Below are 72,089 nucleotides of genomic sequence, written 5' to 3'. Positions count from 1 at the left end.
CAATCTTCCACTTCTTGAAAGCTTCTTTTTTGCGTTTAAGGTCAGCAAGGATTTCACTGTTAAGCCAAGCTGGTCGCCTGCCATATTTACCGTTCACACATTGGGATGTTTTTTTTCCTGCAACCGCAATAAGGATTCTTTAAAATACAGCCAGCTCTCCTGGACTCCTTGCCCCCTCATTTTATTGTCCCAGGGGATCCTGCCCATCAGTTCCCTGAGGGAGTCAAAGTCTGCTTTTCTGAAGTCCAGGGTCCGTATTCTGCTGCTCTCCTTTCTTCCTTGTATCAGGATCCTGAACTCAACCATCTCATGGTCACTGCCTCCCAGATTCCCATTCACTTTTGCTTCCCGTACTAATTCTTTCCGGTTTGTGAGCAGCAGGTCTAGAAGAGCTCTGCCCCTAGTTGGTTCCTCCAGAACTTGCACCAGGAAATTGCCCCCTACACTTTCCAAAAACTTCCTGGATTGTCTGTGCACCGCTGTATTGCTCTCCCAGCAGATATCAGGGTGATTAAAGTCTTCCATGAGAACCAGGGCCTGCGATCTAGTAACTTCTGCTAGTTGCTGGAAGAAAGCTTCGTCCACCTCATCCCCCTGGTCTGGCAGTCTATAGCAGACTCCCACCACAACATCACCCTTGTTGCTCACACTTCTAAACTTAATCCAGAGACTCTCAGGTTTTTCTGCAGTTTCATACTGGAGCTCTGAGCAGTCATATTCCTCTCTTACATACAATGCAACTCCCCTACCTTTTCTGCCCTGACTGTCCTTCCTGAGCAGTTTATATCCATCCATGACAGTACTCCAGTCACGTGAGTTATCCCACCAAGTCTCTGTTATTCCAATCACATCATAGTTCCTTGACTGTGCCAGGACTTCCAGTTTTCCCTGCTTGTTTCCCAGGCTTTTTGCATTTGTTTATAGGCACTTAAGATAACTTGCTGATTGTCCCGGTTTCTCAGTCTGAGACAGGAGTCCTACCCTCTTGCACTCTCCTGCTCGTGCTTCCTCCCGGTATCCCATTTCCCCCCTTACCTCAGGGCTTTGGTCTCCTTCCCCCGGTGAGCCTAGTTTAAAGCCCTCCTCAATAGGTTAGCCAGCCTGCTTGTGAAGATGTTCTTCCCGCTCTTCGTTAGGTGGAGCCCATCTCTGCCTAGCACTTCTCCTTCTTGGAACACCATCCCATGGTTGAAGAATCCAAAGCCTTCTCTCCGACACCACCTGCGTAGCCATTCGTTGACTTCCACAATTCGACGGTCTCTACCCAGGCCTTTTCCCTGCACAGGGAGCTTGGACGAGAATACCACTTGCGCCTCAAACTCCTTTATCCTTCTTCCCAGAGCCACGTAGTCTGCAGTGATCCGCTCAAGGTCATTCTTGGCAGTATCATTGTTGCCCACGTGGAGAAGCAGGAAGGGATAGCGATCCGAGGGCTTGATGAGTCTCGGCAGTCACATTGTGAATCCTAGCTCCTGTCAAGCAGCAGGCCCCTTGGTTTTCTCGGTCGGGGCGGCAGATAGATGACTCAGTCCCCCTGAGGAGGGAGTCCCCGACCACCACCACCCTCCTCCTTCTCTTGGGAGCGGTGGTCATGGAACCCCCATCCCTAGGACAGTGCATCTCATGCCTTCCAATTGGTGGAGTCTCCTTCTGCTTCCTTCCCTCAGATGTATCATCTACTCCATTCTCCGCATTAGTACCTGTGGAGAGAACATGAAAACGGTTGCTCACCTGTATCTCCATTGCTGGTACATGGATGCTCCTCTTTCTTCTTCTGGAGGTCACGTGCTGGAATTTTCTTCACTGTCCCTCAGTCCCCTCTGCATAACCTGCTCCGATTCTTCAGAAAGTTGTGCCTGTAGAAGCATATCCTGACTTCTGTCTAGGAAATCTTCATTTTCTCGTATGCAACGCAGGGTCGATACTTTTTTCTCCAGACCTCAAACCTTCTCTTCCAATATGGAGACCAGCTTGCACTTTGTACAGACAAAGTCGCTTCTGTCCTGTGGAAGAAAGACAAACATGGCACAAATCATGCAGGTTACAACAGCTGATCGCTCACCTTCCATCTAAGAGCTTCCTCAACTGTTGTAGCAACTCACAGAAGCCCACGAGATGTAAGGCTCAGTGGGCTCTCTGCAGGCGAACTCCCTCTGTTAGCTGCTCAGCTAGTTCGCTGCTGACTGCCTTTTTATACCAGTCAGGCCCACTGAAAGCCCACCTGGAACAAAGCACTCCCAATTCACACTGTTCAAACAACCAACCAATCAAGCACACAGTCCCCTGCAACAGACACTCACCAGCACAGCCCCTCAGATCATAGAATATCAGGGTTGGAAGGGACCTTAGAAGGTCATGTAGTCCAAGCCCCTGCTCAAAGCAGGATCAATCCCCAGACAGATTTTTACCCCAGTTCCCTAAATGGTCCCCTCAAAGATTGAACTCACAACCCTGGGTTTAGCAGACCAATACTCAAACCACTGAGCTATCCCTCCTCCCCAATACAGCTATTCACCAACACAGCCCCCCTAATGATTTGTAGAACTGTGCTGAAATTTACTTTTAAGGGGTATATCATATTCTTATATTATTTATTTATTAGTTTTTCAGATCTCCCAAATACCATGTAAACAGCAGGAAAACCCGAACCAGTTTCAGGAAATTATCCCAGGTAAGAATGGAAACCTGCCAAAGGTTTTGAACAGGAAAGATTGCCTTCAAAAGGGCAACATTTTTTCTTGTATGTGCTGTAACTTTAGACTAAAATCATTTCAAATTAAATCCCCAACGTTGTTGCTACACTGATGAACAGCAGATTATGATCTTTTGGGTTAACTAGATTTCAATTCTTTTTATTCTTATTTATCAAAAATTTGCACTCCCTGCAAAAGTCAGAAGTGAGTCTTGAAGAAATGTAAAGGAGGCTAAGTTGTTTTAACTCACATGCTGAAAGGCAACCAGAAAGGAGAATAGCAAGAAAAATAGTTAACATGAGGGGACAATAATAAGAATAGAATCATAGAAATGTAGCGCTGGAAGGGACTTTGAGAGGTCATTTAGTCCAGACACCTGCGCGGAGGCAGGGTCAGATAAATGTAGACCAGGGGTAAGCAACCTATGCCACATGTGCCAAAGGCGGCACGCAAGCTGATTTTCAGTGGCACTCACTGCCCGGGTCCTGGCCACCGGTCTGGGGGACTGTGCATTTTAATTTAATTTTAAATGAAGCTTCTTAAACATTTTAAAAATGTTATTTACTTTACATACGACAATAGTTTAGTTATATATTATAGACTTATAGAAAAAGATCTTCTAAAAACATTAAAATGTATTACTGGAACGCGAAACCTTAAATTAGAGTCAATAAATGAAGACTCGGCTCACCACTTCTGAAAGGTTGCTGACCCCTGACGTAGACCATTCCCCCTGACAGGTGTTTGTCCAACCTGCTCTTAAGAACCTCCAAAGACAGGGATTCCACAACCTCCCTTGGAAGCGTATTCCAAAGCTATGCTTAGAGTTGGCAAGTTTTTCCTAATATTCAACCTAAATCTCCCTCAGTGCAGACTAAATTGATGAGTTCTTGCCCTATCTTCAGTGAACATGGAAATCAGTTGATCACCACTCTTTTTATAACAGCCCTTAGCATATCTGAAGACTGTTATCAGGTCCCCACTCAGTCTTCCTTTCTCTAGGTTAAACATGCCCAGTCTTTTCAATCTTTTCTAAACCTTTGATCATTTTTCTTGCTCTCCTCTGGACTCTCTTCAATATGTCCACATCCTTTTTTAAAGTGTGGCAGCCAGAAATGGACTCAGGACTCCAGCTGAGGGCTGACCAGTGCTAAGCAAAGCAGCACAGTTACTTCCTATGTCTTACATACAACACTCCTGTTAATACACCCAAGAATGATATTACCCTTTTTCGCAACTGCATCACACTGTTGACTCATATTCAATTTGTGATCTACTATAATCCCCCAGATCCTTTTCAGCAGTACTACTTCCTGGTCAGTTACTCTCCATTTTTCAGTTGTACATTTGATTTTTTTATTTCCTAAGTGTAGTACTTTGCACTTGTCATTATTGAATTTCATCTTCTTGATTTCAGTCAAAGTCTCCAATTTGTTAAGGTCAATTTGAATTCTAATCCTGTCCTCCAGCGTGCTTGCAACCCTTCCCAGCTTGGAGTCATCTACAAATTTAGAAGCATACTCTCCACTCCATTATATAATTCACTAATGAAAATATTGAATAATGATAGACCCAGGACAGTGAACCATTGATAATTACTGTCTGAGTACTGTCTTGCAACCAGTTTTGCACCCACCTATATACATTTCATATAGACCACATTACCATAGTTTGCTTATGAGAATGTCTAGTGGGACTGTGTCAAAAGCCTTACTAAAATCAAGATATAGCAAACCTATAGCATGCTTCCTATCCGCTGGACCAGTAACATTTGAAAACAGTTCCTCCATGTTAGTCAGAATCAAATCTAAAATGGCTGCCACCCATTGCTGCTTCCTCCTTCTGAAATAAAAAGTTGTCCCTAATACATTCCGAGCTTAGTCTGTGTTTTGCCATATTACTTTTCCAGTGGATGTCTGGGTAGTTAAAGTTTCCCATTACCACCAGGTTATTTGTTTTGTAGATTTCTGTTATTTGTTCTAGAAATGCCTTATCCACTCCTCTTCCTTAGTTGGTGGTCTATAGTAGACACCTACTGTGAGATTCTTGTGTTTTTCCCCTTTTATCTTCACCCAGAAACTTTCAACTTATCTACCTCTCACCTTCTTCTGGACCTCAGAACAAGTGTATATACTCTTGATGTATAATGAGACACCTCCTTCTTTTTTTTCCCTGCCAGTCTTTCCTGAACAAGCTGTTACCCTCTATATCAATATTCCAGTCATGAGATTTATCCCACCAAGTCTCTGCGATTCCAATTTAGGTATAATACTAATACATACTAATAATTCCCGTTCTCATTAGTTATTCCCCATACTCCTTACATTTATAGACTCACCGACTTTAAGGTAAGAAGGGACCATCATGATCATCTAGGCTGACCTAATGTACGTTGCATGCAACAGAACCTCGCCCATCCATTCCTGTACATTTGTGCACAGATATCTAAAAGTTGATCCAATTCCCCCATTGTTATCCCTTTTATTGCTCCTATGATGATACTATTGTAACTTTCCATCCCTCCCCTTCCGAATATTTAGCCTTATGTTAAGGTCACCCTTTTTATACCTACCTGTGGGCTTCTGTCAACTGCCACCTTTGAACCTAGTTTGAAGCCCTCCTCACTTTGTTGGCTAGTCCCTGTACAAAGATACTCATCCCCTTCTTGGTCAGGTGGACCCCATCTCTTTCCTGGAGACATTCTCTGTGGAAAAACTCCCATGGTTAAGGAAGCCAAAGCCTTCCCATTGACATTCACAGCCATTCATTTATCTCCAGGATGAATACATCCCTGCCTGTCCCCTTACCCTCAACAGGGAGGATGGACAAGAACATAACCTGCACCCCTCACTCCTTCACCCTTTCTCCCAGAGCCCTGTAGTCACTGCAGTTCTGCTCAGGGCCATACCTGCCAGTATCATTAGTGTCCATGTGGATGAAGCAGCATGGGGAAGTGGTCAGAAAGATGGATGAGCCTTGGCAACCTTTCTGTAACATCTTGGACATGAGCTCCAGGAAGGCAGAACATTTCCCAGGACATCATGTCAGATCAGCAGATACATGCCTCTGTTCCCATGACACGAGAGTCCTTGGTCACCACCATCCAATGCCTCCTCCTCTTGAATGTGTTGGCCATGAGTTTCTCAGCCTTGAGAGCAGGTGTTTTTTCTTCCTAAGCCATTGGGGTCTGCTGTTCACCTCCTCTTGCCAGTACCTCATACCAGTTCTTGACCATGATGGATGGGGGACCTGGATGGGGGGCTGAGCACTATCTACTGCCTGAGGTGGCCAGCAGCAAGTCTTCTCTCCGCAGACCAGCTGGTTTTTCTTCCTCCTCTGTTGCCACTGTAGTCATCTGCTAAGAAGCTGTAAGATAAACTAGTCAACCTCCCACTTTAACATTTTCCATCTCTGGTGCTTTCTCAGCATGTAGGTTAAACCATCTTAGATTTCCTGACACTTGCACATCAGTAACTGAGTGATAAATGGAGTCTAACTCTGTGTGGAGAAGCCTCACTTGTACATCATCACAGAATGTTATCCATTGTGCAAGAATTCTGCTCAATCATTACTGACAAAGAAACAGCCAATTAAGTACAATAGCAGACGCATTTGATGTATAGAATCCAAAACATTCCCATAGGGGGAAAATACAAACAAACATGATTTGTGTATAAAAGGAAAGTGATACAGGTACAATAACCATTAGTCTATTTGCTATGGCACAAGAATCCTCATGCCAGCTTCAGAATGCAAGCAACCGTGTCAGTGCTTGTGAGTCTCCAGATGGTTTGTGAAGCACTTGACTCGAAATCAAACTACAACAGAAAATCGATTACTACAATTTTAACTTAATACTTCTAATAAAGGGACATCTAGAGGCCTCAATCAGATATGGGCCTTCATTATATTAGATCTTGTACAAGCACACCATAAGAGACAGTTCCTACATGAGAGAGATGACAAACTTAATACAGGCAAAACACAATATGTGGATGAAACAGTGAAGCAGAGGGAATTGGGGAGGGAAGAAAAGGGTAACAGTGATAGAGGAAACATAAATTGTATTTTCTTTTTAAGGATGGAAGTCTCTTTGCCCAGAACATTGGTTTCAACATGGAAAGAAATGCTACCTCTTTTCTACTGAATACAAACCATGGCTGGAGAGTCTAAAGGCCTGCTCTTCTCATGGCTCCAGACTCCTTCAGATAGAAAGCAAACAAGAGCTGGTAGAGTATCTTCCTGTTTTGGAGAGTGGCATAGTCAGAACTGCCAATAAAGATTTGTCTGTGAAAAGAAGATTGTAGAAAATTAGATTAGGCTTCATTTGGCATTATAAGATTTTTTTTTCTTGAAGGCTAATTACCTTGCTCCTCCTCTTCTCTCCCCAGCATTAGAGCCATATCTGAATCCTAAATTAAATTAAAATGCCCCTGTTGAAAGGCAAAACCCCAATGTCCCCTGTACTTCTCATATTCAAGGTACAGCTATTCCTGTGGTAAAACCCCCCATGAATTGCTCCAGGCAATCTAGGGGAGGAATTGTCCTCCACACGAGAAAGTCAATAGAGATTAATCCACAGAGAATTCTTTCACCATTTCTAGAAAATCTATAGCAAACATTCTTGGAGATCTGGCCAGTAGAGTTGCTCAACCATGAGGCTTCCTCAGCATATAGGGACCTGTTAACCACATCACTGTAATTGATATCCATACACGAATGAAATGAGCAGATATCTGATATGCATAAAACCATGAAATGAGCAGGGAAAGAAATGTAATTGCATGAATTGGCTTGGTCCTTCTACAGGATTTCATAAATCCCCTGGCAACTTCTCACTGGATAGGATTATTACGTGACAAGACCGACAGACTCTGGATGTGGGGGAATGGCACAGCTTTCTCCACTGACCAGTAAGTTCCAGACACAACTAGAAACTTCTAATTTCCAAGAAGTGCATTTACAGTGCTATAGGGAAGAGAAACCGAGAATGAAATAGTAAGGAGCAACATGTCATCACTGGAATATATTTTTAGAATACTTTGAAAGCCCAAGTCAGCAGAAGATGTTGCCAGTGAAGTTGAGATGTATTGACCAAATTCGATAGGTGATGAAACACCAAAAGTTGAAGGGAAGCGGGAACTGCAGGTAAAGAATAAAGTGCATTGGAACACCTGAGTGGAGTAGGATTAAATAAATAAATAAATAAATAAATAAAAGATGTAGAAAAGAGGTTGTGCGTCATGACTGAAGTGCACTGGCAGTTAAGTGAGAAGTTTGCGCAACATGTGATGCACTACTCCTGACTCTATTCAATGCAGTTATTCATTGCATTCATAAATGCCAAATTTAATAATCTGCTTCTCCACAATTGTTTCATTATTATTAAAATTATTTGTTGATGCTATCTACCACGGTGTTCAGATTAGACATTTTTGCCCTTGAAAAAATAAAGTAGTGACATAGATATAACTACAACGGCTGGAAATAACATTTTTTCTGTCATAGGTTTGCAGTAAATAAAGGATATGTTGATGGTGACTGTGCAGTTGTCAGAGGCAGAGAACTCTTCTCTGATGACTGCAAAGATACAAAGCGCTACATTTGTCAGCTGCCAGTTCTTGTGCCACAGTCTGATGTATCCGGAGAAGATAGATCATGGAAATCATAAAATCTGGGCATCCCAAACCCAGCAACAAATATCCCCCAATAAATACTAACTCTGTCATCTTTTCCTCTTCAAAGGCTTTGTTTAAATTATAAAGTTATAATATGCTTTGCTGAGATCATACGTTGTTCATGAGTCTGTGTCAAAAGGAGCTGGGAGTGGCCTCTCATAACAAAAAGAAATCTGATAAACCACACGTTTTTTGGATACCCACAGCCTGTCAGAGCCCTCCCAACAGGCCAAGCTGCTCTCTTTTTCCTTTTTCCAGTTCAGTGATAATTTATTGTAAAATGGTAATTAAACCATTATCTGATTAAAATAGTTGTTTTTCAATAAATGGTTGAAAATTGAAAAAAATCTGATTTATTTGTCACTTTTTATGGTTTCTTTTTACTTTATTGCATTTCATTCAATCTCAGAAAAAAAGCCACGATGAATACATTCAGATATGAGGATAACGTTGATCAGACTAAAAATTCCTTTTGGGGAAAATAGTTTGAAGGTGTTATTTTAAAAGTATGTGGAATGGTCTGAAATGGATATCCTGTGGATTCAATATCCATGTCTTTGGGGCCAAAACAGCAAAGGCAAAACCACCTGTCCCACCCATTCGCCCTCTCAGCTTCTCAAATGAGTAAGCAAACCTACAAGTGCATCATGAACAAGATGAGAGCAACAGAGAAACCCTGTTGTGAGCTGTTGTAGTCACAGGGTAGAATTTCTCATTGACATCATTGGATAATTAAAGATGATGTTACACAGAGTACGCAATTGGAAGATGTGATCCCGCCTTTGTATCATATTCCATGGACTGGGCATGATCAAAAGTGATTCTCCATCACTTCACCACCTCAACTCCAGAACACTGTACTTGGGGACAAGCTATCCTTGTGCCTCATGACACAGTCAGTTCCCCTTTGTCCCCGTTAGAGAAATATACCATGCCAAGAACACTATGGTCTTCCTAGCTTACTAGATACACACCTCATGTCCACTTACTAAAGTCATTCCATTTTCATTTATGTCAAACACTGTTGGTAATAGGCTTCCTTCCAACAGAGGTAAATACTGTGTGGTCCCAACCATTTCAGTCTGGATCATTTTAGGATGACTGTGGACAGGACTGCCTGAAATGGATCAAGGAGCCCTACCAATAATTACAACTGTACAACAGTAGCCTTTCAAAATCTCCCAGAACCCACCATTTCTCAGGCTTGTGCTGGGAATGATGGGAAGTGTACCCACAGGCCACTGCAACTTACAGAATTTAGAAGAGTGATTGTGAAGTTGCAGAACAAACCTGCAAACAAGCATCAGCAGCCTGGCTGGAGTGGAGACACTGAACCATTTGTGTATAAACCATTTCTACACTACCTATTTGCTAACTAGTGGCTTAGTTTTAAAGTGTATTTAAACTGTTTATGAAATGTTTTGTATGCATAATGGAGCTGATTCTCTCAGTTATTGCTGCTGGGCTGTTGCCAGTTTCCTGTAAAGTGACCAGATTAGCAGCATCAGTTACACTGTAAAGCTCTGTACAGTGGAAATAGCTACAACTACTCCGTTGGAAGCCTTGGTTGGTTGGTTATTTTTTTGTTTGTTTGTTTTTTCTTGTATAAGAAAACTCAGAATCTGAGGAATGCAGAAAACACTGGAGAAGGGCTCTCCAAACTGTTTTTTTGTACCTGCAGGTTTCTAATATTTGCTCACACTCGTACACAAACACACACACACATTAAAAGATTGAATTGATTTAGTAAATGAGTTAATGTGGTGAAGACAAAGTTTCTGTGACATAAGTGTCTGGGAAGGCCCCCAAGCCTAATGTTGAGCTTTCAGGATCCACTCTGAGGAATTTGTCCGATACTCTAATTCCAGCACCCTTTGCTTGGGACAAAGATTTCCTTGCTCTACAAGATGGTCCTGCTGCTCAGGACCCACTCACCTTACCTTACCTTGTCTGGGGGGAAAGCATTATGGTGGGAACCCTGTGCTCCCCCAGTATGTTTACTACCTTGTGTCCAATCACAGAAGCACTGCAAAGGCATGACAAATACCTTTTGGAGTAGACTTGCTTTCAGCTGTGTTAAATGTAAGTAGTTCTCTTAACCCAATTTAGTTTGAACTGTGTTAATGTCAGTGTGACCTGAAATGATTTAACCAGTCCTCAGTGGTGGCATTTCAAAAATCTGCAAAAATCCACTTCTTCTGTGTGTTTTGTTGGATGAGGTGCCAAGAAACCATTGTAATTGAAAAGGTTTATAATAGAACTATTGTGGATGCAGGGCAAATCTCAAATGGTTCTTAACATGAATTAGAATGTCTAGAGAGGATGCACTTCAATCAGTCCTAGCCTATTCATTCAGTAGGGAACAATTCAGTTCTGTAGTGTGGAAACAGCCTGGTGCAAGTTAAAACAGCCAGAAGTTTGTGAGATGTTGTATGTGCATAACTGAGCTCCTACTCTCAGTTGTTGAAGTTTGCAGCCAGTTTCCTGCAAGGTGAGATAAACAGGTTAGCAGCATAATTTGTTCTGTGAAAGCACTGCACCATGGAAAAAGATATAAACTATGCTAGTGGGGCTTCCTTGTGAATTTGTTTGCTGTGTGTTTCTCTATGAAGGGTGAGAATCTAAGGAAGCAGAGAAAAAACTGCACAAAGCCAAAGAAATGGAGGGAGTTTAATCTTTTCTTTTACTTTTCTAGCATCTGTATACGTTCACACAAATTAACTTTGCAAACAGGTTAATCTGGAAGAAAAACATTAGAATTTTGCTCTTCTAATCTGACTTGTCTTTAACTCTAAAAGTTTCCATGCTCTGAGTTCTCTGGTCAGGTGCAGGATTTCTCATTAGCAATATGAGCCTGATGCTTCCTGTGTGGTATAAGCCAGTGCCTTCAGTAGACATTCATATTTCCTCTGCTTACTGCTACTGACCCTTTAATATGAGGATAGCCAGAGAGACTCACATAACAGGAAAGAGTACCAAGGTGTAACCAAGTTGTTTGCAACCTAAAACAGAGCCATAATCTACTGCCTGTTGTTGCTAGTGCTGTGGAATGTTGATAGGACTGACAGTGTTGCTGTTTTCGGAGCTCTGATGTCAGCTGCACTAGCAGACACTGCAGCATGTTAATTCATCAGACTGATATTATTCATAAGAAAGATCACAGGCTCAGTTTGGTGGAAAAGGCACTTGGCCAGGTTTATTGTTGACAAAAAAAAACAATGATTGACTGTGTTTGATGATTGCCTGTTCTGTTCATTCCCTCTGGGGCACCTGGCGTTGGCCACTGTCGGAAGACAGGATACTGGGCTAGATGGACCTTTGATCTGACCCAGTATGGCTGTTCTTATGTTCTTAACCTGCTACTAGCAACCCATAGGAGCTACAGGTACACTAACACGTGTATGCCCATGACAAGGTACCTGCTCAGTCAGCGCACCAGGAGGATGTCCCCTCGGCCAGACAAAGATGCCCTTCCTATGTACTACACTCCAGACATGGCTAGTCACCACCCCCTACACCTGATAGTTTGAACAAAACATCCTTATTCATTATCCCGTCATTCCCTCTATATCTTATGAGGAATTTGTGTGTCAGACCATCTCCTAGGAATGTGTTTAGGCAATTACTTGAGAACTCTGGGTGTTCTTGTACCATCCTCTCCATTCAGGATCGTGCTTGGTTGGTGTTAGCTACTACCTGGTGCACTGCTATTTTGCCAAGGCCAGGCCTAGTATTTCTAGCTCTCAAACCCACAGCAGTACCTATGCAGTGCCACATCCCTCCTGCATAGTAAAAGCCAGTGGGGAGACCCAAGCTCTAATTCTGAGGAAAGTACTCAGTGTGAGAGGACAGAATGCTGTCCACACTTAAGTGTGTGGAGGTTTTCCCATTGTTTAAAACAGCTTGGTATGGAAGAGGTACACACACTGTTGTGGTGGGGGCATCCCAGGTTCACTAAGTGGATCCCAAGCCACATGCCTAAGAGAACCCTACTTGCCTCACACAAGGCCCAACTCCAGTTTCCTTCTTCAGCTTTTGAGGAGGCAGGAATTAATCCCAGCCCTGGTCTACATTACGAGTTTAGGTTGAATTTAGCAGCATTAGAGGGATTTAATCCTGCACCCGTCCACACGACGAAGCCATTTTTGTTGACTTAAAGGGCTCTTAAAATCGATTTCTGTACTCCTCCCCGATGAGGGGATTAGTGCTGAAATCGACCTTGCTGGGTCGAATTTGGGGTAGTGTGGACGCAATTCAACAGTATTGGCCTCCAGGAGCTATCCCAGAGTGCTCCATTGTGACGCTCTGGACAGCACTCTCAACTCAGATGCACTGGCCAGGTAGACAGGAAAAGCCCCAAGAACTTTTGAATTTCATTTCCTGTTTGGCCAGCGCGGTGAGCTCAGAGGTGACCATGCAGATCTCATCAACAGAGGTGACCATGGAGTCCAAGAATCGCAAAAGAGCTCCAGCATGGACCGAACAGGAGGTATCGGATCTGATCGCTGAATGGGGAGAGGAATCCGTGCTATCCTCACTCAGACGCCCATGAATGCGGTGGGGGGGCCTCCGGGCACCCAACTACTCCAACCCAGAGGACTGCCCAAGCAACCAAAGGCTGGCATTCAATAAGTTTTGAAGTGAAGTGTGGCCTTGTCCTTCCCTCCTCCCCTCCTCCACCACCCCACCCGGTGCTTTCCTCCTCCCACACCAGTCCCGGGTTACCTTGGCAGTTATACCCCCATTTGTGTGACGAATTAATAAAGAATGCATGAATTTGAAACAACAATGACTTTATTGCCTCTGCAAGCGGTGATCAAAGGGGGGAGGGGAGGACGGTTGGCTTACAGGGAAGTAGAGTGAACCAAGGGGGTGGGTTTTCATCAAGGAGAAATACACACAACTGTCACACTGAAGCCTGGCCAGTCATGAAATTGGTTTCCAAAGCCTCTGTGATGCGCAGCGCGCCTTGCTGTGCTCTTCTAATCGCAAACAGCCTAGTCAACAAACAGTGGCAGCGAGATTTTAAACGTCCAAATGCACATTCTACCACCATTCTGCACTTGCTTAGCCTATAGTCGAACTGCTCCTTACTACTGTCCAGGCTTCATGAGCCATGGGAGCAAGGAGTAGGCTGGGGTAGGTGCGACCGCGTGGTGCTGCTGGTTGGGAGAGCAGCCTGAGGCAGAAGCCTCCAGCTCGCATCATATTCTAGGCAGGACTAAATCTCCATGAGACAAAACTTAAAGAAGAGAATAACCTGGAGTCACTCCCATTTATGTCCAGGAACCCTGGCCGATCTCAGTGAGGTCGGCCAGGAGCACTCAGGAGACGAGTACGACGGCTAGCAGTCATACTGCACCATCTGCTGCCACGAAGGCAAGGAGCTGCTGCTGTGTAGCAATGCAGTACCGCGTCTGCCAGCAGCACCCAGGAGATGTACAGTGACGTTGAGCTGAGCGGGCTCCATGCTTGCTGTGGTATGTCGTCTGCACGGGTAACCCAGGAAAAAAGGCGAGAAACAATTGTTTGCCATTGATTTCACGGAGGGAGGGAGGGAGTGAGGCCTGATGACATGTACCCAAAACCACCCACGACAATGTTTTTGCCCCATCAGGCATTGGGAGCTCAACCCAGTATTCCAATGGGCGGCGGAGACTGCGGAAACTGTGGGATAGCTACCCACAGTGCAATGCTCCAAAAGTTGATGCTAGCCTCGGTACTGTGGATGCACTCTGCTGACTTAATGCGCTTAGTGGGGATACACACAATTGACTTATAAAATCGATTTCTAAAAAAATCGACTTCTATAAAATCGACCTAATTTCGTAGTGTAGACATACCCCCAGAAACAAATGCTGCATTCAGATAAAAACAAAACACTTGTATCTGGGCAGAAACAAAACCTGGATTACAAAGAAGAGGCCATTCAGGAGCCCCCATAGTGGGGTGTGGGTCACACATAGCTCCATTCACAGCAATGGTCCGGCACACTGAATCCCCAGTGCCCAAATGTAGAGAGGGATGCTCTGTAGCCCAATTAAGAGTGAAGCTGGGCAGGAAACCTTTTCCCGTCTTGTTAGAATTTTCAATATTTCCCACCCCAATCAGGATGAAAAGTCAAAATTTCTAATATGCAAACCAAAAACACAAAAGAAAAAATAAAGATCAGGTAAATGGAAATCTTTCATTAAGATATTTTAAGATGATTATTTTTTATTTTTACTAATTAACTTAAACTTCAAAACAAAAAGTCATTTTTTAGAAAAGAGAAAGTATTACTGAGAGGGACCTTGATGGGTCATCTAGTCCAGTCCTCTGCACCGAGTCAGGACTAAGTATTATCTAGACCATTCCTGGCAGGTGTTTGTCTGACCTGTTCTTAAAAATTGCCAAAGACAAAGATTCCACAACCTCCCTAGGTAACTTGTTCCAGTGCTTAACTACCCTTACAGTTAAGAAGATTTTCCTAATGTCTAACCGAAATCTTTGTTACAACTTAAGCCTATTGTTTCTAGCGCTATCTTCGGTGGTTAAGGAGAACAATTTATCACCCTTCTCTTTATAAAACCTTTTATGTACTTGAAGACTTATGATACCTTCTCTTCTGCAGATGAAACAAAACCAATTTTTTTCAATCTTTCCTCATAGGTCATGTTTTCTAGATCTTTAATAGTTTTTGTTGCCTTGTGTAAAGAAGGGCGCATGTCTCTCCCCTTCTGACAGGGCAGGAGGCCACGCCGCCTCATCGTTTCTCGGGTAGGGCGCCGCTTACAGCTAGTGAACCCACCTGGTTCTTAATCCAAGTAGCAGTTAGTCCCTCTGCCCAGTCCCTCAATCAGGGCAGTGAGCAGTTAGCAAGCCTAGCTGACAATCAGCCCAGGCCTTAATTAGTCTTTCTACCCCAGTCCCTCAATCAGGGCAATTCATAGATTATAGCTCAGGCTGAGTCCATGAGATACAGCCTAGCAGGTCAGGGTGGGGAATTAGTTCCCAACTGGGAGCGACAGCAAATGCACCTGGCGCCGTAGCTCCGGCGGGCGCCAGACCAATTCAGGCCTCCTGGCCTATTAGTGGGGAGGTGACCACCCTTCACAGGTGGGGTGCCCGGTGTAGGGGGCCGCAGGCCCTCTCACTCCACTGCATCCCAGCCCAGGGCCCTATTAGCGGTGGGGTAGTTCGCCACTAGGTCAGGGGTGATCTGCCCGCAACATGCTGGCCACTTCACAATAACTCCACAGCTGAACCCTATTTGGCGTACTTGGACTCCCTCCTATCCTCCCCAGCGAGGGGCACCTGGGTTCTGGGATTGTCCTCGGAAACAGCCAATGGCAGCCCCAGCAGTTCATCAGCATTACTGGTTTCTGGCAATTCAGTTAACTCTTCTGGTCCTCTGGTCGGGCAGCCGTCTCCTGCAGCTCCGGGCTCCGGCAGCAAAGCAGAGATGTCCTGCTCCTCTGGCAGGTCTCCTGCTACTGAGCTAGGAGACTGGCTTTTTATAGTCCAGCTTCCTGCCCTGTCCCTCTGCCTCCGGTGGGGTGGCCACAGATGCCCTGGTTCTGCCCACCAGGGTGTAATTTCGGGTCTTTCCCCTTCTAACAGGGCAGGAGGCAACGTCTCCTCGCTACATCCTCCTCTGGACTTTCTCCAAACTGTTCACATCTTTCCAGACGTGTGGTAGCCAGAACTAGACACAGTATTCCAGTTGAGGCCTTATCAGTGCTGAGTAGAGTGAAGAATTATTTCCTCTGTCTTGCTTTCAACACTCCAGCTAATATATCCCAGATTGACGTTGGCTTTTTTTTTGCAACAGTATTACATTGACTCATATTCAGTTTGTGATCCACTATAACCCCTACATCCTTTTCTTCAATACTTCTTCCTAGGCAGTCATTTTCCATTTTTGCATTTGTGCAACTGATTATTTCTTCCTAAGTGGAGTACTTTCCAATTGTCCTTTTTGAATTTCATCCTATTTATTTCAGACCATTTCTCCAGTCAACATCATTTTGAATTCTAATCCGGTCCTCCAAAGCACTTGCAACCTCTCCCAACTTGGTATTGTCCACAAACTTTATAACTGTACTCTCTATGTCATTATCCAAATAAATTATGAAGATATTGAATAGAACTGGAACTGGGACAGCTCCCTGTGGGACCCCACTTGATATGCCCTTCCATTATGACTGTGAACCATTGATCACTACTGTCTGAGTATAGTTTTGCATCCAGTTGTGCACCAACCTTATAGTATGTTTGTATAGTCTATATTTCCCCATGTTGCTTATGAGAAGGTCATGTGAAACAGTATCAATCACCTTACTAAAGTCAAGATATCTCACATCTACTGCTTCCCCCTTCCACAAGATTTGCTACCCTGTCAAAGCAGGATATCAGGTTGGTTTGACATGATTTGTTCAAGACAAACCCATGTTGAATGTTGCTTACCACCTTATTATCTTCTAGGTGCTTACAAATTGATTGTTTGATTATTTGCTTCATTATCTTTCTGGGTACGGAAGTTAAGCTGACTGGTCTATAATTCCCTGGGTTGTCCTTATTCCCCTTTATATAGATAGGGACTCTATTTGCACCTTTTCAGTCTTCTGGGATCTCTCCCATCCTCCACTTGTTCTCAAAGATCACTAATGGCTCTGAGGATTCTCAGGATTAGGATGAAAAGGGCAGGGCTGTCTCTAACTTTTTTGCTGTCCCAAGCAGCAAAAAAAAGCGCCACCCCACCGAGCCCCCCGCGCCGAGCACCGCGCCGCCGGAACCTCCCCCCGAGCTCCGTGCCCCGTGCCCCCCCCACCGAGCGCTGTGCCGCCGGACCCCCCCCCAAGCGCCGCGCCCCGCGCCGCCCCCCTGCTGAGCGCCGCGCCGCCGGAGCGCCCCCCCCACCACCCTGCTGCCGCCCGCGACCCCAAGATTGGCCACCCCTTACCAGGTGCCGCCCCAAGCATGTGCTTGGTTGCCTGTTGCAGGCCCTGGAAAAGGGGCACAGAAGAGACTGCTAGTGGCAGCCATGAGGTGTAGCTTGCTCCAGTAGCCTCTGTCTGTTCTTCCTCATTTTCCCCTAATATTTGACACACCAGTTTTGGTTCATTAATTTCCAGACCCACATTTTCTTATTTACCAGCCATGATCTTAACACAGTCTTTGAATTATATCAGGAGGCATGTTTGTTTAGACTCATTCAGTCATTCTGTCACCTTTTCATACCTTTTCCCATTCACATTTGTTATTATAGATTATTGTGTCATTTTATGAACTTTCACACACTTTCTACAGTTGAGCTCATAGTCAGAGTAAATTGGTTGGGCCAGTTCTCACAAGAGTTCTCTATGTGCGAGTGTGAATCATGATTCATTCATTAGGTCACTAGAGACTAGAGTAGCAACAAAACTTAGAAGTGATGATACTGAGCACACTGTGCCTAATTCTTAGGTGCCTGGAGAATCACTTGGTTAGGTGCCCAGGTTCCCTACACAATGAATGGGGAGATATAGGATTCACAAACCAAGCGTACTAAGCAGCTCCTCACAAAAGCTAGCCAATGAAAGATAGGAAGTTAAGAGGTATGTGCTAAGCTCCACCCCTCTCTGAGATAGGTGCCTAAATTGGGTCTGGAGGGAGGCAACTTCCTGTGCTTGGGATTCTCAGCTGCAAACTCTCTCTCAGGGTTAGGCAATTGCACTTCCCTCATAACTATTAGCCTAGTGGTTAGGGTACTCACTGGGGGTGTGGGAGACCCACAGTTCAAGTCCCCCTATCTGCCTGAATGGGAGAAGTGATCTGAACAGTGGTCTGGCACCTCTCAGAGTAATCTAACCTCTGGGCTACTGTGATGATATGCTTCCTCAGTGTCTCCAGTTGAAACTGTTTCTCTCCAGATACATAATTTTAAAAAGTATTGGAGCAGGGAAATTGGATCCTGGATGTTCCTCCCCCTAGGTGAGGACTCTAACCATCAGGCTACAGAATCATTCCCAGGCTTGCTTCCTCTCTCTGCCTCAATGACTTTCTCATTATTTATTCACAGCAAAACAACTTCATGAGGAGAGATTGAGGAAGCCCCACATCAGACTAGCTCATATTCCAATGGTTTGAGCAAATTCCTGAGAGGTTACACAGTCCTGTTCAAATCCCTTCTCCCCATCAAGTAGAGGGGGCACTTCAACATGGGCTCTCCCACATCCAAGGTCAGGACCCTAATCACTGGACTAAAAGTTGTGAGTGAGAGCCTTCTCCTTGCCATTTTGTGTAAGTGTAACCCACATGCCTAATAGGGAGACACCGTTTAAGAGATCTAGAAAGAAGCGGGATTGTCAGAGATTAGTACATCACTATACAGAACACAGAAAGAATAGATATATTACTCCCTTTATGGGATTATATGATAAAAAGCTGGCTCTATGTCTCTTCTTGATTGTAACTGGAGGGATGCATCAGATTCATTCCCGGATTGAATTCCCACGCCAGTGTCACTATATAGAGTTTTCAAACAAAGAAAACCCTTTTGCCAAAAGAATCATATGTTCTTACGTTATTTTTGTACATTCTCAGTTCACCTGATTTGTGTAAAAGCATCATTATTTACAACTGAGAGGACCAACGGTTCTTCAGTATAATATATTACACTGAGTCCTTCTTCCCCCATAATCATTCCTCCCGATCTGCTGTGACAATTATCCCTGATCAGTTACCCAGGTTTATATATGCTTATATAAGCATTATATATTTAAGGGAAAAGTTTTCCTGACTATCAGGAGTTCTATGGACATAGAGGTAACCAGGATTATTAAATATACTATAACACATAGAATTCCTGAACAGGGTTACTTATAGGTCAAGGTTTAGTGTTCCAAAACCCATAACATTGCCCATGCAGAAGTCAGGTCTGTCCTGAACAAAGGAAGAAATATTCCTTTCCTAAAATTGTATTTAAGGAGTAAACAGTGTCATCAAGCAGGAAGGGAAGTCAAAGGACATTCAGACAGGTGAAAAAAACAGCAGGGAATATCCTTCCACATAGAATCTTTACCTCCTTGTTCTCAGCTGGAAACATTTTTCAAGAGGGGGACTGAAATTATAAAAAGGAGGGACAAACATATTAAGGACCCCTTGCATTCTCTGAACATGAGAAGACAAAGGGAATCAGTTGTTGGCTCTGGTAGAGGTGTCCTGACTTGAGAGTTTGGTCAGTAATCTGCTGGAGCACATGATGATAAAGTTTGCTTTCTGTCTCATAGAATCATAGAATGTCAGGATTGGAAGGGACCTCAGGAGGTCATCTAGTCCAACCCCCCGCTCAAAGCAGGACCAATTCCCAAATAAATCATCCCAGCCAGGGCTTTGTCAATCTGGGACTTAAAAACCTCCAAGGAAGGAGATTCCCCCACCTCCCTAGGTAACGCATTCCAGTGCTTCACCACCCTCCTAGTGAAATAGTGTTTTCTAATATCCAACCTAGACCTCCCCCACTGCAATTTGAGACCATTGCTCCTTCTTCTGTCATCTGCCACCACTGAGAACAGCCGAGCTCCATCCTCTTTGGAACCCCCCTTCAGATAGTTGAAAGCAGATATCAAATCCCCCCTCATTCTTCTCTTTTGGAGACTAAACAATCCCAGCTCCCTCAGCCTCTCCTCACAAGTCATGTGCTCCAGAACCCTAACCATTTTTGTTGCCCTCACGTCCCTCGATCTGCTGGCAATGCCCCTACTTATACAGTCCAAAATGCCATTAGCCTTCTTGGCAACAAGAGCACACTGTTGACTCATATCCAGCTTCTCGTCCACTGTGACCCCTCGGAACTTTTCTGCAGAACTGCTACCTAGCCATTCGGTCCCTAGTCTTTAGCAGTGCATAGAATTCTTCCATCCTAAGTGCACGACTCTGCACTTGTCCTTGTTTAACCTCATCAGGGTTTTTTTAGCCCAATCCTCTAATTTGTCTAGGTCCCTCTGTATCCGATCCCTACCCTCCAGTGTATCTACCTCCCAGTTGAGTGTCATCTGCAAACTTGCTGAGAGTGCAATCCACACCATCCTCCAGATCATTATTAAAGATATTAAACAAAACTGGCCCCAGGACCGACCCTTGGGGCACTCCATTTGAAACCAGCTGCCAACTAGACATGGAGCCATTGATCACTACCCGTTGAGCCCGATGATCTAGCCAGCTTTCTATCCACCTTACAGTCCATTCATCCAGCCCATATTTCTTTAACTTGGCGGCAAGAATACTGTGGGAGACCGTATCAAAAGCTTTGCTAAAGTCAAGGAATAACACATCCACTGCTTTCCCCTCATCCACAGAGCCAGTTATGTCATCATAGAAGGCAATTAGGTTAGTCAGGCACGACTTCCCCTTGGTGAATCCATGCTGACTGTTCCTGATCACTTTCCTCTCCTCAAAGTGTTTCATAATTGATTCCTTGAGGACCTGCTCCATGATTTTTCCAGGGACTGAGGTGAGGCTGTCTGGCCTATAGTTCCCCGAATCCTCCTTCTTCCCTTTTTTAAAGATGGGCACTACATTAGCCTTTTACAGTCATCCAGGACCTCCCCTGATCGCCATGAGTTTTGATGAAAGATAATGGCCAATGACTCTGCAATCACATCCGCCAACTCCTTTAGCACCCTCGGATGCAGCGCATACGGCCCCATGGATTTGTGCTCATCCAGTTTTTCTAAATAGTCCTGAACCACTTCTTTCTCCACAGAGGGCTGGTCACCTCCTCCCCATACTGTGCTGCCCAGTCCAGCAGTCTGGGAGCTGACCTTGTTTGTGAAGACAGAGGCAAAAAAAGCATTGAGTACATCTAAGACAGTTTCTTAAGTGGATAGCAATATACTTTTTATCTTTATTTTTCTGTTAATCATTTCTGACTTTTATGCCTCATTACTTATCCATACTTAAAATCTACCTCTTTGGAACAATCTCCCCACTTAAATAACTACAGTCTCCCTCTTTATTCCTAGTGCAAAGTCACAAGGCCCAGTACTTATGGCACTATACAGTTTTGGGTAACAGTGATACTGGATCTGGCTCCAGTTTATTCTTTGTAGGTCTCTACTCTTTGTTAGCCAGAAGCTGGGAATGGGCGATAGGGGATGGATCACTTGATGATTAACTGTTCTATTCATTTCCTCTGGGGCAAGTGGCATTGGCCACTATCGTAAGACAGGATATTGAGCTAGATGGACCATTAGTCTGACCCAGTATGGCCATTCTCATGTTACTGACATGGTGCTCCTGTCCTGAAACATCACCGGCTGATTTCTGTAGTTCCTCTTGTGTGGAACTACAACACCCCCTGCCCCATAACTCTCCCTCTCTCCACTCCTTTCCCCTGGAACAACCAGCTCTTCCTCTACCTCAGAATGAGATTTGAAAGGGCCACGGTCTCTGAACCGCAAGAGGGTTATATCACTGCATTCCAGGACAATTTGGTCTTTAATAAGAAAGTCTTTTAATTTTAACTCTGTGACAAACTCCTGCATTGTTTCCCCTTCATTTTGTGTTCTCATCATGAGCATATATATTTCACAAGTAACTTTTTTTTCTGGGGACACACTGCTCCCCAGACATTTTCACTATTTCTGCAAAGCTTAACTCTCTTTCCTCACTACCATCTGTGTCACACTCACTGTGTACATCTAGGGCTTCTGTGCCTGCCACTGTTAAAGGCAGAGCAATCTTTTGCTCATCCTCCAGTTTATTTACCATTGTGGCTTCCGTATACAGTTCAAATTGCTCTTCGAACTTTTTTCAGGCATATTCAGTGTTTCTCCTGATTCTCAGGACTGTTGAGGAAGTTACTTGCAGTTGCATAGGCTCTGTAGTAGTCATTTCAGTGTTACCTCTCACAGAGCCTGCCAGCAATCCTTGCCGTCCGCTACTGGTACCATGTAATATCCTACTAATGAGTTGATTGGTATTAAGATACAGAAACTATATACAGCAATAACATTAAACAGCCTGCTGTGAATCTGGCTGCAGTCTACAACTGCTCTATCCTGGTCACCTTGGTTTTTGCTCCCAGCTGGAAGTGTGTCACAGGAAACCAAAGGCAACATGAAGATTCCCCAGGAAGTGTGACCTCTCTACACTGCAAGGAGGAGTTACTCTATAGCACAAACCATGTGTCACTGCTGAGAGCAAGGCCAAGTGCTTCATCCAAAATGAGATCATGGATGGTGCTGGTTTTGTGGACAGCTGACCTTGCATTCAGCAGCAGGATCTTGAAGCTGATCACAGAAGATGTAGATCTTGAAAAGGGTTTGAAGGAGGAGAGGGTTCTGTGCCTTTATGGATCAGTTCAGATAACGCAAGAGGGACGACATAGTAGAAAGTATGAAGAAGACAGTGGACAAATGGGAGGCTGCGGCTAGCATTACTGGTGAAGAACAGAGACGAGGATTGCAAGAGAATATAAGTATGGAAGACAAGAGATGTGAATGACCTTGAAGTTTTAATTTTATGGAATGAGAAAGGTGGAACCAGTGAAGGGATTGAAAGAAGAGTTGATGAGGTCAGAAGGACTGGCTACGATGACGCTGTTAGTATTACTGTTATTTCCAACACTTACTGCAGCATAAATTTTTCTCTAAATCCATGCTAAATGCAATTTTGAAATATTTCTATCACTCATACTCTCCTGCTGCTCTCCAGGAGCTGAGATTGGCCTGTCTACAGGAGGAATTTTGAAAGCCTAAAATTTTCCTCTTGGCTTCTCCTCTTTCCAGATGAGGTTGGATATTAGGAAACATTATTTCACTAGGAGGGTGGTGAAGCACTGGAATGGGTTGCCTAGGGAGGTGGTGGAATCTCCATCCTTAGAGGTTTTTAAGGCCCGGCTTGACAAAGCCATAGCTGGGATGATTTAGGTGGGGATTGGTCCTGCTTTGAGCAGGGGGTTGGACTAGATGATCTCCTGAGGTCCCTTCCAACCCTGATATTCTATGATTCTGTATTGACAAAACCAGCCCCAGGACTGACCTCTGGGACACTCCGCTTGATACTGGCTGCCAACTAGACATCAAGTCGTTGATCACTACCCGTTGAGCCCAACAATCTAGCCAGGTTTCTATCCACCTTATAGTCCATTCATCCAATCCATACTTTTTTAACTTGCTGGCAAGATACTGTGGGAGACTGTATCAAAAGCTTTGGTAGAGTCAAGATATATCACGTCCACTGTTTCCCCCATATTCATAGAGCCAATTATCTCATCATAGAAGGCAATCAGGTTGGTCAGGCATGACTTGCCCTTGGTGAATCCATGTTGACTCTTCCTGATCACCTTCCTCTCCTCCAAGTGCTTCAAAATGGTTTCCTTGAGGACCTGCTCCATGATTTCTCCAGGGACTGAGGTGAGTCTGACAGGTCTGTAGTTCCCCGGTTCTCCTTCTTCCCTTTTTTAAAGATGGGCATTATATTTGCCTTTTTCCAATTTCAAAGAAAATGGCCAATGGCTCTGCAATCACATCAGCCAATTTCCTCAGCACTCTCGGATGCATTAGTTCTGGACCCATGGACATGTGCATGTCCAGCTTTTATAAATAGTCGTTAACCTGTTCTTTCACCACTGAGGTCTGCTCACCTCCTCCCCATACTCTGTTGTCCAGGACAGCAGTCTGGGATCTGCCTTTGTCTGTGAAGACCGAGGCAAAGAAAGCATTGAGTACTTCAGCTTTTTCCATATCATCTGTCACCAGGTTGCCTTCCCCCATTCATTAAGGGTCCCACACTTTCCCTGACCTTTTTTCTTGTTGCTAACAAACCCTTCTTGTTACCCTTCACATCCCTTGCTAGCTGCAACTCCAGTTGTGTTTTGGTCTTCCTGATTACACATCTGCATGCTCGAGCAATATTTTTATACTCCTCCCTAATCATCTGTCCAAGTTTCCACTTCTTGTAAGCTTCCTTTTTGTTTTTAAGCTCACCAAAGATTTCACTGTTAAGCCAAACTGGTCGCCTGCCATATTTGCTATTATTTCTGCACATCAGGATGTTCCAGGATGGTCGTGCTACTCTCCCTTCTTCCTTTTGTGAGAATCTTGAACTCAACCATTGTGACAGATTTATGTTACCAGTTTGCTTGGGGCTTTAGGTGATTAGGCTGAGGCCGCAGGATTTTTATGGGAGGAGATGGAGGAGCTCACCAAGTGACTAAGTTTAAAGCTTTATTAACCAAATAACAGCGGTGAATGCTGGGTGCACCCCACATCACTGAGAGGGAGGAAGAAAGCATTAGTGCCCGAGCCCTAACCCAATTTTATACTTACATACATACAACCCAAGGCTGGTTAAGCCTGGGTGTAACGTAAGAAGAAGAGGGGGAAGGGTAGGTGAGAGTTTTGCCCTGTGCTCAGGTTGTTTAGGATCCGCTGTAATTTTCTGACTTTCTTTAGCTTTTGGGAGGGTTTTAAGACCTAGGTTCTTTCAGGGACGTTTTCATCCAGGGACCCTCGTCCCCCATGCTCTTGGTACCAGTCCAAACCGACCTTCTGCTGCTCCCTTAGTTGCCCCAAAACGCACTGGTCTCAGGGTCACGAGACTGTTGTTTTTCAACTCACTGACCTACGCGATCTTACAAATTTTGCAATCCCTTCAGTTCTGTCTGGCTCAGTTCTCCTTTCTCATGGCTGGCTGAGGTTGAAGCACAAGCTTCTGGCTCTTTGGCAGCAGAGGGCTTGTTTGTGTGTGCTGGCCTTGGGCGGCAGTTTCCTTCCTTATCTTCGGGCCTAGCTAAATCACTGAGTTAACCCGTTCCTTTCTCCCTTCCTCCCCCTTCAGCCTCTGGTAACCTGCAAAGGAATCTTCCACTCCACACTCACACCTTCAACCCTTCCCAAAATACTTTCCAATGCATATAAAGGCATTAGCAACATACAATGCTGGTGCTTACCCAGGGGACCCCATGGCCGGGGGAGGCATTTTATTGTGACAGTCCCCCCTTTGACTCCAAATCAACATCCCGTTGTGAGGGGTCACCACTTAGGTTTCCACCCTCCCTCTGACTCTGTGGCTAGTGTCACTGTTGGCCTTTTACACAAGCAGCAATATCGGAAAAACAAAATTATTAGGGCAGCAACAATTGCATACAGCAGCCAGTAGTGGCTTCTGGCTTTATTAGTAACATAGCATAACACATTCCCTTGTTGACATAGATGCCCCATTTGAATGGCTGTGGCAAAGGCAGCTTTTTTCAAATTGAACGTGTGCTGCAACACTGTAAAGGAGGAGGCATCTGTCTGGAACACGGTAAATTGCTCCCGGGTGTGCGCCAATGGGAGAAAAACACTGGGTATAATTTATGAAAAATTAAACACAATATAATTAGAGACATTAATAATACTTTGAATAACAGCGGGCCAATGCACTGAAAAATTTAGCAATTGAGATTGTAACAGCAAGTCGAGGGGCACCCTGGTGTAGGTGGTCCTTCAAACACACGCAGAGGAAATGGTAAATAAATGTGCCTTAGTGGGAATGTATCCCAATGCCTCCCCTTCCCAGCAGATTTGTTGACCCACCTCATAAAAGCGGCCTGGCATTGCCCTTTTTTTACACATTATTTGAGGGGGCTCCATAGGCCATAGCTTCCAGGTGTTGCCCTCTACAATCCATATGTGCTGATAGTCAGGGGATGCAGTCAGCACATACCACTTAGCCATGTCATTGGGAGAAGCCACCCTCTACACATCGCGATGGACCACCCAGTCCCAGAGGCAGCCTTTCCAAAGGCCTGGTTGGATTTTTATAGCAGGGGACCACACTCCTGTTATGGGACCAAAGGCTGTGAAGGAGCAGGCTATGTTGGTGCACTTCCAGTTAGTGAGCATCCAGGAATAGCGAAAAGGCCATTGCTCCCGGGGAATCCCTGAGTGGGAATGGATTTCCCCGGGCCAGGCTTTATGGAGCACATCTTTCTGGATGCTACGGACTTGTTGGGTTAAATATTGTTGGGTGTGGGAGCACACAGAATCCCAAGCTAGTTGGTCCCCGGCTTTAATTATGGCCTCATTCAGTTCCCGTAAGGTGTTCCGCGTATGGAGGGCCAATTCAGCAGTATGTTTCAGGGCGGAGGTGGCTACTGTAAGGTTGGTGAGATCTGCACTCGTGACCAGCCCCATGGCCTTTTTTAATATTCCAAATGCTAACTGCTGAATTGGCCCCATTCCACAAGGAGCTTACCAAGGTGTGCTTTTTTGGGGGGGAACAATGCCTGCGTAAGGAGGGCAAGTTGGAGGGTGCCCCCCCCGGTACAATTGGGAAGGAAGGCTGGGACCTGATAACGTGTCAGAGGCAAGTAGATGTCTAAAGCTCCCAAGGTGGCATTGAGGAGGATCCAGCGTTGAGTGGCTGCCTCACATTTGGTGGCTGGTAAAATTTGCCACCATTGCTGGTAGGGGGAGATGTGGAGGTGCTTCCATAGGACCATTCCCTGAAGACTGGGGGCTAAGCGAAGGAGGTTACAATTTGAAAGGGATGTTGGAAATTGTTCAGGGCATGTGATATTTACCTTCCCACACTGGCGGCATGTGTGTGTGGATGAGTGGATGATATGAGTAATATACCAACATTTGGAACTACAGGACTTGGGTTGAACCCTACACCATCCGGGTGCCAATGCCGCAACCACACCCCAATGCCAGCTGTCAATGTGGAGCACTGACTCTGATGGCATGTTGAACTTTTCTGTGATGTTGAAAACCTCCCCATGTACCTTCCCATCCGTGGTCCTCTTGAGCCATTGCTCCCAGGTTTCTTCCTTGCAGTGGAACCATAAGAGTTGGCAGTACGAATAGAGATCTTCCTCCTTCAAAGGTAGGGGCCATTGTTCCCAGGTGGAAATAAACTCTTTGGGAGGGGGGGTTAGATGGAGATGGGATGCGGCGTTGTCCCGGGTGGTGCTGCCTCACGGGGTATGGAGTTCTTTGGGGTTAACCCCGTTCGTGACCCAATTGGGGAGGGATACGCAGGGCCAGGGGACCTGGAAAAACACCTAGGTAATATGCAGTGCCACATTCCCAGGATGACGTGCTGCAACTGTCCCCCTGCCAATGGATAATAAACCTTTTTTTTTACCATGGCTAATTTTGGATAATGGTAAAATTAACAAAGGAGAACAGAAGCATTGGAAACCGAAGGAGTCCCATAAAATATGCCACCATACATACATCATATTACAATGAAGGATTCTGCAGACCTGAAGCAGAAAGAGAGGTCCCACCACTCCTGTTCGGGATGTCCCTGGGCTTTCACTATTACTGCCTGTCCTGTTAACAAAGCAAAAGGGAAAGATAGAGAACAACGTGAACGCACCTATTGGGGAAAATGAGGCACATACACCAACTCTTTAAGTCATTAGTTGTTATGTTACAGCCCTTCCTGGCTTTTGTCATGGATGTTGTTTGCCTGGTTTAGGAGGTCACAACAACGATATTGCATTCAGGGATCAGTAATTGCTATTGCTCGCCAAAAGACCTTTTATTCTGCTCCAGGCCACCACATGAGGAACAGGGTTTGTCCTGCTGGGGTCCAGGGGAGGTCCGAGGCAACCCACCAGGTATTTTGCTGTGGCCCTACTGTGTCTATCCTGACTATCTGCTGCCCCCACGGCCCCTCCACTCCAGCCTTACACCACACTGTGGCTTGGGCCCCATTAGCAGTTCGAACCAGGGAGAGCCTTTGGAGGTATTTTTTTTTATAATTATAATTATTTAGATAATTTTATGAGCATATGGAAAACCAGATAGTCCAGGCAGATGGCAGGTCCACAACTGAGGCCCACGACACCATGACCAGAAACCTAGGGAGAAGCATATGTTTTGAGCTGATTGGAATGTGCTCATTTTAGTTTGCCTGGTAGCTGAAGCTGGTACACTACCGGGGAGATGCGATTCACAATGGGGAAAGAACCCACCCACTTGGTGTCTGGAGTGTGGGCCGCCTTTCCCAGCTTTTGCAACATTACCTTGTTTTTAATTTGCCATTTTTGGAAGTTTTTAATGACGATTTTGTTACGCTTGGCATTTTTTAAATTTAAAGCGGCCTTTACGGCCTTGCAGGTTTTACATAGCCTTTTTTTAAATTGTGCAATATACTGACTGTCTGGCGAATTGGCGAGTAAATTCCCCTCCCATTCCCAAAGATTATCCCACATCATTGGACAACCAAAAAGGATGTGATGGGGGTATACCCGGTGCCTAAGTGGTTGGAATTGTGTAAAGCAGCCAAAATAGTAGGCAGATTTCGGGGCCAATCCATCCCCGAGGCTGAGCACATTTTATGGAGGGCATTTTTAAGATCCTGGTTCTGCCTTTCCACAGTGCCGCTGCCTCTGTGGCCGATAACTGATCAAACATCAGTTTGATATTTAGGGCAGCAAGTAAGGATTTAAGAGCCTTTCCCATGAAGGCTCCTCCCGGTCAGAGCCAATTATCCGGGGTTTGCCGTACCTGCAGAAGAGTTTCTTATAGAGCCTCTTAGCTGCTACGACTGCTGTGTTGACTTGGGTGGGGAAAGTTTCAGTACAGGCCGAGAACACATCAGTTACCACCAGGAGATATTTATACCCTTCCTTTGTTATTGGAAGCAAATTAATAAAATTCATTTGCAGATGGTGCCACACCCCTTGGGTTCTTTGCCTCTGTAAAATGGGGAGCTGAGTGCCTCGTTTTACCTGGGCGCACTGAAGACATTCCTTGACAATTCTTTGCACCATCTGTCTTTGTTTTGGCCATTGTGCCACCTGCCTGACTTTGAACAGAGTTTCTTCCACTCCCTTATGTGCCCACTCGTGTAATTCCCGGACAACTTTCTCCTGCTCATCCGGTGGCTAGTCCTGTGATCAGTGCCGCTACCTCACTTGAACGAATTTGAATTAGCTTATTCACTTCCCCATTCCATTTATGGAACAGTTTGTTGTCCTTATGGGCATGCAATTTTACCCAAGTAATGTAGATTTCCCCCTTTCATGCTCTATATAATAATAATTATTATTATTTGCTACTTTTTTTGGTATTTGATGGGCTTACAGTTTTCCGTATTTTAATTTTTTTTTACTAGAACATGTATGTTGATACCCCCTGTAGCACATACTTATTGTTAGCCACTAGATATACCATGAAGTTTTCCCCCAACTGACTTTCATATTCCAGAACCTGGAGCACTGCCTCTATCTCGGCATTTTGTGCTGAAACATGCGCCAGGTTCCTGGTGAGGCTCACTTCCCCCACATTCAGGGCTTCCCACTGAACATACTGATTCCCTTGATGGAAAAAGAAGGAGCTATTTGTAAACGATAAATGATTAGCCTGGGCTGGGTCTTGGAGGATTGAGATGGGATTCCCATTCTCGGGCAGCTGTTCGCTCCCGTTTTACTACCTTGCAGGAATGCTTGGTGCCCCGCTCCACCAGAGTCGAATTGAGAAGGTCTAGAGACTGCAGAGTCTCTGTGCCACCTCCCTTTGGATGAGAAACAGGGTCCACTGTACAAAATGGGTGTTCGAGACCAAATTCATTTTGGACCCTGTTAAAATATATTTTAGGGGTGTGTGTGGAATTTGCAATATTATTGGTGCCTCTTCGGTGTATGCTTGAAAAGCCTGCACGGCCCATACTGCCACCAAGCATTCCTTTTCACAGGGGCTATATTTTACTTCCAGCTGTTGCAGTGCTCGAGAATCATAGGCAACTGGGATCAGCTGGCTCTCCGCATTTTTCTGGAGGAGGATGGCACCCAGTGCCTCCAGAACATGACAGCCGAAGGTAGAAAGGCTTGGAGGTGTCTGGGAAATTGAGGGCTGGGGCTCACAAGGCAGCTCGCTTCAATGACTCAAAGGCAGTTTTTTGTGGTTCCCCACCAGTGTCACTGCACCCTCTTTTTGAGCAACGCCCATAAGGGGCGGGTGAGGGTGGCAAAGTCAGGAATATGGTTCCAAATAAAATTAAAGCCTCCCCAAAATGTACGCAATTGCTTTAAATTGGTGTGTTTATTTATTTCACACAATGCGCAGACCTTGGCCACGTGCACCAGTCTACCCTTTTCCCCCAGGGTTATACCCAAGTAGATGACTGAACGCTGGACCAACTGCACTTTTTTTAATGACACCGTGAACCCGGTCTCTTCAATCTTTTTTAGAACTGTTTGGGTGGTATCTTGCACCTGGGACTCCATTTCCCCATGCACCAACAAGTCATCCATGTACAAAATGATTTGGCAACGGACCTCAGGAGGCAATTCATCCAGCATGGCCACCACATGTTGGTGGGCAATGGAGAGGACTTGGTGGAACCCCACAGGGACTCATGTGAAGGTGAACTGTTCTCCCCTAAACTGGAACTCGGAGGCAGGGGTGAAGCGAAAAAGCAATTGGCCATATCACTAACCGAAAACCAGAGGCAAACACCAGTGCCACCATGGGAGTGCCTTGATTTATTTTTTGGTAATCTATGGTGAGGCGCCAAGCCTGACCCCCCGCTTTCAGCACCGGAAAGACCAGGCTGTTAAATGGGATGTGGGTAGTCCGGAGCACTTCTTGTTTCTTTAAGTTGGCAATCACCCCCACGATGTCCTCCTCCACTGCTTTGGAATAAGGATATTGTTGTTGCAGGGGAACAGGGGAATGCACCACCACCAGAGCCGTCTTATGCCTATTACACCCCTGGCACTGTCTGTCTCCAAAATACTTCCTCCACCATGGTTCGCGCCGTCACTGCTGCGGTGGCAAACCTACCCCTTGTCCCCAGGCAGAGTCATACGCAGCTCCTGCCAAAACGTGCCTCCTTGGTTGTAAGGGTTAAAACAAATCCCCTGTTCCAGCATTCAGGGCATTCCCAAAATTACCGTCTCCATAGAGGAAGGGTCAATAGTAAATGAGGCATATACGACAGTCCCTACAATAGTAACTAGGACCCCGAATTGAAGGCTGAGAGCTGAGTGGGGAGCCCCAGGTTGCTCTCAATGGCAGTAAAATTTAACATGTTTATGCTGGTCCCAGTGTCTAACAGGGCCATGCATGGGTGCTTAGCGACTACAACAGCGATTTTGGGGTGTTGGTGAGAATCCCAGGTCACCTTACTCTGGATACTGCCAGCGGGACCCCGGCCGACAATGGGGCCGCCCTAATCAGAGCCCTCCCTGGGGTCTCCAATCTGCGGGAGCTGATTGCAGAGTTGGCAGTAGTCTTCCCCTGGAGGGGTGGAAGAGGTGGCAGCTGCCATGGATCGGGGTGAAGGTGGCTAATCTCCCACCGTGTGGGCCTGGGTTTCACGGATGCATGCAGCCCGTTCCTCCCACCTGGAAGAGAGGGCCAATAGCCTTTCCACAAAAAGGATGTTGGGTTTCCCATCCCACCAGCTCATATCCTCCCCCAGATCCCAGAGGAAGCGCCAAACTTGCCTACGAACCTCGGACCCTTTCGGGTACGAATGGTCAAACCTTTGATGAGTCCCTGAAGGACTGATACTTGCTTAGCCACTGCTTCCAGGTGGGTTCATTCCACTTTTTCCGCCTGGAAGTCCTGGCTCAAGGCCTGCAACTTGTCCTGGGCGTAGGCTTGGGTTGCCTCCTGGTTAGTAATTTGTGCTTTCAGTTGCTCAGTTTCCACTAGCTGTCGTGTACACACCTCCTCCCTTTTCCCCAACTCCTCTTTCTGCCCTGACAACATTTGATACCACATAGCCGCTGCAGTCCTTATCAATCCCACAGCTTCCCCCAAGTTTTTAACCTTCTGCCTTTCATACTCAGCATACAGGTCTAACAAATCCTGCCAAGTTTGCACACTTTTCTGAAGCTCCACCACGGAACCCCAGAGATCATGTTCCACCTTGGTGACAGCCCTCTCCAGCTGGGAGAGGTCCTCAACCCCCTTTGAAAGAGGCAACAGGGTCCCGTCCCTTTTTGTCGCCCCTTCTGAGGCTCGAGTCCACCAGCCTCCCGTGACACCAGCAGGCCAGGCAGCGGGACTCCCCTGTCCACGCTACCTAATGCCCATGTGTCCAGCCTTGAAACCATATTGGATGCCGTCGCCCATGACTGCGGGACTCCCGAGTCCGCAATCATAATCATTCATTTCCTGAACATGCCGAAACAATTCGTTAATACAGCCAGTTAGAACAGTTGGTGCGCTCTCAGACCCTCCGCACCAGCACTTCTCCACAAAAATGTGACAGATTTATGTTACCAATCTGCCTGCAGCTTCAGGTGATCAGGCTGAGGCTGCAGAATCTTTAGGGGAGGAGTTGAAGGAGCACACCAAGTGACTAAGTTTAAAGCTTTATTAACCAAATAACAGCGGTGAATGGTGGGCGCGCCCCATGTCACTCAAAGGGAGGAAGAAAGCGTTAGTGCTCAAGCCCTAACTCACTTTCATACTTACACACGCACAACCCAATGTTGGCCAAGCCTGTAAGGTGGATAGAAAGCTGGCTAGATCGTCGGGCTCAACGGGTAGTGATCAATGGCTACATGTCTAGTTGGCAGCCGGTTTCAAGTGGAGTGCCCCAAGGGTCGGTCCTGGGGCCGGTTTTGTTTAATATCTTTATTAATGATCTGGAGGATGGTGTGGACTGCACTCTCAGCAAGTTTGCAGATGACACTAAACTAGGAGGCGTGGTAGATACACTAGAGGGTAGGGATCGGATACAGAGAGACCTAGACAAATTAGAGGATTGGGCAGAAAAAAACCTGACGAGGTTCAACAAGGACAAGTGCAGAGTCCTGCACTTAGGACGGAAGAATCCCATGCACTGCTACAGACTAGGGACCGAATGGCTAGGTAGCAGTTCTGCTGAAAAGGACCTAGGGGTCACAGTGGACGAGAAGCTGGATATGAGTCAACAGTGTGCCCTTGTTGCCAAGAAGGCTAACGGCATTTTGGGCTGTATAAGTAGGGGCATTGCCAGCAGATCGAGGAACGTGATCGTTCCCCTTTATTCGACATTGGTGAGGCCTCATCTGGAATACTGTGTCCAGTTTTGGGCCCCACACTACAAGAAGGATGTGGAAAAATTGGAAAGAGTCCAGCGGAGGGCAACAAAAATGATTAGGGGTCTGGAGCACATGACTTATGAGGAGAGGCTGAGAGAACTGGGATTGTTTAGTCTCCAGAAGAGAAGAATGAGGGGGGATTTGATAGCAGCCTTCAACTATCTGAAGGGGGGTTCCAAAGAGGATGGAGCTCGGCTGTTCTCAGTGGTGGCAGATGACAGAACAAGGAGCAATGGTCTCAAGTTGCGGTGGGGGAGGTCCAGGTTGGATATCAGGAAAAACTATTTCACTAGGAGGGTGGTGAAACACTGGAATGCGTTACCTAGGGAGGTGGTGGAGTCTCCTTCCTTGGAGGTTTTTAAGGCCCGGCTTGACAAAGCCCTGGCTGGGATGATTTAGCTGGGAATTGGTCCTGCTTTGAGCAGGGGGTTGGACTAGATGACCTCTTGAGGTCCCTTCCAACTCTGATATTCTATGATTCTATGATTCTATGATTCTATGGGTGTAACGTAAGAAGAAGAGGGGGATGAGTAGATGAGAGTTCTGCCCTGTGCACAGGTCATCTAGGGTCTGCTGTAAATCTCCGACTTGCTTCAGCTCTCAGGAGGGTTTTAAGCCCTGGGTTCTTCCGGGGACATTTTCCTCCAGGGACTCTCATCCCCCATACTCTCGGTACCAGTCCGAACTGGCCTTCTGCAGCTCCCTTAGTTTCCCCCCTCCAAAAAAAAAAAACGGTTTCAGGGTCGCAAGACTGTTGTTTTTCAACTCACTGACCTTCACAATCTTACAAATTTTGCAATCCCTTCAGTTCTGTCTGGCTCAGTTCTCCTTTCTCATGGCTGGCTGTGGTTGAAACACAGGCTTCTGGCTCTTTGGCAGCAGAGGGCTTGTTTGTGTGCACTGGCCTTGGGCAGCAGTTTCATTCCTTATCTTTGGGCCTAGCTAAATCATTGAGTTTACCCGTTCCTTTCGTCCTTCCTCCCCTTTCTGCCTCTAGTAACCTGCAAAGGAATCTTCCACTCCACACTCACACCTTCAACCCTTCCCAAAATACTTTCCAAGGCATATAAAAGTCTTAGCAATATACAATGCTGGTGCTTACCCAGGGGACCCCGTGGGAGGGGGCATTTTATTATAGCTCCATCTCATGGTTAATGCTGCCCAGGTTGCCACCCGATTCTATTTCCCCTACCAATTCTTCCCTGTTTGTAAGCAGCAGATCAAGAGGAGAATGGCCCCTGGTTGGTTTTTCTAGTAGTTGCACTAGGAAGTTGTCCCCAACTCTTTCCAAAAACTTCCTGAACTGTCTGTGCACTACGGTATTGCTCTCCCAGCAGATGTGAGGGTGATTGAAGTCCCCCATTAGAACCAGGGCCTGTGTTCTGGAAACTTCAGTTAATTGTCTGAAGAAAGCCTCGTCTACCTCATCCTTCTGATCCTGTGGTCGATAGCAAACACCCACCATGACATCACCCTTGTTGATCTCACTTCTAAACTTAACCCAAAGACTCTCAACAAGCTTTTCTCCAGTTTCATACTGGAGCTCTGAGCAATCATACTGCTCTCTTACATACAGTGCAACTCCTCCACCTTTCCTCCCCTGCCTGTCCTTCCTAAACAGTTTATACCCATCCATGACAGTGCTCCAGTCACATGAGCTACCCCACCAGGTATCTGTTATTCCAGTCACATCATAGTTCTTTGACTGTGCCAGGACTTCCTGCTTGTTTCCCAGGCATCTTGCATTCATGTACATGTGCCTAAGATAACTAGCCGATTGTCCTGTTTCTCAATATGAATCAGGAGGACCCCCCCATTGCACCCCCTGCTTGTATTTCCTCCCTGTATCCCAGTTCCGCATTTACCTCAGGGCTTAGGTCATCGTCCCCCGGTGAACCTAGTTTTAAACTCTCCTCACTAGGTTAGCAATCCTGCCTACGAAGATTCTCATCCCTGTCTTCAATAGGTGGATCCCATCTCTTCCTAGCAATCCTTCTTTCCAGAACAACATCCCATGGTCAAAAAATCCAAAGCACTCTCTCCGACACCACCTGTGTAACCATGCATTTACCTGCACAATTTGAGGGTCCCTATCTGGGCCTTTTCCTTCAACAGGGAGGATGGATGACAGCACGACTTGTGCTTCAAACTTCTTTATCCTTCTTCCCTGAGCCACGTAGCCTGCAGTGACCCTCTCAAGGTCATTCTTGGCAGTATCATTGGTGCCCACATGGAGAAGTAGGAAGGGGTAGTGGTCCAAGGGCTTGATCAGTCTCGGCAGACACTCTGTCACATCCTGAATTCTATCTCCAGGCAAGCAACACACATCTCAGATCTCTCGGTCTGGTCAGCAGATGGATGACTGTGACACTCATAATGCCATTTAAAGTCTTCTGCGGTGCTGCTGGCAGCGGTGCTCACTAAAACTGGGTGGCAGGAGAGCAGTGGCTGCTTCCCAGACATCCATCTCTGAAGGCAGCGTTGCTTGCCAACCACTTCAGAGAACTAAGGGTGGCATGGTTTTGCCTTCAGAATTGAGTGCCTGGAGACCATATTTCCCAGGGGACACCAGATTTCAAGTCTGTGATGTTATTTTCACTGCTGCAAATTTGATAGACCCCTAGTTATGCTTCAGGCAAACACTGGGGATTGTTCTTTACCTAAATAGCTTCATCCTCTTCCAGAGAATGGCAGTGTCTTGGCCATAGTCCACAGTTCCATGATGAAGCCAGGAAGAGCACTCAGCTCTCCACTGGGCTACACTTGCCTCCCTGGTAAGTCAAATAGGGAACTTGAACACAGAGACCACAGGCTAGACTCTGATCTCATTCATATCAGTATAACTAGGGAGTGAATGTATTCACTTCAATGGAGTTACTCTGGGTTTACACCAGAATAACTGACAGAACAATCTCACCCCATATTTTAAGAAGTGCAGAGACAGTAGCTGATCATTGGTTGCTTAGACAACGTTGTTTAATAAATTCAATATATACGTGACCTTAAGCAGATTAAATTCACAGGTAAATCTACAAAGACAGGAGTTCCTGTGAGCGCTTTGTGAGGGGGCAGCGCATTTCAAACTACCAGAATGAGAACTTCCTGTATAGTTTCAGATTGGCTAGTGCAGTGTGAATAATTCTTCCCCTCTCAGCTCCTGTTGTCCATCTCCTTACAAGGCAGTGACAGGGTGATACCAAACTGTCTCTCTCTCCATCCCCAAGGGATTTTCATGAAGGACAAAACTATTTGTGGCACTTCAAGGTCTAGTTCCCGCACGCCAGCCTCCTATCAAAGAGCTACAAAGGTATGAGTTCCACATTCTTCAAGGACCTTCATTGTTAGAGCATGTAGTTGTTGTAAGAGGCATAGTTTATTACTTTGATATAATTCAATAAATGAGTGGAATTAGTTATTCTCGAATAGACATATGTCTGCTTCCTGTACAATATTTTTCTTCTAATTACAATTTAAGAGACAGCATGAAATATAGTACCATTTCATTATTATTATTTGTATTAAGTGACTGTGAAAGAATTTATTATCACAGGCATTAGAATTCTACATTTCTGTATTGTATGCTTCTCTGGTGCAGTATGTAGACTATCTAATTGTATATGGCAAATCTAACAGATCAGCATAAACTGGGGAAGACCAGAGATCTAATATCTTAATTTTTAGTAAGGAATTTGACAGTATTTCTCAAGAAATCTTACTTAGCAAATTACTTCAAATAGTCTTGGATAAGGACATTATCACTAAATTAAAAACTGGTTGAAGTACTGTGAAAAAAGTGTAATGATAAATGGATATAGACAGAGCTTAGTGTCAGGGTCTTTGTTATTTATCATCTTCATAGTCTTGAAACTGGAGTACATAGCCTGTTAATGTAATGTAAACTAATGTCATGTAATTCTCAGATGATGCTAAATGGAGGGTTGTTGCAAACACAAACAAGATCAGATAGATAACCCAAACCAATCTGGAAAGTTTAGCAAAATAAGCAGAAAATTATATTAAAACTATAACATCTGATGTAATAATCCAACACATAGCTATTTAGTGCTAGTGAGTAATGGAAGCCAGTAATGATGAAAGAAATGTAGGAGTGAGAGTGGAGAACAGATTAAACATGTACTTGTAATGTGTTATGTTTCCAAAAAGGTAAATAACACTTTGTGCATAGTTAGATGTACTGTGTTGCAGGACTGTCTCTCTATGGCTCTGATGAGAGTGTACCTAGAATACCACACTCAATTCTGTGCACTTCCATTTTCAGTCATTATTATTAGTATTTTATTATTTATTTGTTGAATATCTAGTGTGTAGCTGTCTGTACAGAATATAATGGAGATGGCCCAAGATTTTCAAAAAAATCATGGAGGATAGGTCCATCAATGGCTATTAGCCAAGATGGGCAGGTATGGTGTACCTTGCTCTATTTGCCAGAAGCTGGGAATGGGTGGCAGGGGATGGATCACTTGATGATTACCTGTTCTGTTCATTCCCTCTGAATTATCTGGCATTGGCCGCTGTTGGAAGACAAGATACGGGGTTAGATGGACCTTTGGTCTGACCCAGTATGGCCGTTCTTATGGTTTTATGTTCTTAAAAATGGGTGCCTAAAGTTAGGTTCCTAAATTAAATCTAGGCATCTGAAAATAGATATATGTTAAAAAATGTTGAGCACCCATCAGCCCCTCTGTAATCTATGGTTACTACTGAGTGCTCAGCACTTTTGAAAATCTGGCTGCTTAAATAGGCACCCACACATAGACTTGGAAGCCTAATGTTTAGCACCCATTTTTGAACATTTTGGCCATGGTCCCCAATCCAAAGATTTAGAGAAACATGTTCTTTTTTTTTTAAGGCAGAAAATTATTGGAAGTTTTAAAGGAATTCAGAGAAAAGACATGCACTTTATTAAAGGGGCTGGAGGGATTGACTTATAAATAAAAAATACAAGAGCTAAGTGTGTATAATGAACTTTGTGCAAACCCTGGCTAAAAGGGGATGCACAATAACTGTTTAGAAATATTGAAAGTGTATCAGCATTAAAGAGGGAAATGGGTTGTTTGGTGGGGGAGGGGAGGGTTGAGGTTGTAGAGCTAGGTGTAAAGGGAGGGAGGTAAGACAGAAATGTCTCCCAAGGTAAGGGGTGGAAATCCCTCTGCAAGAAACATTTAAAATTAGACTGGATAAAGCTCTAGACAGAATCCTACGATAAACATATGAAAGTATAATCCCCAGTCTGTTTTCAATGCAGGACTGTTGTATAGACCACGTGTGTGTGGTGGTGGGGGGGGAGAAAGCGGGTCTCTATTTCACCAGCTAGGCAAGGGAGGCAATCTCCAGGCCCAAGTTCCTTTTCATCCCCTTCTTTATTGTTTACAACAATGAGAACAAACAAAAATGAGAAAAATAACACAACTGAAAACACTTCTCATAATCCCCAGAGGCTTCCCTGCCTCAATCATCCAATGGGAAAGAAGACTCCTTTCTCCTGTGACCCTTCTGGACCCTGATTCCTGTTCTTCCCTGCCATGTGAGAGTCAGGGATCCCTTAACCGTTCCAGTCAGCTGCATTATTCTTGTTACAGACTCCCAATGAATGAAATCATAGAAGCATAGAATAGAATATCAGGGTTGGAAGGGACCTCAGGAGGTCATCTAGTCCAACCCCCTACTCAAAGCAGGACCAATCCCCAACTATTTGTTTTGCCCCAGATCCCTAAGTGGCCCCCTCAAGGATTAAATGACATTAATAGGGGACTGACATCTTCACTTCTATCTCTGCAGTATGAGGCCACATTCTGAGGTCTTTTGGACTGTGAAAATCTGGAGTAACTCCAGTGATTCCCATGGAATTATGCCAGAGGTACACAGGGCTGTCTCAGAGCATAATGTGGTCCCATGACTCTGTACTGGAACTCAATGTGCATAGTACTAAAGGATATCACTCAAAGAGGAGGTGCACCAATCAAGCATCAGTTCTTGGAGGCACTGGGGTCTAAAGTTCTGTTCCTAAATCCATATTTAGGTACCTAAAGGTGGGATTTTTAACAAAAGTGCCTAAATGATTTAGGTGCACAATCCCTATTAAAGTCAATTGTATAAAACAGGTGGAGAATTATATCCAGAGGCTCTAGAAACCTAAGGCGAGAGCAGAGAGGGGCACCCATTGTAATACTGCTCATTTATGACATATGCTGTAAGCATTTCCTCCAGAACAGCCGTCCCTGTCAGCCAAGGGAGGGGGCCAGAAATTGTCTGACTGGGGGCTCTTTTGATACTGGCGCTGCCACTAAGTATTGAGTTCTCCAGCATTAGGAGCCAGATTGTGTCCAGCCTCTCTCTACTGCCAGAGCAAATGAAATCGTAGCTCTATCTTTTATACTCCTAAATCTGTCCCCATGAGGCTTTATTTAATTGTTTGCTTTTCTTTTCTGAATCTCTCTAGTTTGTCAGTGTGTATTAATGTGTCCCGCATTCAGAACTAGGTGCCACATTCCCTGTGCAGTGAGAAGGAGGATTGGTTCTTCCAAACCCTCAGTTATTCTGTATTAGATCCTGACGATTGCTGTTGTGGTTCCATAGTACAAGTATCAGTTTCCATCAGATCCGTTTTTCATCTCAGTCTATTGAATCCAATCTTTCTATCCCAGAATGCACCAGAAATGAGTGAGCAGGCAGTGACCTATGTAGACCTGAAATTTCAAACTCCTTCCAAGCAGCAGAAGAAAAAGAGACAAAAGAACACCAGGGACAAAGGTGTGGTATGTTTGTAAGCATGTGACAACATATCTGCTATTACTGATATTTTATTTTCCATGTTAAATCTCTTGCTTGAGCTGTACATATTGTACCTGACTTTATCTACTTATATTATTAGCTTTTTCTTCAGTGTCAGGCACAGTTATTTTAGTAATTTGTTAACATCTGTAAGGCACTGACATGCTCCTGGAATGGTACACTGTATTCTGGGCATGGGGAACAAAAGTTATTGTACCTTCGGAGCCCTGGAACACAGTTCTGCGATTGTGTTACCGCAAACCATTCCATGTCAATGGATGTTGTTGATTTGCCCTGTGTTCAAGAAGACACGGTCTCTTTAAGTCATGCCTTCTGGTTGGAGTATTAAAGGAGGTGACGTGTGAATTCTCTCCTTTCTGAAACCTATTCATATGCGAATAAAGTACCATTTTCTCTATGTTTTGCCTTCAATATCATGAAGTCATGGCTGATCCTTAATTGTCCACATTTATTTACCATCCCAGAGCCTTAAGATCATTCCTGTTCAGCGGAGAATTTCCTGAGCTACAGAGGATTTCCACTGAGCATCCAAGCAGTTGAGCAGTTAGTTTTTTGAGAAGATGACATTTAAAAATGCTTTTTAAAAACAGAAAAAAAATGGGCTCCATCTAGAAGAGCATAATGCCAACTGCTATGTTTTCTCTGAAATCAATTGTAAAACAACCATTGACTTCAATGGGAGCAGAAGCAAGCTTTAAATCAAGGAAATAGCACTGGAAATGTTTAAGGAGTTTATAAATACATTTAGTAGATCACAGTTCAATTTGTTTTGAAGTATGTAAAGTGAAATTTTACATTTCAAGATTGTCATTAGCAGAATGCATGAGTCAAGGTTAGTCGAACAGGTACATTATCTTAACTGGATATTTCCATAACTTTTAATGTTTAGCTTTGTAACTGTAATTTTCTGATTATAGTGTATGTGCAAAGGGTTATATAAGTCACTTGAATAACTTTAAATATAACAACACTTTTGGCTAAGATGCTAAATAGGAGTCAGATATTGGAAACAAGGTGATAAGATGCATATGCTGAATTCACAGATGTTAGTTGGTTGATCCCAGTACACTGACAGGCTACTGCAGACCATTGTGTTTTGGAACAAAAGTTTTTAATACCAAAGTTCTGCCATGCCCTACATCCTGCAGTGAAAGTTTTATAGTTCTATAGATTGTAATCAGAGCTGTCCACCTTTATCAGCTCATTGAATGAAAATCACTATTTCTATGCTATAACCCACTAGAGATAAATGACGAGGTGGTTACCTACACAGAACTGAAATGCCATAATGCTTCTGAGCAGCAGAGGAGACAACAGACTACGAACCCCCAAGGCAAAGGTACTGCGTGATATAAGCTTCTGACTCCACTCATACTACTATTTAACTGTCCATAGACTAACACCTTCCTTGAACTGTATGAGAACATGAAAAGCAAAACTGCACATAAAGGATTGGGATTTAAATACCCAAAATCAAGACATTCGATGGCTAAGATGCCACAAGCATTACCAAGCTGGCTTCTTTGCACATTCTTTATATTATAATATAAAATTAAGCCTTAAAAATAAATTCAGAGCAGAGCTATGCATCCATGTAATACAGGGAACTGGGCCAGATTGTTCTCAGCCCCTGTATGAATGTTTTCAGGGAGATGAGCAGAGGGTACTAGGCATGCCCTGCCTTCTACCCCCAAATGCAGTGGCCAGATATTCTCTTCCCAGCTGCAGGGATTGTTCCCTCCTAGAACGCACAGAGGCATTGGCCACCCCAAAGTGGACAGAGGGGGAAATACAACTATGGCCTTATCTAGCCCCCTGCCCCAGACCCAACACTAGACATAAGCAGACTAAGCGATTGTTTAGGGCCCCAACCAGCTCCATGGGGCCCCCATTCACTTTTTATTATAAAAACTTTCCTGATTTAGAATTAAGGGGCACAAAATATTCCTGTTTAGGGCCCACAATGGACTAGTACCATTACTGCCCCCCGCCACTAGGTAACACAGGGGAGCAGCTCCACCATCTTATAAGATGGTGCAGTGAGTACTCTACCCTTGCACACTTGAGAGCTCGGGGAGGGACTGTGTCTCAGGAGACATGATCCCCAACCAGATTTCCTGCAGGGGGGCTCCACACTGGCCCAACACAAGGCAGTTCCTAAAAGGCACAGCTGAGCCCTTAATGGTTTTTTTAAGGTGCCCTTGATGGTGGAACTCCCAAGAGGGAAAGGGGAGCCCTTTTTATTCTTCCTAGAACTCCTTCTTCTGAGCCTCTTTATCCTTACCCCACCTTAATGATCGTACACGGGACTAACAGTGAATGAATATAATGCCTCCCCTCTTTCACAAATTGCTGCATAGAAGCATTTTGGACCACTGCACAGGGCTTCTAACTGGCAGCCAGGAGAGGAGGGATTTATTCACTCCCTTGGTAAGCCTGGGCAAAGCATTTCACCTCTCTCTGTTTCAATTGCCCAATCTGTAAAATGGGGTCAATAGTTTCCTACCTTCTTAAGTGCTACAGTTGAAAAGCTCCATATAAGTGCTAAGGTGGAAGGAATATCCCTTTATGGTGTTCTGCTAGGACCCCAGAACACAGTTCTGTTGCCATCAAGTCCCACGTAAAACAGTCTGAATCCTTACTGAGGCTTTGTTAAGGCTAGATCCTGCTCTCTGGGTATCTTAACCTGTATAACTTTGAACAGGGCAAGGATTTTCATTCCATAGTTCAAGAGCCCTGACAACTTGTTCTGACACGGCTGAATATGTGTGAAGGTAGAGCAGGGAGAATGAATACTTGTGTGCGGTTGAGCTGCATTTCACTAACACAGAACACGAATGGCATATGCCTCGTTTGGGGTTTAAAAGCATTTCCCTCTGCAATTCTGTACTTCTTCCCTCTCTGTCTCTCTCTCTCTCTCTCAGATTCTTCTGCTCCAGCTCCCGCATGGAGGCTCATTGCAGGGATTTTGGGGATCTTCTGTTTGGCTTTGCTCATAGCTGTTGGGGTCTTGGCTGCGAATGGTAAGCATGAGCAAAGTAGATATTGAGAGACTAGCTCTGTGCTGGTGTACTCCTTGTGTAACTGCTGGAGAGTAAATCTCATGAGGTGTAAGTCAGTAAAGAGCTGCAATGCTTAGCTCTTCTGAAAATCAGGCCACTTATTTAGATGCCTTATTATGGCTTTAGTGGGCTTGGCATGGACCCCAGCTGCATTCTGTCACATTCTCTCCAGCCACAAACACCCAAACCAGGGACCCCCTTTGCAGAGTATCCAGGGTCAATGACAGCTGAGAAGCCTCTGGCATAACAACTCCAACTTCCCATATCTCCCAAGAGCTAGAAGGGGCAGAGGGTCCTCCAGAACAAATATGCAGGACAGACTTTCTGGTGGACCCCTGCAGAACCATGAATTTGGGGTCTAAACGCCTGGCTTCAGCCTCATAGGCCAAAACACACCCCTGATTTGAGCATTCCTCTGGGCTGATACTTTCATTGAATTTCCTGTCCATAGTTTAAGTGTCCTTGTCTTCCTTGCAAAGATTCCAGGGCTTTTCACTTACCACTTTCTTCCTAAGTATTGATTTTTCTGTGTTGGAATCTAACTTTGAAAATAGGATTTTTCTGCTTTGAGGTCACTGCAAACATCACCCATGTTCAACCCAGATGTTGGAAATCAGGATGTTTTCAACTGCTATATTCTGTGACTCTTTACAGAGTTAAGATTTTCAGTCACACAATGGGTTTTTTGTTTTTTGGGTTTTTTTGCGGGGGGGAGTAAGTTCAAAATGTTAATTTTAAGATGACTTTTAACAAGAAAAAGTATCTGACATGTTACATATAACATAACATGTTGTTTTAATAATACAACAATGGCATAACTGCGGGTAGAACTTAGTCCCTATAAGGCATAATATATTGATTTGTACAACTGTTGCAATTTACTTTTAAGTGATACATCATATTGTTATATTATTTTGGCTTTAAGTTTTTCAGATCTCCCGTGTACCATGTAGACATCAGGATAACCTCAGCCAGCACCAGGAAATTACCCAAGCTGAGAATGGAAATCTGCCAAAGGTTTTCAACAGGAAACATAAAGGTCAGTTGGCTTCAGGAGCAGGGCCAGCGCCAGCATTTCTGCCGCCCCAAGCAAAAAAAAAAAAAAAAAAAAGCCATGATCGCGATCGGCGGCAACAATTGGGAAAAAAAATAGCCGCGATCGGCAGCGGCAGTTCAGCGGCAGGTCCTTCGCTCCTAGAGGGAGTGAGGGACCTGCCATCCCCGAATTGCCGCAGGTGCCACCCCTCTCCTTTGGCCGCCCCAAGCACCTGCTTGTTAAGCTGGTGCCTGGAGCTGGCCCTGTTCAGGAGGGCAATTTTTTCCCCTATATGCTGTAACTTTAGACTGAAATAATTTCATATCGAATTCCTAACACTGATGAATATCAAAGTACGACATTTTGGTTAATTAGATTCCAATTCTTTTTATCTTTATTTACCAAAATTTTACATTCACTGGAAAACTCAGAAGTGAGTCTTAAGGGAACATAAGGGAGGCTAAGCTGTTTAAGTCACATCTTGAAAGACCACCAGAGAGGACGGTAGGAAGAAAAAACAGTTAACAGGAGGGAATAATACAATCACAGAAATGTTGATTGGGAAGGACCCCCTGGGAGAATAACATGAAGGGCAAAGAGGTCCAGGAGAGCTGGCTGTATTTTAAAGAATCCTGGTTGCGGTTGCAGGAACAAACCATCCCGATGTGTAGAAAGAATAGTAAATATGGCAGGCAACCAGCTTGGCTAAACAGTGAAATCCTTGCTGATCTTAAACGCAAAAAAGAAGCTTACAAGAAGTGGAAGATTGGACAAATGACCAGGGAGGAATATAAAAATATTGCTCAGGCATGCAGGAGTGAAATCAGGAAGGCCAAATCACACTTGGAGTTGCAGCTAGCAAGAGATGTTAAGAGTAACAAGAAGGGTTTCTTCAGGTATGTTAGCAACAAGAAGAAAGTCAAGGAAAGTGTGGGTCCCTTACTGAATGAGGGAGGCAACCTAGTAACGGAGGATGTGGAAAAAGCTAATGTACTCAATGATTTTTTTGCCTCTGTCTCCATGAACAAGGTCAGTTCCCAGACTGCTGCACTGGGCAGCACATTATGGGGAGAAGGTGAACAGCCCTCTGTGCAGAAAGAAGTGGTTCGGGACTATTTAGAAAAACTGGACGTGCACAAGTCCATGGGGCCGGATGCGCTGCATCCGAGGGTGCTAAAGGAGTTGGCGGGTGAGATTGCAGAGCCATTAGCCATTATTCTATTAATTCATGGCGATCCAGATGACTGGAAAAAGGCTAATGTAGTGCCCATCAAAAAAGGGAAGAAGGAGGATCCGGGGAACTACAGGCCAGTCAGCCTCACCTCAGTCCCTGGAAAAATCGTGGTCCTGAAGTAATCAATTATGAAATACTTAGAGGAGAGGAAAGTGATCAGGAACAGTCAGCATGGATTCACCAAGGGGAAGTCGTGCCTGACTAACCTAATTGCCTTCTATGATGAGATAACTGGCTCTGTGGATGAGGGGAAAGCAGTGGATGTGTTATTCCTTGACTTTAGCAAAGCTTTTGATACAGTCTCCCACAGTATTCTTGCCGCCAAGTTAAAGAAGTATGGGCTGAATGAATGGACTGTAAGGTGGATAGAAAGCTGGCTAGATCGTCGGGCTCAACGGGTAGTGATCAATGGCTCCATGTCTAGTTGGCAGCCGGTTTCAAGCGGAGTGCCCCAAGGGTCGGTCCTGGGGCCGGTTTTGTTAAATATCTTTATTAATGATCTGGAGGATGGTGTGGACTGCACTCTCAGCAAGTTTGCAGATGACACTAAACTAGGAGGCGTGGTAGATACACTAGAGGGTAGGGATCGGATACAGAGGGACCTAGTCAAATTAGAGGACTGTGCCAAAAAAAACCTGATGGGGTTCAACAAGGACAAGTGCAGAGTCCTGCACTTAGGACGGATCCCATGCACTGCTACAGACTAGGGACCGAATGGCTAGGCAGCAGTTCTGCAGAAAATGACCTAGGGGTCACAGTGGACGAGAAGCTGGATATGAGTCAACAGTGTGCTCTTGTTGCCAAGAAGGCTAATGGCATTTTGGGCTGTATAAGTAGGGGCATTGCCAGCAGATCGAGGAACGTGATTATTCCCCTTTATTCGACATTGGTGAGGCCTCATCTGGAGTACTGTGTCCAGTTTTGGGCCCCACACTACAAGAAGGATGTGGAAAAATTGGAAAGAGTCCAGCGGAGGGCAACAAAAATGATTAGGCTTCTGGAGCACATGACTTATGAGGAGAGGCTGAGGGAACTGGGATTGTTTAGTCTCCAGAAGAGAAGAATGAGGAGGGATTTGATAGCAGCCTTCAACTACCTGAAGGGGGATTCCAAAGAGGATGGAGCTCGGCTGTTCTCAGTGGTGGCAGATGACAGAACAAGGAGCAATGGTCTCAAGTTGCAGCAGGGGAGGTCTAGGTTGGATATTAGAAAACACTATTTCACTAGGAGGGTGGTGAAGCACAGGAATGCGTTACCTAAGGAGGTGGTGGAGTCTTCTTCTTCGGAGGTTTTTAAGGCCCGGCTTGACAAAGCCCTTGCTGGGATGATTTAGTTGGTAATTGGTCCTGCTTTGAGCAGGGGGTTGGACTAGATGACCTCTTGAGGTCCCTTCCAACCCTGATATTCTATGATTCTATGATTCTATGAAAAGGTCATTTAGTCAAGTTACCTGCACTGAGGCAGGTCCAAACATACCTAGATCATCCCTGACCGGTGTTTGTGTAAACAGTTTTTAAAAACCTCCAAAGATGAGGATTCCACAACCTCCCTTGTAAGTCTATTGCAGTGCTTAAAAATCCTTATACTTGGAAAGTTTCTTTCTAACTCTAACCCTAACCAAATTCTCCCTTGTTGTACATGAACTTGATTACTTCTTGTCACCTCTCAGGCTTCTCTTCTCTACACTAAGCATGCACAGTCTTGTCAACTTTCCTCATATGTCATATTATCATTTTTGATGCTGTCCTCTGGACTCCCTCCAATATGTCCACATCTTTCCTAAATGTGGCACCCAGAAATTGACACAGGACTCAAGCTCAGGCCTCACCAGTGCTGAATACAGAGGGACAGTTACCTCTGATGTCTTACATATGACACATGTTAATACATCAAAAATTTTATGAAAATTATTTTGTAACTCCATCACACTGGGGTTTCATATTCAATTTTTGATCCACTATAAACTCCAGATTCTTTTCAGCAGTATCACTGCCTAGCCAGCTATTCTCCATTCTGTAGTTGTACATTTAATTTTTCTTTCCTAAGTGTAGTACTTTGCACTTTTCTTTAGTGATTTTCATCTTGTTGATTTCATACCAATTCTCTAATTTGTCAGGATCATTTTGCATACTAAACCTGTCCTCCAACATGCTAACAACCCCTCCCAGCTTGGAGTTATCCACAAATTTTATAAGCATGCTTTTTACTTCATTATCTACATCACTAATGAAAACATTGAATATACTGGACCCAGGACCCTGGTAACTAATCTTCAAGTAAGGTCTTTCAACCAGTTTTATACCCACCGTATATAATTTCATATACACTATATTACCTTAGCTTGCTTATCATAATGTCATGTCAGACTGTGTCAAAAGACTTACTAAAACCAAGATATATAATGTGTATAGCTTCCCTTCTATCCACTGGATCTGTAGCCATGTCAAAGAAGGAAATTAAGTTGGTTTGGCATGATTTTTTCTTGATCAATCTACGTTGTCTCAAAGATATTTCCTAATGGTTCTGAGATTGCTTTAGTTAGTTCCTTAAGTACTCTAGAGTGAATGTCCTCAGGCTCTGCTCACTTGAACACATGTCACTTATCTAACTATTATTTATCCTGTTCTTTTCCTGTTTTGGCTTGTGTTTCTTCCCCCTTGCTGTTAGTATTAATTGTATTTAAATATTTGGTACAATTACCTATTTATTAAAGGCATTAAACACTTCACCCTTCTTGATATAATTCGTCATTAGCTGTCCTTTGTTCTAAGTCAAGGACCTGCACTTTCCTTCACCTTTCTCTAGCACCTGATGCATTTACAGAAACACTTTTTATTAATTTGTATGGCTCTTGCTATTTGCTTATTTGGTGCCTTGCCGTTTCTGATTTTGTTCCTACATGCTTGTGCCATTCTTTTGTACTCATCCTTCACAGATTGTCCATATTCCACTTCTTGTTGGATTCCTTCTTGATATTCAATTTGTTAAAGAGCTCTTGATGGGGTCATACTGGCCTCTAACCCCACATTGAGCACAGGCAGAAGGGGGAGGGGAGCCTCTCCTGCCAAGTGGCAAGCAGCCTGGCCACACCCTCATGCAGCTGCCACAACTGCCAGTCATTGAGTCAGGGACCCACACCTGCAACCAACAGAGGTAACAGGGCCTGCTATAAAAAGAGAGAGTTCAACTAAGGAAGGGAGGGAGGAAGGCCTGAGTCAGCAAAGGGGTGACATCCCTGCACCTGGCTGTCTCCAGAAACACAGCCCACAGGGGCTGAAGCAGAGCACTAAGCCTAATTAGAGTCATGGGCCAAGCATTGTTGTGACCAGAGGGAGGGATAGCTCAGGGGTTTGAGCATTGGCTAGCCCAACCCAGGGTTGTGAGTTCAATCCTTGAGGGGGCCACTTAGAGATCTGGGGCAAAATCAGTACTTGGTCCTGCTAGTGAAGGCAGGGGGCTGGACACAATGACCTTTCAAGGTCCTTTCCAGTTCTAGGCGATACCAAAGAAAACCAGTCAGGGGGCAATAAAGATCTCCTCAAAGTCCATAGAAAGAAGTGGTGATACCTTCACTTCATAATAATTTGCTCTTGTGCCTTTGAATATTGTCTCTTTGACAAACTGCCAGCTTTCCTAAACTCCCTGTTCCTTCAGATTTTCTTCCCATGGTGTCTTACCTACCAGTTCTCTTTTAAGAAGCTGTAAGATAAACTAGTCAACCTCCCACTTCAATGTTTTCCATCTCATCTCTGGTGCTTCTCAGCATGTAGGTTTCACCAGCTTAGATTCCCTGATACTTGCAGATCAGTAAGTGAGTGATAAATGGAGTCTAACTCTGCATGAAGAAGCCTCACTTACAGATCCTCACTGAATTTTACCCATTGTGCAAGAATCCTGCTCAATAATTACTAACAAAGAACCAGCCAATTAATTACAATAGCACTCACACTGGATGTATAGAATCCAAAAAATGCACAAAATTCCCCTAGGGGGAAAACAAACAAACATGATTTGTGTATAAAAGGAAAGTGATGTTGGCATAGCAATAATTATTTTATTTGCTATAGCACACGAGTTCTCATGCCAGCATGAAAATACAAACAACCACGTCAATGCTTGTGAATCTCAAGATGGTTTGTGATGCACTTGACTCAAAATCAAACTACAAGAGAAAATCTATTATTACAAATTGAACTTAATACTTCTAATAAAAGAACATCTAGAGGCCCCAATCAGGTATGGGCCTCCATTATATTAGATGTTGTAAAAACACACCATAAGAGATAGCTGCTATGTGAGAGAGATGACAAACTTAATACAGACAAAGCACATTAAGTGGATGAAACAGTCAAGTGGAGGAAATGTGGGAGGGAGGACAAGTGTAACAGCAACAGAAGAAACATAAACTGTATTTCTTTTTAAGGGTGGAAGTTTCTTTGCCCAGAAAATTGGTTTCCCCATGGAGAGAAATGTTACCACTTTTCTACTGAATCCAAACCTTGGCTGGAGAGTCAAAAGGCCTGCTCTTCTCCTGGCACCAGACTCCTCCTTATAGAAAACAAAGAAGAGCTGGTAGAGTACCTTTCTCTTTGGAGAGTTGCATATTCAAAACAGCCAATAAAAGATTTGTCAGTGAAAAGAGGATTGTGGAAAATGAGATTTGGCTTCATTTGGTAACTTGCTTTATGATGGCTTTTTTTTTTCTTGAAGGCTAATTACCTCACACCTCCTCTTCTCTCCCCAGCATTAGAGCCATAACTGAACCATAAATTAAATTAAAAGGCACCTGATGAAAGGCAAAACCCCAATGTCACCAGTACTTTTCATATTCAAGCTACATCTATTACTGTAGTATAAGAAAAACCTGTACATCACTCTGGGCATTTTTCTCTGTCTCAGAAGTGATCTAGGGGAGGTATTGCCCTCTAGACAAGAGAGTGAATAGAGATTAACCAACAAAGAATGTTGTCACAATTTCTACAGCAAACACTTGTGAAGGAAATGAAGAATGTGATCAGGTTGGTTAATGGGGTTGATCAACCATGAGTAGGGCCCTACCAAATTCATGGTCCAATTCAGTCAATTTCATGGTCATAAGATTTTAAAAATCATACATTTAATTATTATAGCTATTTAAGTCTAAAATTACATGGTGGTGTAATTGTAGGGGCCCTGACCCAAAAAGGAGTTGTGTGTGTGTGTGTGTGTGTTGGGGAGGGGGTCAAAAGATTATTGTAGGGGGGGATTGTGGTACTGCTACCCTTACTTCTGTGCTGCTGCTGGCAGCAGCACTGCCTTAAGAGCTGGGCAGCTGGAGAGTGGTGACTGCTGGCTGGGATCCAAGCTCTGAAGGCAGAACTGTCGCCAGCAGCCGAGCAGAAGTAAAGATGGCATAGTATGGTATTGCCACCCTTACTTCTGAGCCGCTGCCTGCAGAGCTGGGCCCTCAGTCAGCAGCCGCCATTCTCCTGACCCCCAATGCTGAATGCAGCAGTGCAGAAGTAAGGGTGGCATGGTATGGTATTGCCACCATTACTTCTGCACTGCTGCTGGCGCGGTGCTGACTTCAGAGCTGGGCGCCTGGCCAACAACCGCCACTCTCTGGCCACCTAGCTCTGAAAGCAGAGCAGAAGTAAGGGCAGCAATACCGTGACCCACCTAACATAACTTTGTGACCCCCTTGCAGCTCCCTTTTGGGTCAGGACCCCCAGTATGAGAAACATTCATATACCCTGTGATATCTGTATAGTATAGGGTAAAAGCACACAAAAAAACAGATTTCAAGACAGGGAGACCAGATTTCATGTTCTATGACGCATTTTCATGGCCATGAATTTGGTAGGGTCCTAACCGTGAAGCTACCTCAGGACATAGGGACCTGTTAACCACACCACTGTACCTGATATCCATACAGTTGTGAAACGAGCAAATACCTGATGTACGTACATCCATGAAATGAGCAGGGAAAGGAATGAACTGGCTTTGTCTTTGTATAGGATTTTATAAGCCCCCTGGCAACTTCTCACTGGATAGGATTGTCACGTGAGAAGACCGACAGATTGTGGATGTGGGTGAACGGTACAGCTTTTTCCACTGACTGGTAAGTTCCAGACACAACTAGAAACTTCTCATTTCAATGAAGTGAATTAACAGTGCTATGACAGAGAGAAACCCAAGCTTCAGTAAAAAGGAGTACAATATGTCATCACTGAAATGTATTTTTAAATTCTATGGGGCAGCAAAGGATGGTACAAGTCAAGGTTGAGGTGTATTGATCAAAAAGCTGGATGAAACATCAAAGGTGGAGGGGAAGCCGGTGCTGCAGGTCAAGAAGAAGTGCATTGGCAATGAACTGAGGGCAGTAAGAATTCAAGAAAAAAAAAGAATAGAGAGGAGGTTGTGTCATGGCTGAAATGCACTGGCAGTTAAGTGAAAAATTTGCACAGCATGTGATACACTACAGAAGCTCCCCGACTTACACAATGCGTTCCATTCCGGAATGCCTTGCGTAAGTCGAATTTTGCGTAGGTCGGAAATGTATCTCCAACAATTACGGTGGGGGGGGAGAAGTTATGGAACTTTTTCCATAAGTCCAGATTTCCGTAAGTAGGGTTTGCATAACCCGTGGAACATCTGCACTCCTGACTCTAGCCAATGCAATTATTCCCTCACATTCATAAATACCAAATTTACTGATGATTTTTTTAATAATGGCCCCTCTGCTTCTCCACAATTGTTTTCTTCTTATTAAAATTATTTGTTTTTGCCACGTTTAAATTATAGACATTTTAACCTTTGGAAAAATAAGGTAGTAATAGAGATATAACTAGAATGACTTTAAGTAACATTTTATTCTATCATAGGTTTGCAATAAATAAAGGATACATTGATGGGAACTGTGCACTTGTCACAGGTGGAGAACTCTCCTCTAGTCCATGCAAAGATGAAAAGCGCTATATTTGTGAGCAGCTGGTTCTTTGGCCAAAGCCTGACATATCAGCATGAAATGGACCATGGAAATCATAAAATCTGGGGCATCCCAAACACAATGACAAATATCCCCCAATAAATACTACCACTCTCAACTTTCCCTCTTCAGAGGCTACATTTATGCTGTAAAATTGTAACACACTTTACTGTGTGTGGCGACGAAAAAGGAAGGAGACAGAGCGCCAGGTCGTGGTAGCCGAAAAAGCCTCCCAGGGACTTTTCACTGGGGTTTTTATTATCTTACTTCTTTATTTACTACACTTATAAGTGGTTGAATTTCTGCGCATAGGAGGAGCATACAATACTCATCAACATGACTTAACAAGGTCATATCTTGTGCACGTGAAAACGAGCAGCGAGGGTGATGATTAGGTCAGCCAATAAATTTTTTTAATCACAGGCGTGGGGGTGTAGGCCGCTCCGGCCTTGCAGCCACGGGCGCAGTGTGCCGCAGCCGTGAACTAGCAATTCGGGAGCTGTGTGTCTCTACATTCTCTCCTTTTTTGTTTTAAAAGCGGTGTTTAGACGGGGCACCCTCGCAGGGTCGCATACACAGTGCTACCAGGCTAGGTATACATTGAACGAAGCAGCACAGTGAAATGCCAAGGACCAAAATTAGGACCCCATATTGCAAGAGGGTTTTTATCCACCCAAAAGGTAGCCATGACCAGAGGTAATCCCACCAAGGAGGGGAGATATCTTGGCGTATGGCTTGGGCATATTGTTTTAACATATTAAGCTGCTGCTGTATACGATTGCCATTATCAGTGAGATTGAAACAGCACATCTCTTTTATTGTCTCACATCCCAGATGTTGCTGCAAAAGTAAGTAATCGATAGCGGCTCGATTATCTAGGATGGCGTGCCGTAATTCTTGTTGCTCCTCATTGAGGAGCCCAATGGCCCGGGAGGTTGAATTTATGGTTTTTGCTAACAAACATGCCAATTCTGCTATATTATTGCCTTGAGCTATGGCCAGCCCAGGCAGGCCTACAAGAGAGGCTGCAAGAGAAATATATTCTGCTTGACTTAATAGACTAACATTACCATTACATGTCATAGACAAGGGGACACTACTACGCTTAAGGCGGGGCGGAAAAAGAAGCAACGCTTTTTGCGGCATGATGGGGACCAAATGACTTAAACAACATTGAGTATCAGAAAGATTTGTGGGGACATAATTAAACGTGCGACGGCCACATGTAAAGAACCAACCGGATGGCAATTCGATGTGCCCAAAATTAGCCGACACATTTTGCGGTTTGGTACAATTCCATAAGGCCTGGCCAGTCGCCAAACACCCCCCATGGGGCTTATAATTAGAACAATTAACTACTTTGGCACAAGTATTATTGGCATGGTTTGCCACAAAGGGGGTATAAAGTTGTACTGCCCGCAAGGGGAGACGATACATAGCCTCTCCCCAGCGGGTAAGAGTGGAATATTGTATGACAGATTTATTAACAATATTATTAAGGCCCAACTGAATATTCACTGGTATGTCGCTAGGTGGCTTACAGACAGGAATAAGGCAGGTACTTAACAGACCTTGCATTTCCGGGGTAGCGGCTAAGCAAAAATTAGATTGATTCAATACTTGTGCCAGGCGGACCCAAATGTTAAACTGCAGCCGTTGTTCCATCTGGGGCTCGCCTTGACAACCAGGAGCCAGCAAAAAACCCCCCAGTATGCACAAAATGAGGAGCGAGTTAGCATTAAAGCAAGCTAGCAATGTCACAAGATAATTTTCTGCGGTAGGTTCCAGCTGCTGCTGCACCCGCAACTGCTCGGCCTGCAATGAGAGGGCCTTAACTTGTCCCCAGGTCATGCGCTGTGGGGGCTCCCGCGGGGGGCGCTGGCGAGGACGCTCGGGATCCTGTAGATGTAGGTTGAATTGCGGAATGGGGTTCGACAGCCTCTGGTGCCAGGCCATCGCCGTGCCACAAAAAAGGGGCTAGAGCGGACGGAAAGGAGCTGTTGCAGAGTGAGAAAAAGGGCCAACAGGTTGTCATCACAGGAGGGCAACACATAGGAGCCTGAAAGAGACTTAAGAACATTAGTAACATAAAGACTATCAGTAATAAGATTAAAAGGGTCATCCCGGAAACATCGACAGGCCAATATAACAGCGTCTAGTTCCGCACGCTGGGGGGAACGCTGAGGCAGGGTAAAACGGACCTGCCAACTGCCCTGCTCCTGCCAGCTGACCGCACCCCGTGTTGGGCCGCCGTCCGTAAAGAGGGTAAGTGCACCCTCAATGGGGATGGCGGACAAAGGTGATCGGAGGTGAAGGCAACGCTGTTGTAGGAGCGAGAGACGGGGGTCAGGGGGGATGTGATACTTGATTTCCCCGACATAGTCAGCAAGAGACAACTGAAGGGTGACACTGCAAGAGACAGCGCGTTCCCAGTCCTTAGCTGGGATAGGGACAATAATGGCAGCGGGGTCCCAACCCAAGAGGGTGCGGGATCGTTCCCGTACTTTAAAAATGAGCTCTGCGGCCTGTTGGGGGAGTGTCTGAATAGTATGCGGAGGGGAGTGGGTCAAATAAATCCACTCAATTAGACGAAGACGTGCTGCCGCACCCTCTTGGGCGAAGACAGCTGTCGGTTGTAAGAGCGTAGGAAGCAAATTGGCGAGCAAAGGCTGTTCCCTGTCATGGCGGTCGACCCACACCTGGGCCAGGGTCTGGTTAATGAGGGCGACCGCTTGGCGCTGTTCCTGGGAAACGGGAATGACATCCCCGGGGAGGCGGCCCTGCCGAAGGCCAGAAAAAAGAGGGGACAACATAGAGGTAGTCAGAGGGCAAAAAGGGCGAATCCAATTAAGGGACCCCAACAACTGTTGGAGTTGTACAAACGTAAGAGGGTTGAGCAACATCAGCTCGGGACAAACTGGGCGGGCGTATGACTGGAGCATACGGTGACCGAGATACAAAAAGCTGGTGGCGCAGTTCGTCCAGCCAGTCATCAGGAAGTACGGGGTAAGCCACCAGGATGTCATCCATGTAGTGGTAAATCAGAGCATCCGGGTGTGCTGTGCGAAACGGCCGTAAGGCTTGCGCAACAAAATGTTGACATAAGGTGGGGCTGTTTAACATGCCCTGAGGGAGCACGTTCCACTGATAGCGTAAAGTGGGCTGGGAATGATTTAAGACTGGAACGGTAAAGGCAAAGCGTGCCCGGTCCTCAGGGTGCAGGGGAATGGTAAAAAAACAATCTTTCAAATCTATAACAAATAATTGGTAATCACATGGGATAAGATTGGGATTGGGGGTACCACACTGCAGGGGACCCATAGGCTGTATAATTTTGTTAATGGCGCGAAGATCCTGCAGGAGGCGCCATTTACCAGATCTCTTTTTAATAACAAATACGGGTGTATTAAATGGGCTAGTGGATTCTTCTAAATGCCCTGCCTGTAGCTGGTCATTGACCAAGTGCTGGAGGGCCTCCAGCTTTTCTACAGGAAGCGGCCACTGCGCAACCCAGACGGGCTCGTCAGTGAGCCAACGGAGGGGGAGGGCCGTACGCCTAATCATCAATATGGATGGTGGCAGCAAACTGCGTTAATAAATCACGGCCCCACAGGTTGAGGTGGACGGGGAGAATGATGGGCCGGATACGGGCGCGGCGGGTGCCCTGGGGCGCCCTAACCTCCAACCATCGGGCGCTCCGTTGCGAGTCCTGCGCCCCGCCCACATCCCAGACAGCAGGAGCCTGCTCCGTGGGCCAATGGGCGGGCCACTGCGCAACGGCGATGACGGTGACGTCTGCTCCAGAGTCGATGACACCCTCGAACGGCTGATCGTCGAGAGAATAAACGCGTTTAGGTTGGGGTGATCCAATGTCTTTAACGACCGCTGCTACTTGCGGGTGAATAGTGCGCTGGCTGGTGGACCCGAAACCGCCGGTTCGGGGGACATTTCTTCCCCCTGCCAGAAGGGAGTAAGGCACAAGTATAAGTTGTGCCCAGGCATCTCCCTGAAACAGTTGTTTTGGCGGATAATTCCACCATAGTCCGAGTCCACCACCCCAGGCACCACAAACAAGCCCTACTTGCTGGCGGACGAGTGGGGCAGAACAAGGCCCACCGTGCCCTCCGGCAACGGGCCCTGAATTTGAGACGGCATAAGGAGGACCTCCCCAGGGAGAGTTATATCCATATTTTTCTGATTGACAAGGTCAATCCCCGCACTGCCCCTTGTGGCGGCGGGAACATCGTGCACGGAGAGGGGCGCGGCCTTTGGCCTCGGGCTGGTCGCAGGCCCGACTACGAGTTTCCCGGGGGGTTGTCCTGGCTGGTTGTTAGGGTCCGGTTGTCACCCCCGGCTGAGCGACACTGCGCCACCCAATGGTAGCCCTTTTTGCATTTGGGACACAACGTGCGGGGCCTCTGGCCTGCTTGGGGTTTGTTTCAGCACGCCCCCCCCCCCCCCCGGGGGCCTGGCACTCCCGCCGAAAATGCCCGGGCTTTTGGCAATTAAAACAGTTCCCCTGAGGCTTCTGCCCCTTGTGCAGGGCAGCAGCCAATAAGGCCATCTGATGGGTCTGAGTGCCTACGTCAGCACACGCCTGTAGCAACTGTGCCAGGGTGTACTCCGGGCGCCTGACCACTGCCTGCATTGCACGGCGGCAATCTGCATTGGCGTTTTCATAAGCCAGCTTTCTCATAAGCTCAGTTTGGGCCTCCGGGTTGTCGATCTGCCTTTGGACTGCCCCTTGGAGGCGGTCAATAAACTGATGGAACGGTTCGGCGGCACCCTGCCGAGTAACCGCGAAAGACTTAGAGGACTCGCCCGTAGCGAGGACCCTACGAAACGCCCGACGGACGCACTGACCAATAATGGGATAAGCCGCTTGGGGCGTGCCCACCGCCTGCTGCGGGATGCTAGAAAAATGTCCCGTGCCATATAACTGCTCAGCGAGATAGGCCCCCCCACCCTGTGCGGCCGCCGCAAGCGCCTCTCGCTGGTACTCGCTATCCCACACAACGTATTGCGCGGGAGACAGCACCATGCGGCACACATCTTTCCAGTCTTGGGGGATTAACCAATAGCTGTTCGACACACCTTCCAAGATCCCCAGGGTGAAAGTAGACCGCACCCCGGTCTCGCGAACCGCCTTGCGGAGCTCGCACAGAACCGAATAGGGGAGTGCCTGCCAGTCCACGATCTACCTTCCGTTACCGTCATCCCGCCAAGAGACGGGAAACTGATTTGGGTTAGAGTATATGAAGAATCAGAATCAGAATCTGAGAAATGCAGAAAACACTGCAGAAGGGCCCTTCAAACTGATTTTTTTGCACCTTCCACTTTCTAATGTTTACTGTTGCACTTACACAAACACATACACATTAAAATGTTGAATTGGTTTTGTAAACAAATATGAGTTAATGTGGAGATAAAAGTTTAGAATTTTACTTTTCTTCACCTTCTTATTTGTATCTTGTTCTGAGTGTTCTGGTCAGGGTGCAGGGCTCCTATGTGACATAACTGGATGCCTTCAAACACCATTCTTGTTTCTACTGCTGGTGTTGGCAAAACTAGAAAAAGAGGAGTCGATGGCTTCTCTCCCCTGGGTACTTAAATACAAGGAAGGAGTAGTGGAGCAGAACCAGAATTGTTTGCAGCTTGAGAGAGAGACAACATATGTTCACTTTGATATCTTTCCTTTTTCAATTTTCTCACCAAAAATTAGCTGAAATATAACAATTTTGCAGCATGATGAGGCAAACATTCATTCTCTGTTTAAAACTTCAGGCTTTTTCTTTTGTTAAGATTATCTGTGGAGTGGATCCACATCCCTCCTGGATAGTGAAAGTTAGTTGGAGCTCACAGTTCTAATACTGAGGAAAGTTCTCAATGCCTCAATCTGAGAGAGAAGGACCCCACCATCATTATGTGTGGGAAGGTTTGTCTTAATATAACCTTCTCTTCATATGAACAACTTGACTGAGTACCAGTTTGCCTTAAACCTCCCCTTTGTGGGATAGGCAATAAGACCTTCATCTACTCTCAACATGCTCCTGGGATTCACCGTTCTTTCATTTGTACTGAGCATGATTCCTAGCTTCATACATCTTGAACACCAGACAGGACACAGAAACAGCATTTTCATTAATGAATTGGATGATGGAGTGGAGAGCGTGCTTATTAATTTGTGGATAACACCAACGGGTTGCAAGCATCTTAGAGGACAGGCTTAGAATTCAAATTAACTTCAGAAATTGGAGAATTAGTATGAATCAGCAAGATGAAATTTGGTGTTAGTACTGCAGAAAAGGATCTTGGGGTTGTAATCAATCACAAATTGAATATGAGTCAGCAATGGGATGCAGTTGAGAAAAAGCCTGCTATCTTTCTGGGTGTGTTAACAGGGGTGCTATATGTAAGGCATGGGAAGTAATCATCCTGCTATACTTGGCACTCAGGAGGCTGGAATAATGTGTTGAGTTTTGGGTGCCACACTCTAAGAACATGTTGACAAATTGGAGAAAGTTCAGAGGAAAATGACAAACATTATACAAGTTTAGAAAACCTGAGCTATGAGGAAAGGTTAAAATAACTGGGTATCTTTACTCTTGAGAAAAAAAGACTGAGGGGGGACCTCATAAGATTCTTCAAATATGTTAAGGGCTGTTGGACTTTGATCAGTTTTTCTCCTTGTCCTTTGAAGATAGGACAAGAAATAATGGGCCTAATCTGGAGTAAGGGAAGTTTAGGTTAGATATTGGGGAAAACTTTCCGAGTACAAGGACAGTTAAGTGCTGGAATAGGCTTCTAAGGGAGATTGTGGAATCCCTGTCATGGGAGATTTTTAAGACCAGCTTAGACAAACACCTGTCAGGGATGGTCCAGGGGTATTTGATCCTGTGTCAGATTCTTCAACGGTATTAAGATGAAAGGCAACAATTGCTAGTGACTCCATATTAAGAAGAGTTGTCAGAGAATTCAGCAAAGGGTCTCAGAGACAGCAGGATGGTGTGCTGTCTCCCTGGAACAAAAATCACAAGATTTATCTACAAGATTGGACGGGATTCTGAATTCATCTGGCAAATCTCCACTGCTGATGGACATTGGAACCAACAACATGACATCATGTGGAACTACCCAGATTATAAAATATTTCAGGGATTTTGGAAGGGAATTAAAGGAGAGGAAAGTCCAAGTGATTTCAGAGGTGCTACTGGTCCAGTGAATGAGAGAAAGCAGCAGCAAAATATACTAGAGGTGAACTGTTGGCTGCTCAACTGGTGTGAAGCTGAATTTTAATTTTGTGGAACACTGGGTCACATTCCAGTGCAAGAGGAGACTGCATGAATGAGACGGTTGCATCTCAGATGAAGTGGGGCTGAACTTGGTTGGAGACTAGGTCAAGCTGCCAGGAGAGAATTAAAGTGAGCAGAAGATACTCAGGGTGCATATGTTGTAGAAAGTCAAAACTAACTAGAACCAAATCTTGCAGAACCCCATTAGAACCGCCCATGTTCAGGGATGATTCCCCCTGACAACTACTTTTTTGAGAAATGTCAGTTATCTAGGTCTTAATTCATTTAGCTTATGCTTTATTGGTACGCTATAGTGCTTTATTGGTACGCTATAGTGCTTTATTAGAATGTTATAGGGCAATAAGTCAAACACCCTAAAAATGTCTGGCCCAGATATCCCATCCCATCTCCTAGAACTGGAAGGGACCTTGAAAGGTCATTGAGTCCAGCCCCCTGCCTTCACTAGCAGAACCAAGTACTGATTTTGCCCCAGATCCCTAAGTGGCCCCCTCAAGGATTGAACTCACAACCATGGGTTTAGCAGGCCAATGCCCAAACCACTGAGCTATCCCTCCCCCTACTCAAATGTAGTTAGTCACCTAAATATCTTTGCGATTTTGGCCTAAGTGCCTACTTCCCTTGTGTGCTTTTGAAAATTTAACCTACAGTGTTTAAATACATAATCAGAATTTATTTTACATGTCTCTGGCTTCATTCAGTGTGCAGGTGGTACATACTTTGAGGCAGCAGGTTGTAAGAAAAGAGAAGATTTGCTCTTGTGAGTAAGAGACTCTGGATTGGGACCCAGGATATCTGAGTGCTAGTCCTGGACCTACCACAGATTTCCTATATGGAATTGGGTAAAACTGTGTCATAATGCACATGTGCAATGGGGCCAGATTTCCACAGGCAACCTTAATTGGCACCTTTCCTAATACTTGAGTGCTTGACATTGCAACCATAATATTTTTAGCATGGTTTATTTTATTTTAATATGTATATACAAGACTCTGTGTGCTCCATGTTTCTTTGGCTGTTTCATATGGTCTGGAATCTACACCTTCCCTGCCCTTTGCTGCTGAACTCTGGGTTATGCAGATAACCTTGTAACTGTGTGGTGACTGTATCCACTTTAATGTTATCTTCCTGAGCTAGCAGGCTACCTTCAACAATAGTTCTAAGAGGTGTTAACTGCCCCATTCATTTCAGTGGTCTGTTGTGCAAGAATGGGCTTCCAACAGTGTTTCTAAATTATTTCTATCAAACCATTGCAAGGAATAAAGCTGTTTCAAAATGGGAGAAACTTTGCTAAAATTTTTGTAACAAATTTGAAAATTAGAATTTTTTCAACTACTTCTATAAATGGCAATAAGTAAATATATAAATATATTTCATAAATGTTATGATCATATTTTCTTGAAAAAATTGTCCCTGTTTTTCACAGAAATATTGCAAAATTTGAATTGTTTTGACTGGCTCTGGAAATTATATTTACTACAGGGAGAAATTGGTAATGCGAACTGCAAGTGAGCTATTTTTATTATTTGTGTCTTCATTGGATTTCCAGTGTTACCAATTAGAACTTAATAAACAATTCTGTTCATGATACTTAAAAAGAAAGAAAAATATAGATAATTCCTTGTGGCACCCTTGTGGAGGCTCCACAGTCCTACCACACCCCACCCCAGGTAAGGAGTAGTGAAGGTGGACCTCCAGGCCTGCCTACAGAGGCTGCATAGAAGCATCCAATCAAAGCCTGGCAGGCTCAGATAAAAGGAACTGCAGGACCTAAGCAGGTCAGTTTCTGCTTGGGATCAGAAGGGTGAGGAAGGCCTGGAGGAGAGAGAAACTCTCCAGGCAAAGAGGTCTGGAACAGATAGTGAGAAGATGATGGGACTGAGTGGGAAGCAGCCCAGGGATTGCAGCAGCAACTATTAAGGGAAGCAGTGTGGCTACTGCTATCAGGGTCCCTGGGTTGGGACCTGGAATAGTGAGTCGGCTTGTGTCCCTTGTGAGGACTGACAATTTGTAGAATGCTGTTACCCCAGAAGGGGTTCATACATTCAACTATTAACTGTGTGACGTAGCCAGAGGGCTGATCCACTGAAGTTCCACTTAGTGAGGTCAACAACTTACCAGTGTCGGGTCTCAAGAAATGGGGAAAAGGAGATTACAGCATCTCACACAGCTGACAGGAAGCACTCATGAGAGGTGAGTGGTCCCTGCCCCTCATCACACTTTCTCTTAGTTGTGTTGGTGCTGCAGGGCAAATGGTAGTAAAGAACAATAGTAACTTATTTTTTGCAATAACATTAACATATCTATGGGCATCATATATGCTGCGTAGGAAGCCATCTTTCCACTGTCATCTTTCATATATTTAAAATTGATTGGCGAATCTTCTCCCTGCAGGTAAAATTGTTGGGTTTTTAAATTTTTCCCTAATATTATAAAATCCTAGCTTTCTATAGTTTACTTTCATACAATTTTATTCCTTTAAGTTTATTTGTTCTTTTTTCCCCCCTCAATGTACTGATGCATAATTATAACCTTAATTCAAATTTAGTTAGGCCTCAGACTGGCTTCTTTAGTTCATCCTATTATGCCATAAAACAGGTGATGATGTATAAGTTTATCGGATTCCATCATCCACATTGCAGCTTTTCACTGGATAGGATCATCATGTGACAAGATCTACAGGCCCTGGATATGGGGAAAAGGCACAACTCTCTCCACTTACTGGTGATTCCTAGACATGGCTAGGAAGTTCTAATTTCTATGAGGATTAGTTTATAACATTTCTGTGGTGCCAAACATAAAGCCTAAGGAAAGCAGATCCCATGATCCTGAGCTCAGATATGTTTGCAATAATGTGAGTCCGAGATCGAGTATGAACCAAATTACCCCTTATTCAAACCAGTGTCCAGTGGCACCAATGAATGAAAAATACTATACAGTATAAAGATAAAATTGTACTGCTGTCTCACTTATGGATGTAATCTAGATTTTCCTTCCCTTCACACATTGTTACAACTGGCCATTTACATGCAGACTGGATCTTTGGTTTCCCAGGATTCATCTGCTACTGAAACTTAATTTTGATTTTCAAGAAGTCAATGTGAGTTTGTTAATTGTTAATTGTCTTATTCCACATTAGTCAGCATCTCAAAACTAATGTAAAATTTGGTATGACTGGCTGATTTTAATAGTAAGGGGTGATGGCAGTCTTGTATATACCTTGCTAGCTATTTAAGCATTTATACCACTCCCATCATCATGGTGTGGGTGTACATGGAGGTCATGACTGAAGTTCATTGACAGTACAGGCTAGGAGAGAAACCTAGAAGTGCAGCTAGTCATAACTGAACTGTATTTTTTGAACTCCAGGAGGAGCCCAAGATAGCAGAAGATGGTGCAAATATAAACTGAGATGCACTCGTTGAAATCCATAGGAAATGCAACACCAGAAATGGAATAGCAGAGGATGCTGCAGATCAGGAATAAGGTACTTTGACAGAGCTGAGAGTGGAGTGGGACTCAGGACTGAAAAATGGAGACATGAGGTTTTGTGTGATGGCAGAGGTGCAATTCTAGAGTTATACAGAAAGTTTATACAGTATCTGCTGTACTACTCCTGCCTAGACAATGCAGTTATTCCCTCATATTCATAGCCAGCAAACTTACTAATAAATCTATATGCATCCGAAGAAGTGGGCTGTAGTCCACGAAAGCTTATGCTCTAATAAATTTGTTAGTCTCTAAGGTGCCACAAGTACTCCTGTTCTTCTTTTTAATAAATCTTTGAATAATGTTCTCTCTGCTTCTCTATAGTTCTCTTATTAATAAAAAGGTTTGGCATTCCCATACTCCATGTCACTTAGATTCCAGAGTGATTAGGTTCCTTAGAAAAAACTAAAATAGTGAAGTTGATACATCTACAATGGTGGGAAGCAACCTTTTTTTATTTTTCCCTGTTATAAATTTCCAGTAAAGAAAGATACACTGATGGGCGCTGTGCAGTTATCAGCGGTGGGGAGTTCTTCTCAAGTTACTGCAAAGATGTAAAGCGCTATATTTGTGAGTAGCCAGCTTTTTGGTGAAACCTGACACATCAGCACAAGATGGAACTTGGAAAGCATGAGAATTTTATCCTGGGCAATCGCAAACACAGCAATAAATATCCTTTTATAAATGCTACTGCTCTTGACTCTTCACAGGCTGTGTTTATATTGTAACATTTCAATATATTTTGTTGTGATCACATGGTGATCATGAGTCAGTGCCAGAAGGAGCTGGGACTCAGCCATTTACAGTAAATACAAAATAACAGTTATGGAGAAGCCCTCCTGTGATCTCATAAGGACAAACTGTTGTTGTCATAGTAGGATAAGTAAAGGTGCACGTGTGCAAATTGCAAAACTGTGTGTAGTGGGCGAAGGAAAAACTACTTATGTAACATGTTTAATGTAAATTCTCCCTGGGCATAGTCAAAAGTGATACATTTCGTAACCTCACCTCTGAATGACCCCTCTTGTAATATGTGGCAGATGGGAAGTAAAAGCATAAGGGCAACCTGCCCACTACCAAGAATTCCAATAATTTCCCTGATACATGCATCTGGGAAGGACCCCAGGCTTAAGGCTGAGCTTTTAGGATCCACTGTGAGGAATTTGTCTAGTACTCTAACCCTAGCAGTCTGTGGTTGGGACAAAGATGTCCTTGCACAACAAGATGATCCTGCTGCTCACAACCCTTATCTACAGTGGAGAAATGTATCATGGTAGGAACCCTGTGGTCCCACTAGTATGTGTATTATCTTGTGTTCACTCACAAAAGCACACCAAATGCATGAAAATACCATTTGGGGTAGACTTGCTTTCAGCTGTGTGGTTCTCTTAATCCATTTTCATCTGAACTGTTTTAGTGTCAGTGTGAATGGAAGTGGTTCAACCATTCCTCAGTGGTGGCATTTCAGAAATCCACTGCTTTTGCGAGTTGGATTGGGTGAGGTACCAAGAAACCACTGTAACTGAAAGGGTATAAAACAGTGCTGAAATGGCTCTTAACATGAATCAGCATGGCTAGAGAGGATACTTTTAATCATTCCTAGCCTGCTCATTCAGTAACAGTTCAGTTCTCTAGTGTGGGGAAAAAAGCCCACTGTAAGTTCGAGAAGCCTGAAATTTTTGAGACGTTGCATATGAGTAACTGAGCTGTTACACTCAGTTGTTGATATTTGACCACAGCCAGTTTCCTGCAAGGTGAGGTAAACAGATTAGCAGCATCATTTGCTTTGTGAAAGTGCTGCACCATGGAAAAAGATATAAACTACTCAAGTGGGGCTCTCCTGTGTTAGGTTGCTGTGTGTTTTTTTTCTACCTTGTTTCCCCGAAAATAAGACAGTGTCTTATATTAATTTTTGCTCCCAAAGATGCGCTAGGTCTTATTTTCAGGGGATGTCTTATTTTTCAGAAATGAAAAATGCCTTATTATCGGTGGATGCCTTATTATCGGGGAGGTCTTATTATCGGGGGGATGCCTTATATTACAATGAGAGGCAAAACTGTAAGTAGGCCTTATTTTCGGAGGATGTCTTATTTTCGGGGAAACAGGGTATGAAGGCTGAGAATCTAAAGAAGCAGAGAAAAGTCTGCACAAAGCTCCCAGAAACTGAGGGCTTCTGATCTTTTTAAACTCTTCCAGATTTGTAGTGTCTGCATGCGTGTGCACATACACACACACACACATTAACTTTGCAAACATAAATTAATCTAGAAGAAAAATATTAGAATTTTACTCTTTATCTGACACTCTTTAACTCAAAAAGTTTCCATGTTCTGAATTCTTTTGTCAGGTGCAGGGTTTCTCATTAGCAATGTGACCCTGATGCTTCCAGTGTGGTACAGGCCAGTGCCTTCAATAGACATTCATATTTCCTCTGCTGGCTGCTATTGACCCTTTAATATAAGGGTAGCCAGAGAGCCACATTTAACAGGAAAGAGTAGCCACATATAAATAAATAGTTTGCCAGCTAATATGGAGTCAGCATTTGTTGCCTGTGACATTTTTCCCTGTTCAAACGTCTTATCAAAGATCTGTTTGGAGAACATGGTCCTCACCTTCCTAACAGTGTTGCCATGTAGTGGGACACTCAAGCTCTTGTGGTTGAATTTAACACTGTTTCTCAAGCATGCCTGGGAAGTATTTGCTGCTCTCAGATCCCACAGCAGTACCTGTGGAGTGGATCCATATCCCTTGTGGAGGGTTCAAAGCAGTGGGGAGATCCTATCTCATATGAACAACCTGATTAATGACCAACCAGCCTTTAACCTTCATGTTGTGGGGGACAGGAATTAGTAAGTAGTCAGTGGGTGGCTTCAGACACACCAGGACTTGATGGGCTTCTTTGCACCTTTACACTCTCTCTTGCATTGGTTAATGTGGCTGACAATCTGTGCTGGGGATGCACTATAATTAAAACTGTACAAATAATTGCTTTTTTTGGTTCAGTGGCGAGAATGATAACATGGAAACAAAGTTAGTTCAGGCTTTTTTTTTCTTTACAGCAAAACAATAAAGAAAGAAACTAAAACCCCCTTTTGTTTTTGAGGGGGTTAATCTTTTACATGGGTTTTGTTTAATGAAATTGAGGAAAGTTCTGAAACAAATTCAAAACATTTAAAAAAAAAGTCAAAATGAAGGATTTCAAAATTTTCAGAAATGTATTTTTATTCAACAAAACCAGTTCCCTGAAACTGACTGAAATTCACATCTGCATTTTTCTGTAAAATAAATATATAAAATAGTTTGCAAGAACACTTTTGCCCAGCTCTAATATTAATGAATTGTCTGTCACACTGTAGTGGCTCATGACTGTGCATGCCTACCTCTGGGCAGACTGTCAAACACAAGGCAGACACCCTAAACTAGTGATAGTCTCTAATTAGATTTCACCAACCCAGTACTAAATGTGAACTCCTGGATCACTATAACAGTCTCAGCATGGACTCAGACATTCTCCCTAGACTCTCCAGTCACCCAAGCAAACTGGATTTAGCAATAAATGGTCACTTACACCACAAACAAAAGATTCAGGTTGCTTCCAATTCTGAGAGACCAGTTACTTATTGCAGATCAATTGGTACACTAGATCTTACACCAAAGACAACACCTGTAGCCAATTCTGTAATATGCTACCCTGTTTCCCCGAAAATAAGACATCCTCCGAAAATAAGGCCTACTTACAGTTTTGCCTCTCGTTGTAATATAAGGCATCCCCCTGATAATAAGACCTCCCCGATAATAAGGCATCCACCGATAATAAGGCATTTTTCATTTCTGAAAAATAAGACATCCCCTGAAAATAAGACCTAGCGCATCTTTGGGAGCAAAAATTAATATAAGACACTGTCTTATTTTCGGGGAAACAAGGTATCTAAAGACTTATCAACTAGGAAAGAGGAATGAGAGAGTTGCTTACAGGTTAAAGCAAGCAGACATATACACAAATGAGTTATAGTGATCTGTCACTTCAAAGAGTCTTTCAGGGTGGCCTCAGCAGGTAACCCCAGAAGACCTCTGGCTCCAGCTTGGTGTCTCTGGTCCTGTAAAAGTTAAAAAAGCAAAGAGATGGGAAAATTTCTTGTGTCTTCCTTACATGTAGACTTTTCAGGCTGCAATAGGGCCATTATCCAGTCCTTTGTATTGTGATGTTCCTTGATGGCCCATATCATGTTGGTAGTTCTTCCAGATGGGCAAAAAGGTGGGCAGACACTCTCCATCTGGTTCACAAGTTTAAGGCAAATGTTATGAAGCAAAACTTAACTATTTCCTTATAGTGTGGAATACAGACATTACAGATAAGATTAATGCATGCAGTAATTTACAAACATTCAATAGTATCTAAACACTAAATACATTCTTATAAGACTAATACCTATTTTGAACAAAAGTGAACTGGTCTGGTCTCCAGCTAGGAGTTTGTCAGTTCTTAGCTAAGGCCTTCAGCTTTGGGAAGAGCTGGCATCTGGATTGCCCACATCACGTTGTTCTCTCTCATTAATATAATCCTAAAGAAAATCAGGAAAAGTTCAAACTCCTAACATCTTCAGATCAGGCTGTAAAATAAAGCTCTTCCCTACCAGTGTTCCCCAGAAAGCCAAGGCAGAAGAAAAATCTGCCAGTGAATTCAAAGATAAATGAAACCAGCAACTGATCCTTGGATAGATTTGACTGCTTTTCTGTATTCCCTGTGTATAGTCTAGATACTGTGATGGATACTTTATTTAATGACATCTCCAGATAGGAATAAAAGGCTCAGTGATGGATCCAATAACACCCCATGACTGCAAACCTGGCTCTGAACATAGTATGGTTTCACCATAGGTAACAATCATAATCCCTGTCAAACCCATAATTATTTCTTTACTTGATAAGGTCATGCCTTTTGTGAACTTGGATTGGCAATTTCCAAGTAAAACCTGGTACTGTGGGAATTGTTGTTGGTCATTCAGCAGTGGACATTTTTCCTCTGGATCAGTTCTGACCCTCGTTGCCCTACTTTGCAGTGAGAGGAGCTGTGCTGGTTTAATGTCCTTTTTTTGTGGCCCTAACCATGTGTAGTCATTATATTGACCATGTGGGACACAGGGTAAAATAAGCTGAACTGAATATCAAAATATAACGTGGAGACATTGCACTCAATGGTTTTTGTATTTTTCTTCATTACACACCTTTGTAGTATACATTTCTATGAAGCTGCCCCAGAATGCCAGAACTGAGCAATCAAGAGCTGACCTACACAAATCTGACATGTCATGTTCCTTCCAAGAAACAGAAAAACCAAGTCGTAGGACACAACGAGCAAAGGTACTGTCTTCATAAATGGCTGACTTCGTACTTTCTTTTGCTGACCATCATCAAAACTCTTCCTCCTTTCACTGCCCAGCATTAGATATTTGGAATGGTAAAGTAAAAATGTTCCTCTCTGTGTCACACAGCACCCTGTAATGGGGGGGGGCGGGGAAGGTAGATGGGTAACAGCACCTAGAACCAAATAGGGTTGACATACATGGAGGTTTGAAGATAGGGACTCATAGGTACTTGTCATGCTTGCCCAAGCTATTTCCTCCAAGAATTCTCACTAACTGCCACAGTTCCTTAGGCCCAGATCCTCAAGGGCATTTAGATGCCAAGCTCCCACTGAAATCAATGTGAGTTAGGAACCTAAATACCTTTGAAGATGGGGGACTGAGTGTCATACTGATGACAGTTATATTGGGGATGGTTATTAGACAAGGTCAGGTGAGTCCTGGCTTTGGGATCCAAGTGCTGCCCAGATAAACTAAAGTCTGACCCCAGATTCTCAGGATGGGTTCACTCTGCCCAACTTTATATTGATTTTCTTCCTGTTTGACTCTTCAGCTCCAGCTCCTCCCTGGCGGATCATTGCAGAGATTCTCTGCCCGGTGTCACTGGGAGCAGCAGTAGTGGCCTTAGCTGCCAAGGGTAAAGTATTTTCCGGAAAGACACCAAGAGCAAAATTCTGATATTAATGTCACTGGTCTCAATACAGACTGATGCTACTGAAAATAAGGGAGTTACAGCAGCTTTATGGTAGTGACTGAGAGCAGCATCTTGCCGTAGGGATCTGCTCTAAACTATTAGAAATAATTTGAAGTAACCATTCTCTTTTCAGTACACTCAATTCTTTTACTGAGACATGTAAATGCAGTTTTTGTCCTGTTTTTCCCCTAGTGCAGGGATGGGTGCAGAAAGGAGAGGCCGAGCACGTCAGATGAGGAATGTACAAACAGCTCCCGTGAAAGCCCCCAGTAAAGGTTGCTGTGAGTCTTGACATTGACACATGGTGTCTTTGATGTGTTGGGTGCCCATCCATTTGCATGTCATGTCCAGAGTGGAATTTGAACACTGTCTGGAGTAAGGTGAAATAGGGAAAAGGCCCAGAATTACCTGGTGAGACAGAAGCAAGCCCAGGTGGAGCTTTGCTGTGATTTATGAAGGACAAACAGGAACAGTAGCAACAGTTCCAGGAGCATCTACTTCAAAGTCACATGAGAGGTTAGCTAGGCTGCAATGACCAGTCTGCCAATAGACCTTGCACTTCCTTCCTTGTCCCAAATGGGATTGGAAGATTATCCACCAGGTTACTTTTGAGCTGGTAGTTACTGTAGCCCAGTGAGAAGGAATCCTGAGCTATTAGGTTGGTTCTATTTTTGATAGGAGAGGAGCAAACTGTGCAGTGGGCCTAGGATACTACTACAGATGATAAGGCTGTACAGGCTGCTAATGCAGGGCCTCTGCAGAAAAATATTGGCAGCCATTGTGGAATGAGCCATACTCCTTGGGAATGCAGCCACATGCCATTGTACCACTCTGGTATCTGCTGGACAAGGTTGAGACCCAGATGCTGTTGCAATTAATGTATTGATATTGGAGCAGATTTCAACAGTTTCTCAGTGAAGGTGCTCACGTGGATGCACTGGTACCAGCCGTCCACATTGCCTGAGGCTGTACAGTAAAAGGCAATTCTGAAGGCAGAGCTGACCCATAAGCCATCATGAATTTGGCCTCACTAGCACTGGAAGGCAGTCGGAATGGGTCAAAGATGGGCCACTGAAGAGAAGAAAGAAAATCCAATGTATTTTCTAAGGGAAGGAACAAAAGGGAAAATAAGCCTCACTCAGAATCCTGAGAGGCCCACCAGCACCTCCTGTCATCTGTTCCAGTGTGGATGATGGGAGCATTTAAAAAAACTTCTTTAGAGAATGTGACTGCAGGGAGATGTATGGTCCTACAAAGGCCACGAGTCAGGTCTCTCGGGATTCCCAGGAGTAGCCTTGTTACAGTGGGGGAGGGAGCATTCTTTCTTTTGAATCTACAGCGCTCCTTGAAATCCTCTGGGATGAAAGAAGAGACGTACAAGATACATTTATGATCCCTTTACAGGTCACTCCTGTATGGAGTGGGTGGTTTTAAGAGGTGGCTTTTTCTCCAGACCAGAAAAGAACTGGAATTCCAGCCAGGAATCTTGTTCTGCAGAAGGATCACATCTATTAGTAATCAGTGATGCCAAGGAAATGATAAATGCCTGTGCACTGTGATTTGTGACCTGACACTGTTTCAATACCATTGGAAAAGGTGAAGGTTCTCAGCCTTGTAAGATTACAGGAAAATGGGCATCTGTCCAGGAGTTCTGTAGGAATACGGGAAAATCTACATCTATCGCAACAGTGGTTAGCCCCTTTCACTTGTAAAATTTGCAGACATATAAAGAGAAACAAGTTGTCAGGACACACCCATGATCCTCGTGCATCCTGCAGATGTGATGACTTCTCTATCCTTCATCACAAGAGAGGTTGCAACCTGTCTCTAAATTCCCAGTTCTTCACTGATCTCCCCGACAAGCTCCATCAGTCACTGGACTATTAAAGAGGCTGAAATCATCCGTCTCACAGAGCAAGTCCCAGGAATAAGGAAGCCCTAGTAACCCCAATGGATGTTTTTCTATGCTGAACTATTTCACTCTGAAATTTGTTGGCTCTGTTTGCCCATCAGGATTTCAATACTCAGCCTGATCTGTTTAGTTTCCTTGACTCTTCTGTCCCTCCCAACCCCCATCTGCGATCTGTTCCTGGTGATCTGCACACTGGATTGGATTGAGGAATAGCACCAGCTCTTCATGGGCCTGGGAACAGGGCTGAGGAGTCAATGCTATAAAGTTAGTTTGACATTAGATGGGTTTTTCTTTTTGTGGTTTTAAAAAACAAAAATAGGTCAGATCTTGTGAGTCTTAGTGTGATTAGTCCGTTCTTATACTCTCACCATTCCCACTGAAGTCAGGGAAAGTTTAGCCAGAATAAACTCAGGGTTAAAGACTGACGAGGGACTCAAGGATTTTGCCCAGTGGCTTTATGACAATGATATACCACTTCTTTAGTGCCTTCTATGTGAAGATATTGAAACATGTTACAAACGCTAGTTAATGAAGTTGCAAATCACTTTGTTGGAAGGTCATTATTATGATTCTCTCTTAGGGGTAGCTGTGTTAGTCTGATCAGCAAAAACAACGAGGAGTCCTTGTGGCACCTTGGAGACTAACAAATTTATTTGGGCATAAGCTTTTCTGGGCTATAACTCACTTCATCAGATGCATGGAGTGGAAAATACAGTAGGCAGGTATAAATATACAGCACATGAAAAGATGGGAGTTGCCTTACCAAGTGGGGGTCAGTGCTAAATTTTGAGCTTTTCTTCATCCTATTTTGGCAGAGAATCTCACTAAT

The 72,089-nt window shown here is 44.5% G+C and overlaps 2 protein-coding genes across 2 annotated transcripts in view; both read left to right on the top strand.

Annotated features, from left to right (window-relative positions):
- Positions 1 to 8,364, top strand: part of LOC128832454 (natural killer cells antigen CD94-like) — a 24,669-nt gene extending 16,305 nt beyond the window's left edge. The window contains exons 4-7 of the mRNA XM_054019897.1: positions 2,603 to 2,725; positions 6,774 to 6,922; positions 7,503 to 7,606; positions 8,202 to 8,364. Coding sequence (XP_053875872.1) covers positions 2,603 to 2,725; positions 6,774 to 6,922; positions 7,503 to 7,606; positions 8,202 to 8,364 — 539 coding nt within the window. The remainder of the gene's footprint in view (positions 1 to 2,602; positions 2,726 to 6,773; positions 6,923 to 7,502; positions 7,607 to 8,201) is intronic.
- A 28,219-nt stretch (positions 8,365 to 36,583) lies between these two features.
- On the top strand, positions 36,584 to 52,530 carry LOC128844625 (natural killer cells antigen CD94-like). Its single transcript, XM_054042524.1, has 7 exons — positions 36,584 to 36,687; positions 40,046 to 40,151; positions 43,118 to 43,216; positions 44,181 to 44,294; positions 49,949 to 50,097; positions 51,522 to 51,625; positions 52,389 to 52,530. Exons 1-7 carry the CDS (start codon positions 36,613 to 36,615, stop codon positions 52,528 to 52,530), a joined length of 789 nt encoding a protein of 262 aa, XP_053898499.1. The 5' UTR covers positions 36,584 to 36,612.
- Positions 52,531 to 72,089: the final 19,559 nt, after the last annotated feature.

This window comes from Malaclemys terrapin, chromosome 1, assembly GCF_027887155.1.
Source record: "Malaclemys terrapin pileata isolate rMalTer1 chromosome 1, rMalTer1.hap1, whole genome shotgun sequence".
NCBI classification, from domain to species: domain Eukaryota; kingdom Metazoa; phylum Chordata; order Testudines; family Emydidae; genus Malaclemys; species Malaclemys terrapin.
Note: the sequence above shows the minus strand (reverse complement) of the source record. Positions and strands in the feature narration are given on the sequence as shown.

Bases quoted from the DNA above. Each gene is read 5' to 3' on its own strand.
- LOC128844625 (XM_054042524.1), top strand. From the start codon at position 36,613: ATGAAGGACAAAACTATTTGTGGCACTTCAAGGTCTAGTTCCCGCACG. The intron at 36,688-40,045 runs GTATGAGTTCCA...TTTCTATCCCAG, and splicing joins CCTATCAAAGAGCTACAAAG to AATGCACCAGAAATGAGTGA. The intron at 51,626-52,388 runs GTAAGTTCCAGA...ATTCTATCATAG, and splicing joins ACAGCTTTTTCCACTGACTG to GTTTGCAATAAATAAAGGAT.